Source organism: Carettochelys insculpta, chromosome 4 (assembly GCF_033958435.1).
Source record: "Carettochelys insculpta isolate YL-2023 chromosome 4, ASM3395843v1, whole genome shotgun sequence".
In the NCBI taxonomy this organism is placed as follows: Eukaryota; Metazoa; Chordata; order Testudines; family Carettochelyidae; genus Carettochelys; species Carettochelys insculpta.
In genome coordinates, this window is record NC_134140.1 from 127,411,205 (window position 1) to 127,483,293 (window position 72,089).

The 72,089-nt window shown below is 46.2% G+C and overlaps 1 protein-coding gene across 1 annotated transcript; it reads right to left on the reverse strand.

Annotated features, from left to right (window-relative positions):
* Positions 1 to 43,415: 43,415 nt before the first annotated feature.
* Positions 43,416 to 54,871, reverse strand: CCNG2 (cyclin G2). Its single transcript, XM_074992026.1, has 8 exons — positions 54,585 to 54,871; positions 53,313 to 53,450; positions 51,592 to 51,729; positions 49,416 to 49,666; positions 49,236 to 49,314; positions 49,053 to 49,151; positions 46,598 to 46,803; positions 43,416 to 44,984 (listed from the first exon to the last, which is right to left on the reverse strand). The coding sequence occupies exons 2-8, from the start codon at positions 53,448 to 53,450 to the stop codon at positions 44,855 to 44,857; spliced, it is 1,041 nt and encodes a 346-aa protein (XP_074848127.1). The 5' UTR covers positions 54,585 to 54,871; the 3' UTR covers positions 43,416 to 44,854.
* Positions 54,872 to 72,089: the final 17,218 nt, after the last annotated feature.

Genomic DNA, 72,089 nt, shown 5'->3' on the forward strand with positions numbered 1-72,089 from the left:
ACCTTCATCCCCAAGTGGGAGCTCCCAGTTGGGGACATCACCATGCCTCTGTGCTTGGTGGTGGATGCCACCTACCAACTGCAGCCCTGGCTAATGTGGCCCTACACCAGTTGAGTGTGCATTCGGGAGCCTGAAGGGCTGGTTCGGTTGTCTCCTAATGCACCTGGAGGTTGGGGTGCAAAATGTCCCTCAGGTGGTAGGTGCCTGCTGCACCCTCCACGACATCATGGGTGGCAAGGGCGAGGCATTCATCCAGGAGTGGGCAGCTAAGTCTGTCCCTGACTACGAACAGCCAGAAACTGCCCCAACTTGCCAGGCCCACTGGGATGGGGTCCACATGAGGGAGGCCCTCCATGGCAGATTTGCTCATGGGCCCCAGTGACACCCACCCCCCACAGCCACCCCACACAGGTCCTCCGTGCATGTTCACCCCTCACTGTGCCCCCACCATGAGCACAGGATACAGGGATGGTGTAACAATAAACCTTTTAACACAAAGAAATTCCTTCCTTAAGCGCCATGGCAACTGGTGTAGGTGAGCACGGCCCTCCACCCCGTCTATTCTGAGTGCTTTCTAGCATTTTTACACTGCTTCTGCACCATAACCAGGAAGTAATACTATCCCATAATTTCTCTCCCTAACCACCCCACCTTATTTACCATTTAATTTCCCCATCATTAGTAGGAGTTTAAGTCCTAATTTCTTCATTACATGTCCTATAAATTTTGCTGGTCTTGTCTTTGTCTCACTAGCAACAATCTCCTCCACTGTGCTTCAATCAAAATGGACTCATTCATCCTCTTGGCTGTCCATGGAATATGCAACATCCTCCTTAAAAACCACATTTCTGTGGCTTCAATGGACTTCTCAACTTGCTCAACAAAGAAATAAGTGTGCAAAATACAATACTGTGTAGGCAACTAGTTACAGTGGGGAACAAGGGCAAACTATATATACCAGGGGGTTAGGAAAGGGGTGGGTACCTCAACCCAGGAGGAAGGGGGGTACCTTGAGTTCGGGGGAAGGGGGGCATTAGTCCAGGGCAGGGGTGGAGGGCCGTGAGCCCCATTGGCCCCAGAATCCCCTCCCACCTCAGGTTCAGGTCCCCAGGGGGGCTGAGATGGGGTGGGAAGCCCAGGGAGGTAGGGCTGTGGGAGGACTTTAGCAGAGTCAGGCTTGGCAGTGGAAGGAGCAGCAACAGGGGCATGGTGGGGGGGGCAAGTTCGGCAAGGTGCTCCTGGAGGACGGCTGCTATGTCCCTCAAGTTCCCCATCAGTTCATCTCAGGCCACCAGCCGCCAGGCCACGTCCACCTCCGCAAGCCTGAGGCGCTGCTCAGCACCTCTGTCTGGTGGAGGATGGCATTGTCCACTGTGTGCCGCTGGGCCCTCCCCTCCACCTCCAGTGGGCTATCTGGCACAACTGATGGGACGGGGCTTTCCCAGCCCTCTGACAGTGCAGCTGGATGGATGGAAAGGAGGAGACATATGGCATGTCAGTCCCACGCCACTGCCCCTTGTGGTGCTGTTCACAGTAGCAGGTACCAAGGAGCAGGTGGCCCACTGGCAGCTGTGGTGGGGGCAGGCACCCCTGCCCCGCAACCCCGGGTGTGCTCCCCGCTGAGTGCTCCCCAGCACGTCCCTCACCAAGGCCTGGCTACACCCTGCTGCCTGTTGCTCAGCTGGACAACCCCAATGGAAGATCTGTGATGAAGTCTCCATCCTCGCTGGACCCATCTGAGGGCAGGTCCAGCCGTGAGGTCCTGGCTCTTCCTTCACCTTGGCCTCAGCCTTGGGGTGTGGCTCATCTGCCATGGTGTCCAGGGTGGTGGCGGGTGAGGTGTCTCAGGGCCCCAGGAGGCTCCTGAGCTCCCAATAAAAGGGGCAGGTGGCAGATCCTGCCGCCAACTGGCTGGCTGCATCCTGGACCCAGGCAGAGCCGTGCCAGAGCTCCTTCACCTTGCTCTGGACTTGTTCCTGGTGTGGACACAGTATCCTCAAAGTGGCCGGGCTGGCAGCAATGTGGGCAAATGCAACCATGTTTTGCCATTTCCTCTGTCTCCCACAGGACTGCCTTGTCCCTCTGCAGGCCAGTGAGGTCCTGGAGTTGTGTCTCCACCCAGGAGGGAGCCCATTTTTTGGGAGGCTAGGTAACCTTCTGCGAGCCCTGCAAGGACACGGATGGGGGGTGGTACTAGGGCTTGTAGGGGCTGGCTGGTGGCCATGTCTGGTTTTGGAGGTGCAGGGGGTGGCCATGAGGGCATATGGCTGCTGGCTTGTGCCTTTGTTGCCACCATGCTCTCAGCTTCCTGCCACAGAATTTTTGGTTCCCTGTGGCTTTAAGTGTGGCCAGACATGTGGCATCTCTGCACACCAGCTGGCTGGCTTCATGTAAGACTCCTCTTTTGAAAGATTAGACTGCAGAGTGTCTACACATTTCATTTCAAGAAAAGCTCCATGGGTAATGGTCAGCACTCAGGACTCTGAGTCCAGTGATCTGAGTTCATATCTCAGTGGGAGCTTTGGATTGTGCACTGTAAATTCCTACCTGCCAAACAACAGGCTATCTTTGGTGGGAGGGATAGCTCAGTGGTTTGAGCATTAGCCTGCCCAACGCAGGCTTGTGAGTTCAATCTTTCAGGAGGCCATTTAGAGATTGAGGCAAACAGATGCCAAGAAGGGCCCTTGGTCCTGCCAAGAGGGCAGGGGACTGGACTAGATGACCTCCAGAGGTCCCTTCCAGTTCTAGGAGATGTGTATTTTTTTCAATTTACCTTCAAAAGAGTGCATTGTGTGTAGACACAGTGCAGGATCTTTCAAAAGAGAGCTGGGTTTTCCGAAAGTGCTTGAGAGTTCCTCCACCTTGGTCTTCAATCTATAACAGAGATGCTCCTGAAGTGATGAGCTGAACTGAGCCCAGAAGGATTGCAGACCCACCCTAACAAAGGATGTACTCCAGAGACTTAAGATAGGGGCCTATTCCAGCTGCTGCAAGCCTGCGTCAAGCACTTTGTGATTGGTGTATGTAAATTGATTCCTTTAACAATTTTACTTTCAATTTATTCTCTTTTTATTAACAAACCTTTAGATTTTAGATTCCAGGGGATTGGCACAACATGCTCTTTTGGATAAGATCTGAGATATACATTGACCTGGGAATGTGACTGCTCTGCTGGGACTTGAGGAACCTGGTCAGATTTGGTGAGATTAGTTTTTAATAACTATTTCTAGGACACTGTAAAAGTTGGACACCTCTTCCCCTCCATTTTGTATAATTTGGAAAAGCAGCATCTGAAAATCTTTTTAAACAGAGGCAAGAACAAGCATTATCACAAGAACCTAAAGTCTTTCCTGGGCATTAAATGCTGGCATCAGTCTAGGCTTGGCTTAAACCTGTCATTCTCCAAACAACATTGCTCATTTCCCTAGGTGCCGGGTATTTTTTAAACACTTTCACAGTCTCTTTAGCTGTTCAAAGTACGCCAACATACGCAGGCTACCAGTTTGTGTCAAGACTAGTCTCATTGACTGTGTCTACATGTGCCGCCACTTCCTCAAAATTTTGGGAAAGAAGGGGCTTCCAGAAGGAGGATTTCCCCACGAGCCATGCGTCTGCATGTGCATTTTGGAGTCCGGAAGAGCTTCTTCCAGACTCTGAACCATGTGCCCATATGCTAATGAGGCACAGGAAATTTACATCCATGCCTCATTAGCATCTTCCGGACGGCTCATTACCGTGCTGCATCAGCCACCGTGATTTGTACAAAAAAACAGAGCCGCAGGCATATCTGTGAGTTCAATATACAAGAGCCTCAGTTATTTGACCTGCAGTGGAACAGAGTCCAACCGCAGTAAATGGGTACCAGATGGCAGAGCTAGCCACATCTGGCATTTTCCCAAAGCCTAACGGACTGTTCTGACTGAAGTCACCTCAGCTACAGAAACTGGGAATCATCTCAGCTGCTGCACACAGGTGTTATTTGTACTTGGAAGAAGCAGTGTTTATGCCCAGTCTAAATTAGACTAACTATACTCAAAAGACCAAGTTTCTGTCAAAGCCCCCTTCTAAGTATCTTACTGGGGCTTGGGAGATAGCACTTGTCTGGCTTGTTCTAATATTAGGTGGCTGAAAGTCCTGTTAAACTTTTACCCTCTTAAAAGGTCTTCCTATGGGTTTATCTGGTAGGACACAGCCTGTGCTGGAAGTTTTAAAAAAAAGAAGGTGTTGAAAAAAACACAATGTTTTCTCTAGCTCATAGGTCATCTTGGATAAGGCCGTATAGATGTTGGACCAGCTGCAATAACAGTGCCTGCACCATGACTCTTTGGGTCAGGAAGGAAGGAGGATTGGGTGGGGCCATAGTTACTGGCAGCCTTAAGGAGGAAATTTGAAGTTTTCCTCCTGACATTTCAAGAGGGCAACCACTCCTCTCCCCAAATAAAGGAAAGAGTTTGGGACTGCCTTGATATTCGTAAAGAAATGAAGCTGGATCTGTTTTTGGCCTACTTGCAAAAAAGCAGTGAAGCCAGGAATGCCTGTGAAGTATTTGGGACAAGGAGGATGAGATAATATTTATTGGACCAACTTCTGATGGTGAGAGACGAGCTTCTGAGTTGACACAGAGTTCATCATCTTCAGGTCTGGGAAAATGTGCTCAGTATCACAACTAACCCCTCAGCAGTGGGGATATGCTTTACAATTTACCTCACCCGACTGGTCTCTAATATTCTGGGACCAATGTCCCTACAACACTGCATACAGCAATTTGGGAAGTAGTCATTACATTCTGGCAGGTTTCCACGTGGCTTTGTTTGAACCTGGGGACATAGAAAACAGGCGCTTGCTTGACTGTTGTGGTGAACGTTTTTGTAGGGCACAAGGATTTGGCATGACAAGTCAAAGCGGACTGCAGATCTGAAATCTTATGCAATTGCTGCAACTGCTAATATAAAAAAAAAAAAAAGTGCTACATTTTACGTAGTCTGGTGGTTGTGCTGTGACCAAACTCCCTTGCAAGCGTGTGCTGGAGAGATGTGCCAAATGAGTCACATCTTGCAATGGTTAGGCAGGCAAGACACCCTTTTGGAATTTAATGGCATCACCGTTCCAGATTTGTTAAGACCTGTGTTGAGAAGTTTGCTTGAATGAACATAACTTCATACCACACCTCTCTAAAATAGGTTCTGTCTTCATTAAGCCATTGCTGGAGGAAGGTATAGGCCAGGGTTACAGTTCCAAGTGTGGAGATCCCAAAAATCCACTTAAACTGCTTACTCATGAATTTCAGCCACAAGCCATTCTTCTGAACATGCCAGAAATTCCCACACTTCCATCAGCACTTAACCAGAGTCACCAGTGTACCACTTCTAGGCCATAGGACTCTATGGCTACGTCTACATGTGCACCCAACATCGAAATAGCTTATTTCGATGTTGCGACATCGAAATAGTCTATTTCGATGAATAACGTCTACACGTCCTCCAGGGCCGGCAACGTCAATATTCAACTTCGACGTTGCTCAGCCCAACATCGAAATAGGCGCAGCGAGGGAACGTCTACACGTCAAAGTAGCACACATCGAAATAGGGATGCCAGGCACAGCTGCAGACAGGGTCAACGGGCGGACTAGCGCTTCCAGGGCAACAGCTAGCCGCTCCCTTAAAGGGCCCCTCCCACATACACTCAGCCTGCACAGCACGCGGTCTGAGGAGCCATATAGGCACACAGACCCCGGGCGCCACAGTCATGGACCCCCAGCAGCAGCAGCAGCAGCAGCTAGAGGTCCACCCAGCCCTCCCGGCAGGAGCAGGGCTTGCCCTGGCTCATGCCATGTGGGAGGCAGCTGACTACCTTCTTGCCCCAGGGGAGGAGATGCCCCCAGGGCAGCAGGGCTCAACCCCTACCCCTGCAGCACCCCGCTCCACCCCCCGCCTCACACGCCGGCGGCTGTGGAGCTACCCCACCAGCACCGACTGGTGGGAGCAGCTGGTGCTTGGGGAGTGGGACGACGACCACTGGCTCAGGAACTTCAGGATGACCCGACAGACATTCCTGGAGCTGTGCCAGTGGCTCACCCCCGCACTCAGGCACCGGGACACTGCCATGCGGTGTGCCCTCCCTGTGGAGAAACGGGTCGGGATCGCTGTCTGGAAGCTGGCCACTCCGGACAGCTACCGATCCATGGGCTAGCAGTTTGGTGTCGGAAAGGCCACCGTCGGGGCTGTCTTCATGGAGGTAAGAGAACCCACAGGGGGAGGCCGGGCCAGGGCAGGGCAGGGCCACGCACACCCTGCTCACCCCTCATTGGGGCTGTCCCATGTGCTTTCTCTGCAGGTCGTGCGTGCCATCAACGCCATGCTCCTGCACAGGCTCGTGAGGCTGGGGGACCCACATGCCACTGTCGCTGCCTTTGCCACCCTGGGCTTCCCCAACTGCTTCGGGGCTCTGGATGGGACTCACATCCCCATCCGCGCCCCGCACCACAGTGGAGGACGATACCTCAATCGGAAGGGCTACCATTCAGTCGTCCTGCAGGCCTTGGTGGACAGCCGGGGACGTTTCCAGGACATTTACGTGGGCTGGCCTGGCAGCACCCACGACGCCCGGGTTTTTCGGAACTCGGGCCTGTGCCGCCAGCTGGAGGCGGGGACGTACATCCCCCAGCGGGAGATCCCTCTGGGGGGCACCACCATGCCCTTCTGCGTCATCACAGATGCGGCATACCCCCTCCGGCCGTGGCTCATGCACCCCTACACGGGCCACCTCTCCGCTAGCCAGGAACGCTTCAACGAGCGCCTGAACCGTGCGCGCCAGGTGGTGGAGCGCTCATTTGGCCGCCTCAAGGGACGCTGGCGATGTCTCCTGACCTGCCTGGATGCCAGCCCCAACAACATCCCCCAGATTGTGGGTGCCTGCTGCGCCCTGCACAACCTCGTGGAGAGCAAGGGGGAGACCTTTCTTCAGGGCTGGGCCGCGGAGGCCGGCAGGGCACACATGCAGCCACCTGCTGCCCCCAGTCGGCAGGTGGACCCAGAGGGGACCCGGGTCCGGGAGGCCCTGCGGGCCCACTTTGACCAACAGGCCGCGGGGTGAACTCTGCCCAGGCCCCCTACTGCCCGCCCCTTCCTCCCCCACACTCCTGCCCCACCCCACCGCCCCCCCCCACTTGTCCTGGAGAAATGACAGCACGAACTTGTGGGTGAACGTAAACGTTTCTTTTTGTCTTAACGAAATTTTTTTTTTTTTGTAAATAAATATGTGACACCCAAACCAAAAAGGAGGGACAAACATTCAACCAAATCAAGATGGGCACAAATAAAACAATACAACCACAAAGCAAATAAAAGTGTGCGCCATCAACAAAAAAGAAAAGCAGGGAGGAGAACGGGGAGAACTATTTACAGGGGGGGGACGGGGCAAAACGGGGGCACCAAAATAAAGCAGTCCAAACTATGTACAACAAGGGGGGGGGCCACATCCCGGGCCCCTCGCCCCTACAGCCCAGCACTGGGCGTGCCCGGCCGGGAGCCCCGCCGTGCCTGCAGTCTGGTCCACGGCTGGGTGGGAGCGGGCTGCACCGGAAGGTATCGGCGCCAGCGAGTCTCGGGTGGCTCCAGGGGTCCCTCGGCGCTGTGGCCCTCGCGGGGAGGTGGTGGGGCGACGGCGGACGGCCCGGCGACGGCTGGAGCAGCTGGTGGTGGGGCTGCAGGAGCGGGCATGGCGGGCGGTGGCTCGGCCAACGCCGCATGGGGGGCCAGGTAGTCAACCAGCCGGTTGAATGTCTGCATATAGGCCCCCCATGCCTCCTGGCACCAGGCCAGCGCCCGCTCCTGCAGCTGGAGGTGCTGCTCCAACTCGCCGGAGGGGAGGTGGTGTGCCGGGAGCCCAGGATGTCCCTGAGCTCCCTGTAAAAGGGGCAAGTGACGGGGGTGGCCCCAGATCGGCTGGCCGCATCCCGGGCCCGGGCATAACCCCGCCGCAGCTCCTTCACCTTACTCCGGACATGGTCCGGAGTGCGGGCAGGGTGACCCCGGGCAGCCAGGCCATCGGCCAGCCAAGCGAATGCATCTGCGTTCCGCCTCTTGCTCCCCATTACCTGGAGCACCTCCTCCTCGCTCCAGAGCCCCAGCAGGTCCCGCAGCTCGGCCTCCGTCCAGGAGGGGCCCCGCTGCCGCTTCCCAGACTGGCAGGTCTTCTGGCTGGCCTGGCTGCCCTTGGGGGGGGTCCCCCGGGGGCGCTGGGGGGGCTGCTGGGCAGCCATCGGCGCTGGCAGGGGCTGAGGGCTGTGCAGGCTGCCCGCGTGTGCAGGCTGCAGCCTGCACGTTGCCTCAGCTTCCTGCAGTCAGGGCGGGGGAGGGGACCTTTAAGGGGCCGCTCCACCCGGCCACCAGTGAGCTGAGGGGCTGGAGAGAGCGTCTCTTAACCCCCCAGCTGATGGCCGCCATGGAGGACCCGGCAATTTCGACGTTGCGGGACGCGGATCATCTACACTGTCCCTACTTCGACGTTCAACGTCGAAGTAGGGCGCTATTCCTATCTCCTCATGGGGTTAGCGACTTCGACGTCTCTCCGCCTAACGTCGAAGTTAACTTCGAAATAGCGCCCGACGCGTGTAGCCGCAACGGGCGCTATTTCGAAGTTAGTGCCGCTACTTCGAAGTAGCATGCACGTGTAGATGCAGCTTATGGGATTGGTTGAATTGCTCTCTGCGAGACAACCAAGCATTTAGACTGTTTCCAGCCTAATCATAACAAGTCTGACCTACAGCAAGAGCTGATTTATTTCTAGCAAGCGAAGGAACCGACAAGCCAGGAAGCCTGTAGAGGAAGGTGATAGAGACAGCTTTATAGACTCCAGAAGATAAGCACCTAGACTCCCCAGTACACTGTCGCTCTGCAAGGTTTCAAACCAGCCTAAAGTTGTCCAAGATTTGTGCTCTTTTCTGCAGTCACAGCACCACCACCAAAAGTATCTGCCTCTGCTGTTCTGCAGCTAGTGTCTACTTCAGAAAGCATGTGGACAGTCCCATTTTGTGAGCTGCACCATTTCTAGCAGTGAGGATTAGCTCAATGGTTTGCATATTGGCCTGCTAAACCCAGGGTTGTGAGCTCAGTCATTGAGGCGGGTGGTATTTAGGGATCTGGGGCCAAAACAGAGTCAAAAGAAATCTATCAGGGATGGTTATAAGCCCTGCTGTGAGTGCAGGGGACTGGACTCAATGATCTCTGAAGGTTCCTTCCAGTTCTATGTGATAGGTATATCTCCATATTCTTAGCAGAACTCATCTTTCAGAGCACAGGGCACTGGCGGACAGGGACCCTGCTAAACCGTTCATGCTCTTTAATGCAAAGTCAATGACTAATGCTGTCATGACATTCCAGGGGAGGGCAGATGCAAAGGGTCAGTTTTCCTCTGCAGAGCCTGGGTAGCACGTTCTCTTTATAATTCATGCACCCAGTTTAGAACACCCGGAGCACCCTTGCTGCCTGTTGGTTAACTAGGGAGTAGGTTTCATGCCACCGGACTCTAGATCCCCTATGTATTTTTATATGTATATTTTTTTCCATTTCAGGCACAAGGTGCAGGTTGAACATCCACAGAACACACTGCAAGGTCACCCTTTGGCTCATCTTCATTTCAAAGGCAGGTATATTTAGAATTATGAAATATTAGTTAGGAATAAGAATTCAGGGGAAATGCCATCTGACCACCTGTCACTTCAGACATTTCAAGTACATAGACTGGAGAAAGCAAAGCTAACGTTAATAAGACAACCCTGTATTGGCAGAGAATAGATCACCTTACTGGTCTCTATCTGACATCCATTGTGTCTCAGAGTGCAGCTCGGCACCATGCCTGGCAATCTAGTCCACTAGCATCCAGATTGTTTAGCTGTAGGATGTAGTCAAAGTTTGTTCTGATACTTGCAACTAGCTGGCATGAGCAAGCTTGGTTACCGAATTGTGTGTCACTACCGGGTAAGTCTCAACTGCAGGTAGAAACCCACCACTGCCCTGTACCAGCTGATTCAGGCTGACAAGACTTGGGATGTTTCACTGCAGTGTTGACTTCCAGGTTTGGACTGCAGCACAGGCTCTATGAGCCCCGTTTCAGAGTGCTAAACCCTGTGCTGAGCGTGGAAATCTATGGGGCAATGAATGAGCCCCACAGCCCAGACCCCACCGGCCTGAGTCAGCTGGCCGAGGCCAGCCCCAGGTGTTTAACTGCAGCATAGACATACCCAGTGAGGGCAAGTTTTGTTTAGAAGTTCCCGTGTGTAGTATGAGAACAGCTACTTATTGACAAGCTTCAGAGGAGCAGCTCAGCTCAGCACCAAGGAGGAGTTCTGAACTGGTTCTCTCCAGCTCTATGAGGAATAGACACAAGCTGGTAGAATCCTAAATGCATATAAAAATTGGCATCCACATCTGCAAAAGTGATGCGTGGATATCAGCATCCGCATCCGGGGATTTCTGAGGCTCTACAAGTGGGCAGCCTACACACCAGGCACTGGAAAAAGCACCATAGTCTGACTTTCCCTTTCAGGGGAATAGAGTAAGTTGAAAACTCTTTGATGCTACAAGATACCTGACCCTTCAAGAAGGGCATGCTGAAGCCCCAGCTCTGCCAGGCTGCCTAGTGAAAGCACGCTGTAGAGAAGTTTGCTGTATTTTTAAACAAACAGTTTCCCCTGTACATAATTGACATTTGAATAAAAAATGTTGTTCCTCTACCTCTGAGCTCTCTGTAAGGTCTGCAGGCTGTAAGTGCCTCAGAACAGAGCTCACACTGTGTTTAGTTAATGCCACGCCCTTTGCAACATAAATGGAAGTTACTCAAGCAAGGACTAGATCCACCTCAGTTTAGAAAGGGAGCACTGAATATTTCAGGTACACCTCCACTGCTGGGCAGATTGACCTGGTCTGGGTCGATCTCCCAGAGTTCAATTTCATGCACCTGGCAGAAACGCGCAAAATCCAACCACTTGGGTCAGCAGTTGACCCCTGTGCTCCTCAATATCGCAAAGAGTGAGGGAGGGAGGTGGATGGGAGAGTTTCTCCTGTCGACCTCCCTCTGTTTAGACAGCCAGGTAAGTCGACAGCAGATACGCAATTCTAGCTACGGAAATTGCATAGCTAGAATCGACTTATCTGCAATCAGCCTCCCTCCCTCGTGTGGACCATGCTTAGACATGCTAATTGCAGAGACTCACGCCTCAGGTTTCTAAGCTTTTGTAAGAGTCCAGCAAGTTACAAGGTCTAGTAACAAAGTTCTGACTCTGCTCATACAGCTCAGTTCCTTTCCCCATTTCTTAATTCTCCTTTCCCCAGTGACACAGGGCCAGCTCTGACCTTTGGAGGAGAAGGAATATGCTGAAGTGGTGAGAGTCTGGAAAGCCCTAGAACTCTCAGAAGGAGAATCTTGCCTCTGTACAGCCACCTACATCCGGCTGAACTACAACCTCTGGATCTCTCCCTGGAGAAAATCCCCTGGCGCAGCTCTCAGCAATAAGCATATGCTGTGTTTTTACAACAGCGTATTGCATCCTGTTATGCAGAAGACTTGTTATCCAAGGCAATGCCACCTCAACCTGTTATATAAGGTTATTACAAGTCAGCAGGAACCGGAGAGCCTGGAACAGACTGGAATGTTTCAGTTAAAGGGACTGTGATGAGGGGCCCTCCGGATTCCTTGTGAAGTCATGGGTTGGCATCCCAACATAGGGAGAAAGAATTTTGATGGATTACAACAGGATAGGTTCCCCCCTTCTTTGGCATGGATCCCATCTAAGCAGTGGGAGTGAACGTTACTTCACTGCCAGGGCTGCCACCCCAAGGGTCCACCACCACACTGTGGTGTCAGGACATCTTTCACAAGCAGGACTATGAAGACCAAATAGCCCGAGGTGAAACTGTGGGCCGCTCTTCCACAGGCTTCAGGTAAATCCTGAATATCCCCTGGAAGGGGAGTCTTATGGCTCACCTACTTCTCCCTCCTGAGTTGCTTTTCTCCCACCTAATTCCTCCTATTTCCCGTCTGTTTTTTGCCTCTATGGGGCATCTGGCTTTGTTGCCAAACCACACTTTGTACCACTGCGACAAGTCTGCGGCCAGAGAAACAGCAAAAGCAACACCTCCGACAGCCCAGTGCTAGGACGGTTGCCAGGAACTGGCCTGTGCATCTCCAGCAGACAAGTTGCAAGTGTCAACCCCAAAAGGCAGAAGCTGTTTTCTTTTCTTCACTTGTTTGTGCACCACTGGATTTGTCGTGAAGGGACAACAGAGTGAGCTTGAGCCACTCCAGGCCATCGGAGCGCTCTTCTGTTCCCCTAAAAAAAGACAATAACGCCATCTAAAAACATTTGACAGAGCTCCCCTAAGAGCCCATACAGCTAAAACAAAGGGAATAAGTTAAAATTAAATGCCTTTGTATTTTAAAAATGCTTTGTTTTTCCTTTGTTCGGTTGCATTAGTAAGAGATAATTGCACACACCTCCCTTGCAAGCCAGCTGTAATTTGACCCGAAACACCAAACTACATTTAACTTTTCAACTGTTGTAACAATGAACTAGAGTCTCATTAACATATTCTCTCCTGCTAGGCCTGAGACTTAGTGCTTAAAAACAAGCCCCTTCTAAATTCCTGTATAGTTGCTGATTCTGGACCCCAGCTCTGGAACACCTTCCTTGAAGGTGTATCTAAATTCTTTATACAGATAAGTTAGACTTAATTTTTATGATCATTGGTCATGGGTGACAGTGACCACGACTGATCCAATACAGTACATCCGTATTCTAACACATGGCATTAAACATAGAATCATAGAATACTAGGACTGGAAGGGACCTTGAGAGGTCATAGAGTCCAGCCCCCTGCCCTCATGGCAGGACCAAGTACTGTCTAGACTATCCCCAATAGACATTTATGTAACTTGTTCTTAAACATCTCCAGAGATGGAGATTCCACAACCTCCCTGGGCAATTTATTCCAGTGTTTGACTATGCTGACAGTTAGGAACTTTTTCCTAGTGTGCAACCTAAAACCTCCCTTGTTGCAGTTTAAGCCCATTGCTTCTAATTTTACCCTCAAAGGGCAAAAAGAACACGTTCTCTCCCTCCTCCTTATGACACCCTTTTAGAGACCTGAAAACCACCATCATGTTCCCCCTCAATCTTCTCTTTTCCAGACTAAAGAAGCCCAATTTTTTCAGCCTTTCTTCATAGGGCATGTTCTCTAGACCTTTGGATCATTCTTGTTGCTCTTTTCTGAACCCTCTCCAATTTCTCCACGTCTTTCTATAAATGCAGTGCCCAGAACTGGACACAATACTCCAACTGGGGCCTCACCAGCACAGAGTAGAGTGGAAGAATGACATAAAGCTGAGGATTGCAGGATAGGTAGGAGGAGATTATCACAAACAATCCCAGGTGAAAGCAGACCTATGATGAATAGCTAAGCACCTATTCAGATTAGGCACTGCCCATTGCTGGAAGAGGGTTCATCCGTTCCATTTTTCAGGTCAGCCTAGTCTTTGCCAGCAAGACACACTGGTTTTGTAGCTCTCCCACTTTAGATTCCTCAGAGTTCTAGCTGCTGGTTGTGTGTGATTAACATGGAGTGTCATTGTGAAGAAAGGCCTGCACCTGGTCTCAGGAGTCAGTTAGCTGCAAGAATCAAGAGCCTTAATACAGCTGTGGCAAATAGGATCAATTACTACATGCCTCATTAGCCTGGGGAATAGCAGCAGGTAGAAGAACGCTAAACTTAATTCAGAGGAGAAGTCAATTCGAGATGCAATTTCTATTCCCTCTTTCTGGCAGGGGACTCTATATTAGCTTTGAAATCAGAATTTAACAACCCATGTGAGTGCTGAAGGCAAAGCAGTCTGCACAAGAAACCTGTATTTGCTTGAGAAAGCTTTATACAGATTCATGATTCTGGACTAGGGGGGACACAACTGTTTTCATCTTTTAATACATTTCCCTTAAATTTGAAGGGGATGATGCATCTAATTTGTAGCCCTAATCCCTCTCTCCTGGATGTAGGAGACCCTTCAATGTAGACTAGAAGTTTTTCCTCCAATGCACAATAGATCTGTTTATCTTCTACAAGAGTCAAAACCTGTTCCCACTCATTCTCTGAAGGGGATTTCCATGGGAGTATTTTCCTAATGCGAACATGAAGGCAAAAACAAAAGCAAAAACAAAAATCAATAAAAAAAATTCCTTCACAGAAGTCCCTAGAGCTTTTGCAATAATTTATGTTACTTAGAGTTTCTCCATGTTGTGCTATACCTGTAGTTAGGCTGGCAAGTACAACCATATTACTTTTGTGTAGGAGCTTTTTAAAAAGTTAGGTGTCCTTTCCCCCAGTACATAAAATCATACATTGCCATCTTGTACACCAGGAACCAAAAGTTCCACCTCCTTTACTTTCTTATTGGCTGAAGAATTTAGATGCAAGGCTATTTGTGATCAGTTATTGCTGTATTTCCCCATCTGCCTCTGCATGAGATTTGAAAAGTAAAGGACTGTGTACCAGCCAGAAAATTTCAGTTTTTTTTTTTTTTTTTTTTATATAGCATGGTTAAACTACAGTATCTAAGTTGCTTTCTACTATGCTGCAATAAGACCCTAGGTAGATTTGCTACATGCAGGAGAATTCTACTGCCTCAGCTATTCTTGTGTACTGTAGAACAGAGTAACGAGGAGGAATAAAGCCAAGTTAGCTGATTAACACCAGTCACATTGCAAGATGTCAGTGACTTCAGGATACAACTAATCTAGTATGTTTGTTGGATTTCTCAGGAAACCAATACACTGGAGCTTTCAATTTAAATCATAACTTCAATCAGTGTTTTCCTCTCTAGTCCAGGATCATGATTAGGAAGCTCCAGGGATTATTTTTTTCCCCAACTACCCTCCAAAAAAGTTTAATCCTTGACAAAAATGGTCTCATAAAAAATCTTGGTATCTCTAGGGACTTATCTGTTACATGAAGGCTAAGCAAGGCCTTCTTTCCTGGTATTCATTTGCATATTCCCTACAGCCTAGGACTGTTTGTAGAAGCTCTAGTTCTGATCCTGTCTCCTACTACTGAAGTTCCCCTGTTATTTCCCTACAACCTCTTTTCTGGTAAGTTTTATCACTTTAAAAGATTTCCTCACCATCGCCTATCAACAGCCTAAGCAGCAACAAGAACAGCCTTCTCCCTTCCCTAAAAAGCATCATGTTCCTAGGGGCCCTAATTCCTCCACTTCCCTTTTTGTGCACTAAGACCCTCCTCCTTTGGGCTCTAAACTAATGAGCATGCTTAGGGTCTCATCAGGCTCCCCTATTGGTTTTTGTGATGATTGTCACTCAATATGCCAATACTTCTCCATCTTAAAGGTCTACTGAACCCTTTTTAGTATCCCCTTCCCTGTTGACTGGTGAAGCAACATTCAATACAGTGACCAGCTGTTTGAGACAAACTGTTTTTTAAAGCAAAAAAGCAGTCCAGTAGCACTTTAAGGACTAACAAAATAATTTCTTAGGTGATGAGCTTTCATGGATGTGCTTTGTGTGTAACTTTGGTTCTAGCAGGAGGTGTCGGGTGGAGGGCAGTGGAGACAGCTGTTTATCTCCACAACTCTGTGTGCTTCCCCCATATTGTCCCATTGCGGTGCCACAACCACACCCGCAGGGTAGGCTGGATCACAGGTTAGGATGCAGCGCGACAAGCATGGTAGCAGGCACCCCCACATCAGTCCTTCTTCCCCCATGAGGGGCCGAGGCAAATTCACTCCCTACAGCTAATCCTCTAGCACAGAATGCCTAAGTAACGAGCCAGATTCTGATCTCAGTTACACCCACCTTAATGCAGCCTTTATATCAGTTACTTGGGATTTTACTCAGGGTGACTGAGATCACAATCTGGCTGGATGTCCTGGTGGAAATTTACAGCACAGGGAAGGAGACCTGTAGACTCAAAGCCTGGTATGGGCGTTGGATGGAAACAATTGAAACCCTTGGTGTTGCAAAGGGGCAAGGTGGGGCTAAGCCTTGGGTGGGCAGGAGCTGAAATAGCCCCCAAGTAATACAGAGCAGCCACCGTGACCCATGTTTTTGTCACCGTGAGACTGGGTGGCTGTAGCCCACTCTACACTAAATCCACGTGAAGTAATACTTACAAGCATCTAATATAGTTTCCATTATCACCACTCCCTACCCCCCGCACTGTCAACATTGTCCCAGCACCCCTTGGGATGAGTAGAAGGTGATGCTTTTGCCATATAAAGCCTAGCCAGCTCAGACCCTTGGTACCTGAGAGATGGTCTCTCCCCAGGACATACTGCCATTACCCTGCTCTGCAGAGATGCTCGGGCAAGACCCGCCTCACTGTCAGAGGGGGAGATGGCAAGAGATTCTCTGTGAGGGTCCCACACCTTTGACTTGTGCTCTCCCCAGCCCCCATTTGAAACAGCCCAAGGCTCCACACTGAAAGGTGCATCTTGTTTCCAGGGGGGTGGGTTGGGAGGTGGTGTTTAAAGACAAACGACGGATTTGGCTTATTGTAACGCTGCTGCTTCGTTCAGTGCTAGCATGTGCCATGGGGCTCTCTTGCTTTCTCTGCTTTGCTGTGAGTCTGAGTGTGTCTCAGAGGCAGCTGGAGTGTCCGGACAGGCGCCTCTTGTTAGCGCTCCTTTATACCGCTAAGGAACGAATACATATAAAAACAGGCTTGTGCTCCAGCCCTGCCCTGCCGCGCCATCTCGCTACTGGGGCAGCAAGTTGTATGTGCTACCTGGGCTCCAGGAATATCCTGGGTTCATGGGTCCAACACCACCAATATTTGGGGCTGGGTCTCTCGTCTGACCCCATCTGGCACCCCCTGAGCCTCCCCCAATTCATCCCCCTACCTCCTGTCTTTTCGGCCTGCCAGGGCTTCTTTCTGTCCCGTCCCCACTGGCAGACTCCTCCCCATCCCCGAGGTCTCCCCCCTGCTCCTTTCAGCCAGTGGTCTCCTGAGGCCATCTCTCTGCCCCATCACTGGTAGGCAGTGACCATCTGCTTTGGGCTCCCAGCTTCCCCCCAGCCCACCCACTGCTCCACAGAAGCAGCCGGATGGGGAAGCTGGAGGTTGCCTCCCTGCCACACCGACGCATGAAAACCCCTCCTCCACCACGGGCAGCCCCAGACCAAGGTGGGTAGAGCTGTGTGGGGCCCCTTGGACAGGGCTGTTCTGTGCTCCTGAGCTGCGGCTGTCCTGCCCCTAGCACTGTGCTGGGCGGGGGGATCCCCACTCGGCGCTGGCTCAGCAGGGCCTGAGGGGAGAGGGAGAGGGTTGCAGGGACAGGGTGGATTTGCGGGAGTAAGAGGGGCTGGGCAAGGGGGGGTCTGTGTGAGGCTCTGTGTGGTGAGTCTGTAGGGAAGGGTAGTGGGCCATGGGGGTAGGAGAGATCTGTGCGTGTTGATGTGCTGGGCGGTGGGGGCTCTGTGTGGGGTACAGGGCAGTTGTGGGGGGTGCTGGGCAGGGACGGTGGAATTCAGAGCACTTTGTGCTTGTGGGAGGGGTGCTGGAAATAGCAGGTCCAAAGGGTACAGGGTGTGGGCACTGTGTGGCACGGCCTGGATCCTCCCCCATGGGCTGCCTGCTCGTAATCAGTGCTCTTGCCCTGGGTAAAGCATGGTCACCCCTGCCGAGCCCCATTACCCCTGGCTGGCCCCTCGCTCCAAGGACTGACTTCCCCTAGGGGCCCACAAATACTTACCACAAAGTTAATCCAGCCCACATGGCCACCCCTCCCAGCCAGCTACTCAGAGTGGGATTGAGGCTTATCCTAGATGGACCTCCTGAGCCGCAGCCTGGGTGGGTGGGGAAGAGAGGGGAACCCCCTCCCTCAGAGCTCACTGCTGCCAACAAGGAAAGGGTTGGAGTCCTCTTTGCCTTCCATAACCCAGCCCCTGGGCAGCTTGTCCTCTGCACCCCAAACTCCTTATCCCCAGCCCAACCCCACACGCCATTCTCCCTCCTGAACCCCAACACTTTGCTTCAGCCCTGGGCCTACACCCGGTACGCAAACTCCCTCCCACAGCCTTCACCCCGACTGCACTCAAACTCCCTCCCACAGCCTGCACCCCAACTGCACTCAAACTCCCTCCCACGGCCTGCACCCAGACTGCACTCAAACTCCCTCCCACGGCCTGCACCCAGACTGCACTCAAACTCCCTCTCACAGCCTTAGGCTGTTGGCGGGAGCATCACTTCGACTGATTTGGGGCACACCAAAAATTACACAAATCTGCTGCCCCTACTTCACTACCCAACAGAGAGGGGTGAGGAATGAGGATAGAGCCTGCTATTCCGGCTTTATGCCTTCTGGGAATTCCCCATCCCCAGGCAGCATAGATACACTGGTGGTAAAAGTGGTATAAGAACCAGGGCTGTCAATTAGTCACAGTTAACTCAAGAGATTAATGCAAAACAAATTAACTAGATTTTTAAAACAGTCATGATTAATCTGAGTTTTAATTGCACAGAATTGCAAATTAAATATATTATAAATAATTTTGGATCTTCTACATTTTCAATTGATTTCAATTATAACACAGAATACAAAGTGTACAATGCTCACTTTACATTATTTTTATTACACATATTTGCACTCTAGTAACAGAGAGGGACCCATGCTAGTCTATATACTATCAAAACAAAAAAGCAGTTAAGTAGCACTTTAAAGACTAACAAAATAATTTATTAGGTGAGCTTCCGTGGGACAGAACCACTTCTTCAGACCATCGCCACATTTGCACTTTAAAATGATAAACAAAAGGAATATTATTTTCCAGTTCTCCTCATACAAGTACTATACTGCAATCTCTTTACACTGAAAGTGCAACTTACACATGCAGTTATTTTTTTCAAATAACTGCACTCGTGAACAAAACAATGTAAAACTTTACAGCCTACAAATCTACTCAGTCCTACTTTCTGTTCAGCCAATCACTAAGACAACAAGTTTGTTTACATCTGCAGTAGGTAATGCTACCTGCTTCTTATTTGCAAGGTCACCGAAAAGTGAGAACAAGCACTGTTGTAGCCAGCATTGCAAGGTATTTATGTGTCAAATGTGCTGAACATTTGTATGTGCCTTCATGCTTCAACTTCAATCCTATGTACTGTGCCAGAGCCACTCCAAATGATCTTAACTGGCCTCCTGGGCTACGTCTACACGTGCACGCTACATCGAAGTAGCTTATTTCGATGTAGTGACATCGAAATAGGCTATTTCGAAAAATAACGTCTACACGTCCTCCAGGGCTGGCAACGTCGACGTTCAACTTCGACATTGGGCAGCACCACATCGAAATAGGTGCTGCGAGGGTACGTCTACACGCCAAAGTAGCACACATCGAAATAAGGGTGCCAGGCACAGCTGCAGACAGGGTCACAGGGCGGACTCAACAGCAAGCCACTCCCTTAAAGGGCCCCTCCCGGACACAGTTGCACAAGATCCACAGAGCCGACAACTGGTTGCAGACCCTGTGCATGCAGCATGGATCACCATGGCGGACCCCGCTATTTCGATGTTGCGGGACGCGGATCAGCTACACGTGCCCTACGTTCAACTTCGAAGTAGGGCGCTATTCCCATCCCCTCATGGCGTTAGCGGCTTCGACGTCTCGCCACCTAACGTCGATTTCAACGTGTAGCCGTGACGGGCACTATTTCGAAGTTGGCGCCGCTACTTCGAAGTAGCGTGCACGTGTAGACACGGCCCTGGTTGGCAATAGTGAGGCCAGGTCTACACTAGAAGATAAAATCGATTTTAGATACGCACGATTTTAGATACGCACAATACGATTTTAGATATGCACAATACGATTTTAGATTTTAGATATGAGAATTGCATAGCTGGAGTCGATGTATCTAAAATCAATTTTTGCCCCTGTCCACACAGCAAGAGGTCAAAGGGAGAAACTATCCCATCGACTTGCCTTTCTCCTCATGACTGCGAAGAGTACCAGGGTTGACGGTGGAGCCATGATAGTTTGATTTCGTGCGGACACATTAGAAACGCTAAATCAAATCTTGGAAGATTAACTGCCGGCGCATCAGTCTTCCGGTAAGTGTAGCTGTACCCTGAGTAAACAGCCATAAAGACAGAAACAAACTCTCACTCCTAGAGGTCACTCCGCTCTGGACACAGCATGTTGACGAGGAAGCATGGAGAAGTTGCTGCCAGCAGTATCCATGCTGGATATTTTCTGTGGAGGACTTCATCCTCTGGGAACATCTCTTCACATCTTTCAGTACCACTGCGTCCACTGACACCACATACAACAGATGTCTGCCACGTTGCTAAATAAATTCATGTCTGGAAGGCACTCAGATGCCACAGAAATTAGAGCAATATGAAAGCCTGAAGAGAATAGAAGAGAACGCAGAAACACCCTTATACCCATTAAGTTGTAACTCACTGTATGCCCAATTCCACTGATTTCAGTAGAGATACTCTGGTATTTAAATGCTATTCAATGTACATTAAGCACAACTGGGCCCATAAAAATGGGTTTAGTTATAATTAATTTGCTCTTTTGGTGTATGATAGAAGAAAGACAGAGCACTTCTTTAAAAAACAAAACAAAACAAAACATCTGTTTTACATCTCTGTTTTACACCGGTGTAAGTGTGTGACCCTCAGTGGCTTTCCTCCGGATTCACACTGATTTTAGTGAGACCAGAATCAGGGTCAAGGATAGCAGGTTAACAGTGGCATTATACTGTTAGATGGCCAGTTTAGAATGACTTCCTTATAGGAGTTTAAAAGAAACCCAGGTTAAAAACAGCAGGGTCTCAACACTCGCAAACTTAAGGTTTGCGAATTCAATTATTTGCGAGCAGCCGCTTCTCTAAGGCTCCAGGGCAGGGAGCGCTGGCAGCCGCCACCTCACCGGGGCTTTAGGCTAGGAGCGCCAGCAGCCACTGCCTCTCCAGGGCTCTGAGCAGGAGCCCTGGCAGCTGGGCTCCAGGTGGGGAGTGGCTGCCATATTCACAAAATTCAACATTCGCAAGGGTTCTCAACCCGGAACCCTTTCAAATGTTGAGACCCTACTGTATACATTAGATTTCTTTCAAAAATATATCACACCCTGCATCAGTCTCCTTTGAGGTGGGACAAAGGAGGGGCTCTGACCCATCCAAGCAAACTCATTCACACATGCTTGACTGTAAGTGCGATAAGGAACATATGGAAAATTTTGCTAATGCTGTTGTTCCCCATCCTTTCAAAGGCAAGAGGTTGTCAACTTGCTGGCACTGAAACAAGATGTAATGTGAGTTTGTTTCCATCAAGCTGTATAAAATGACATCAAGCAGTCCAATAATGCCATCAAAACTATGGGAAATCATTTTTTTCCAGATGCTTACAAATTCCAGAGCAGCTCTAATGGTTTCCAACATCATTAAGTTGGAGGGGACACTGATAAAAGAAAACATATGAACACACTGATGGCATTTTACAACCAAGCTTTTCAAGTATCTTGCCTTTCAGCTCATCATATATGGCTCAGTACACTAAGCATTGTAGTAAATCCATATTGGAAGGCTGCTGATAAATAAGAACTTAAATGTTGAGGACCCAATGAAAACAATAGAGGTTACGACAGATTTGAATTGGGACAGGGAAAAATATTGATATCCTTTATCGTAAAACCATGTTGACTTGTACATGGGACTTGCTGGACTGTGGCTTTGAAAACATGATTGTAACATGAATTAATACACACAAACTGAGCATGCAGCCACAGCACAGCTGACATCTAAGACCAGGTAGTCAGAAGGTGTGGTGGGCCCGTGGGCCAAATGCAGTCCACCAGGCTTCTCTGTGTGGTCTGCAAGACGTTGGGTTTACCGTTGCTCGTGTGCTGGGTTTCCATCCGCACAGGTTTTTTTTCTACCAGTATTACCAAAATGCCACACACATAATAAGGGCACGTGAAGGGAGGTGTGTGCAGACTGCACACAACATTGACTGTGAGAGCTGTGTGCTCCCTCTGCATCCAATCACAGCACTGCTGTGGTTCAGTCGGACACGGCCCCTACTCTAGGTATGCCAGCGCAATTAGCAAAACTCCCCTATCATGAGAGACCATCTTGGTTGCAAGGATCAGAGGGGTAGCTGAGCTTGTCGGTATCTTCAAAAACAAGAAGTCCTGTGGTGCCTTATAGACTAAAAGGTATTTTGGAGCATAAGCTGTCATGGGCAAAGACCCGCTTCGTCAGATGGGTGAGTGGGGGGGTTTCAGAGGATGATTTAAAGAGGGGATCTCAGTAAAGGTCATGCTTCAACATAGCTGTTAGTCTATAAGGTGCCGCAGGACTCCTTGTTGTTTTTGAAGATACAGACTAACTTGGCTAACCCTCCGATACTTGTCACCAGGCAAGTCACTGCAGTTAGCTGTATTGAGTGGAAATCCATCAACCTCATGAAAGAACTGGCACAGGTACAGACTGATAACCTCTTCCTCTCCAAATGGCATCCTGACTGAATAGATCTTGTCCGCTCTGGCCCTCCCCTGTACTGAGACTCCCTCTTTAACTCTTCCGCTGAAACCCACCCCCACTCATGCATCTGATGAAGCACATCTTGATTACCACAGTCCTGCGGCGCACTGAGAAGAAGGAGGGCTGCTCCTGTGGCCACTCACTAGACCTGGCAGCCCATCGTGGGCCTAGAAATTATGACTCATGCTGCTACTAACAGTGGGAGGAATGTCAGAGCATCTGGAAAGTCTGTGGCTTCAGAAATCAACCTGCAGTCAAACGGCTCCAGTCTCTTTTAACAACAAGAATGAGTCTCAGACAGGGGTGGGCAAGATGCATCCAACAGGTCAAATCCAGCCCGCCAAGCCCTTTAATCTGGCCTGCATCTGGCTCCTATGCTGGGAAGGGGAAGAGCTTCTGGAGACCCTCCCAGCAAAATCTTTTAGCTCCTATCAGCTGGCCAATAGGAGCGAAGAGAATTTGCTGAGGGTGGGAGGGGAGGAGGCACAAAACTGGCCAATAGGCGCTAAGAGAATTTGCTGAGGGTGGGAGGGGAAGAGGCACAAAACTGGCCAATAGGCGCGAAGAGAATTTGCTGAGGGCGGGAGGGGAGGAGGCACAAAACTGGCCAATAGGCGCGAAGAGAATTTGCTGAGGGTGGGAGGGGAGGAGGCACAAAACTGGCCAATAGGCGCTAAGAGAATTTGCTGAGGGTGGGAGGGGAGGAGGCACAAAACCGGCCAATGAGAGCTGAGAGACTAGGCTAGGAGGAGGGCAGTTCAGCACAATTTCTCAGCTTCATTTGGCAGATGTCTGAGTCTCACAGACAGATCAAGGCCGATCCCAGGCCCCACGCCCCCTCTATAGAAAAATGCGGCCCTGGACCACTTACCAAAATCTTGGAGTGACCCCCCCGCCACCAAAAAGTATTGCCCTCCGCTATCTAAAGTGACAGTTGGATTGAATCCAGAGATGATGTGGATTGGTAACCACCTGGAAGCAATCAGAATGGTACTTGTACACGAAACACAACAATCTGTGGGACTCTTAGGCTACGTCTACACGTGCACCCAACTTCGAAATAGCTTATTTCGATGTTGCGACATCGAAATAGGCTATTTCGATGAATAACGTCTACACTTCCTCCAGGGCCAGCAACGTCGATGTTCAACTTCGACGTTGCTCAGCCCAACATCGAAATAGGCACAGCGAGGGAACGTCTACACGGCAAAGTAGCACACATCGAAATAAGGGAGCCAGGCACAGCTGCAGACAGGGTCACGGGGCGGACTCAACAGCAAGTCGCTCCCTTAAAGGGCCCCTCCCAGACACACTTTCATTAAACAGTGCAAGATACACAGAGCCAACAACTAGTTGCAGACCCTGTATATGCAGCACGGACCCCCAGCTGCAGCAGCAGCAGCCAGAAGCCCTGGGCTAAGGGCTGCTGCCCACGGTGACCACAGAGCCCCGCAAGGGCTGGAGAGAGAGTATCTCTCAACCCCCCAGCTGATGGCCGCCATGGAGGACCCCGCTATTTCGATGTTGCGGGACGCGGATCGTCTACACGTCCCTACTTCGATGTTGAACGTCGAAGTAGGGCGCTATTCCCATCCGCTCATGGGGTTAGCGACTTCGACGTCTCGCCGCCTAACGTCGATTTCAACTTCGAAATAGCGCCCAACACGTGTAGACGTGACGGGCGCTATTTCGAAGTTACTGCCGCTACTTCGAAGTAGCGTGCACGTGTAGACGCAGCCTTAGAAGCAATGTGCCTGTTATGGTTAAAAGTAAAGGCTTATGCCCCAAAATACTTTATTATGGCTGGAGGATAGGGGAGTCCTACAGTGTTAACTAACCAAGCCTCCTGTTTACCAAAGTATTACCCGCAAGCAATATTGCTGAGAGCAAAAACCTCTCCTGATCCACAGCAGTAATGGGGAAATATCTATCACTAACTGCTAGGTCACCATTTTGGGCCCAGCTCGTGTTAGTGGGAGGGAAAGCTATTCCCATGTGTCATCCTAAGTGGCTTCTCTGACCAGGACGCTGAGCTAGCTGGAGTGGTGTAGTGCCGTCACACAATCACGATGAAATATCTCCAGGAGCCCTGCAGCATGGTAGTGAGGCCTTGTAATCTGGCTATACTAGTACTGTTCTAAACCATTTCAATTGCCAGCCCCTCTGGCCAACGTTCTCTCTAATTATGTCAAGCCATGTGTGGAATAAATTTTATTATATGCACTGAGGGAGGCAGAGATGTGCACCACCAACAGAAATACATGCTGCCCGCTGTGGGCGTCTGGGGGCATTCTGCTAATCAACTGGGCAGTGGCTGACTCTCTTCTGCATGCCCCCTCCCCCAAGCACACACTTTACAGGGAACACAGCTCTGGTCACCCGTTGCTCGGCTCCTAAAAGCAGCACGCTCTGGGATACTTCGAAAGGCCACTGGTAAAACGTAGGACCATTAGTTGAACTGTTTCAGCAAGTCTGCACTCTGTACTTAAGTTCTCATTGAGTGATGCTGAAACAACGTCCACATGGTATTTAGCCCTTCCGAAGCACCAGCTACTTCCCATGCCACTGTTCCCTCTGCAAACTGCTTGAAGCACTTCTCTGTGCAGATGGGAGGTGCTTTACAATTAACTGTTTGAGGGGAAACCAACTTGGCTTGGTGCCGTGCGCTTCCATAACGTAGACAAGCCCCTAGAAGTGCCGGCTCACCAGGGCTGGGGCACGCTACAGAGGAAAGGCAGAGAAACACACCATCATTGTTTTGTGACTTATATGAAGAGGCTTTGATTCCCTAGGGCTGACACTCAAACAACTTTGACATGCGCTAAATTTCACAGAGCTTTTTATTGGCCTTTAGCATTATGTCAGACACCTGGGGCATTAGCTGATGGCGAGATGCCAGATACACATAATTATCATAATTACTATTTACTCAAAAAGGAATTTATTTTCTTGTGGAGAGCTGAAGAAACATTACCCGGGGCATGGACAGGTCACAGGACAGCCCCAACACAAAGCCCCTGGTCATCAGGGATAATAATTCCACACAATCTGCAGGTCCATGGTTCACAAGAACCCAACACAGTCAACGCTAAATCGTAGCTGACTTTGGACTCCAACAATGCGGAGTGAGAGCTGTGCATAGGACTCACCACCAGATACACTCAGCTGGTCTTGGAGTGGACGGATTTCACGGGGTGCTGAGAAAACAAATAAAATTCCATAGAAATTATTGCAAAAATAAATAAATAAATAAATCTGGTGAAGAATGGAGGGCTAGAGGGCATTTCATCTAAGGCTTCTGCGCAGCAAACTGGCTGTTCAAAGGGTCCTTGAACTAGCTTAAGCATCGCTTTACATTACCAATACAGTGCAAACAGAACTGAGATTCAGGCCCCTGAGCCTTTACTTATCGATAGACTTCTTTAAAGCCCCTAATGGAATACAGAATATTGTTTGGGGACTGCGACGAATGGGGGCTGAATCTGTACCACTCATTAATTCTGGTTAATATTGGGAAGTTTTATGAAAAATCTGATGTCTCATGTAGGGTTGTTACCATATCCAAACTTTCAAAAAACAGGACACCCTCTGAGGGAGTGTATCTGTGTCAGTATCTACCAACTCACATTGTATTAATATGTATTAATAGGGTTCATATGTCGATTCCAGCTAGGCAAATGCCATAGCAAGAAATGTGTATCTGAAATTGACTTATTTGCCTAGTATAGACTTACCCTGTGATTCCGCACACAACAGGCCTAGTAGATGGTTGTCAGCAGTGGGTGCTTGCTAGAATCGATAAAACTTTCTATACAGACCGATTAAAAATAACATAGAACAATTCTTGTGCTCTCAAAAAGCTTGGGAATTTAAAAGAGTTAAAAAAAATTTAATGTTTATTATTTTGATGCATAATGGGTTGGGTTTTTTTTTTCTAGTTAAGAAGGGGGCGTCAGACAATAGTTAAATGACGTTGAGATTCAAAAAGTTAAACTTTTTACAAGGATTTAAAGAAAATTGGCAACATCAAGTGTGAAAATACACCAAGTAAATGTCTTTAAAACAAATGAAGTTCTCAAACTGGCAGATTCAGAAATATTTCTTGTTGGTTTATGTGAAAGGTGAAAATGGATTTTTACCAAAGCCTTGCAGGGGCTAGATTTCTATTGTATTTTTAAGGCTGGTCTGCCTCTTTATGCCAAAAGTTTATCTGCAATGATATCATTTAGGAGTTACATTGTGGTATTTAGGCAGTCCAGTAATTAAAGGTGGGGTTTTCAAAAGAGCTCAACGTTGGCCTGAAGGCTCCCCATGACTTCAGTGGCAGAGTTTGCTCAACACTTCAGTTCTTCTGAAAATCATCTCTAGGTGTCTAATTGCATCAGCCAGTGCCCATAAATATATGCAGTCACAACCATGGGGTGTTGTGAATCAGCTGGGATGCAGGGCAGTAATTGCTCAAGACTGATAAGAGAGCACCAAGGCACCTGATCTTCTGCTTGGCCCCGTCTCAGGCATTATGGAAGCCACTAACTCCCATTCTCATCTCAGCCCTCCCCCAGTCCTGTGAGCCCCCCCAAATATTTCTGTTAGAGGGGTTCTAGCACACCCTGCCACCTGGGTCTTCTGTCCTGGGCCACAACTGCAAGTAGCTGCAAAACTTTGGGCACTAGAAGGAAGAGATTGGGTTGAAGCTGTGAACACAGTAAGAAAAGGAATCCTGGGAAAGGTGACGCATTCCAAGTCCAGACTTGGAAAAGAGAAATGCAAGAGAATAAAAGGGTCAATATTGGAATTCGACATAAAAAGCCAGAGTAATTGAGAGAGGGAAAGTCAGCCACAATCGATTACCTGCAACTCCGTAAGTGAAGGACAGCAGGAGCTCAAAGGAACAGCTGTTGTGCGAAGATCGGTACTAATTTTCTGTAGGAAATAAATTGAGTGGGAAAAAATGAGTCTAGGCAAACCCTGTGAGATGTGTGGGGCCGGGACGCAAGTTGTGTGTGAAATGCAGTCGTTGAACACACAAATGACTAGCTGATGTCTAAGAGGCCCTTTGGTTGCAAACGCTGTTAATTGTGCAAGCAAACCTTTGTGCATCATTGAGTTCTCAAGCGCACATGGGCATGACTGACAACTGACTGGGGCATAAAGCAGTGACTGCTTTCACTATCTACTATCTTAACTACCTGCTCGTTGGGCAGGTCACTAGTAAAGCTGACCTGTCCTCCCAGGGTACGTAAGATGTAATTATTTCTCTTCAGGACCTTTTCACCGGGAAAAGCTCTCAAAGCACAGCACAATACACAGAGCCCCATTCATTAGCCCGCTGAGGCTACTGAATGCCACTGCAATGATGCAATGCTGCCTCAAAGTTAGCTGAACCGGTCGGTGGAGGATTCTGCATGGGCTTGGCAATCAGCTCTTACAACACCCCTCCCCTGGGGCTCCTGAGCCCTGGGGGTATGGACAGTGGCCCATTGGGCACAAAAGAAACTCGGCAGAAAATAGGGCAGCCCTACTCTGTGCTTAGTGCATCTGGGCCAGTAATCAGCGTAATCGATCAATAGATGCAGACACGTCCTCCATTGAAACACAGCTGCTGTATTTTAGGAAGTGAATGGGCTGTGATCTGTTAAAATAAGAGAACCAGTAGGTAGGTAGATGTGTGCTAAGCACCTTGACATTTTAGCAGGGCTCCACAGTGCATTTTTTGAAAAAAAAAAAAAAAATGCTGGTACTCAGCCGACTCCCTGCCACAGAACCGTTGGGGTCTCCCTACTCCCCATCTGGGGTTCCCATGGCTGGGGCTGCCGGCAGGGCTCTGCACCCCAGGACAGCTCCCAGCCATGAGGCTGGTGGGGTCCCCTGCCCTCCAGCCAGGGATCCATGTGTAGTACCCAGAGGCACTGAAACCTCATCTGGGGCAAGTGAAGTCTCGCTCTACAGCCTTGGCTGAGTGCCTCCTGGCCTTTAGCTCATGTGGTAGAGTGCAGGGCTTTAGACCCTATGCTTACAGGTTCTATTCCTAGGGCCAGCAACCCAGGTCTGTCAGTGTTACACATGGTTGTGGCTATTGAGAGGCTGGTGCTCTAAACTGTCACATACTAGCACAAAAAAAACACTGGGGCCACAAGACTGTGTGGCAGAGTGAGCCTAAGGCTTGGCCTCTGTTAGGCAGGTAAGTGGGTTGTAGATATGTGCTTCTAGCTATGGTGATTGCAGAGCTGAAATTGACTGACCTGGCTGCCCTCACTAAGGGAGGTCAACTACCAACCTCAGATACTTCAATGTTGCAGGTCTCTAACCAGGCATGTGAAATCAACCCTGAGCAGGTTGATCTCGTGGTAAGTGTAAACAAACCCTAAGTCATTTCTTTGCATCCGGCTCTCCCTCTGAGGATGGTGAGCAAACACTGGCTGCCAGGGTAGAGGCAGAACAGGTGAGTCACCTATAGGAGGCATAGAAACCCAAGGAGGCAATGGAATAGCTTTAGAAATGAAACGGTTATGTTCCTCAAAGAGGAGCTCTGTGTAGCTAGCCCAGGGGTGTCCAACCTCTTTTACTGGGGGCCACAGAGCAATTTTTGCATGTTTTGGGGGCTGAACACAAAATAGACTTAAACCACCACCCCGCCAACCCCAGGCTCAAACCCCTCACAGCCACAAACTGCCTACCATCCTCAGGCTTAACACTCTCGGGCCGTGTCTACACGTGCACACTACTTCGAAGTAGCGGCGCCAACTTCGAAATAGCGCCTGTCACGGCTACACATGTTGGGCGCTATTTCAAAGTTGAAATCAACATTAGGTGGCGAGATGTCGAAGTCGCTAACCCCATGAGGGGATGGGAATAGCGCCCTACTTCGAAGTTGAACGTCGAAGTAGGGACCGTGTAGCTGATCCGCGTCCCGCACCATCGAAATAGCAGGGTCCGCCATGGCGGCCATCAGCTGAGGGGTTGAGAGACGCTCTCTCTCCAGCCCCTGCGGGGCTCTATGGTCATCGTGGGCAGCAGCCCTTAGCCCAGGGCTTCTGGCTGCTGCTGCCGCAGCTGGGGATCCATGCTGCGTGCACAGGGTCTGCAACCAGTTGTCGGTTCTGTGGATTTTGTGTTGTTTAGTGCAACTGTGTCTGGGAGGGGCCCTTTAAGGGAGCGGCTTGCTGTTGAGTCCGCCCTGTGACCCTGTCTGCAGCTGTTCCTGGCACCCTTATTTCGATGTGTGCTACTTTGGCGTGTAGACGTTCCCTCGCTGCGCCTATTTCGATGTGGTGCTGCCCAACGTCGAAGTTGAACGTCGACATTGCCAGCCCTGGAGGACGTGTAGACGTTATTCATCGAAATAGCCTATTTCAATGTCGCTACATCGAAATAAGCTATTTCCATGTAGCATGCATGTGTAGACGTAGCCTCGGAGCCCCAAACTGCTCCCCAACTGCCCTCAGCCTTAACCCCCCCCACAGCCCCAAACTGCCCCCTGAAACCCAGGATTAACTTACCCAGGAGCTCCATGTGCTGCCACACCCCACTGCTCTTTTGCTGGGCTGTCTCGGTTTCACCGCAGCTGTGCCGCTCCCCTCAGCCCTCCTCCTCCTGTCCCCGGACATTGCAGCAGGGGCAGTTCCCAGCGTCCTGCCCCGTTGAAAGAATAGGGCTCAATTTAATGGGTTTAACAGCCGGATCCCTCCTGCTGGCCGTCAAACCGATTACATTGCGTTCTGCTTCAGTGTTTCTCAACCTTTTTAATAATGTACACGTCTTTCAGAAAAATGTAAATACCCCCAGTACCCACAATTTTCAGACATGCAAAATCCCCCAAACCCCCACTCATCTCCAGAGCCAGGCAGTCCCAGCTCCCCACTTTAACCCAATTCTGCCTCCCCCACAGCCAGGCACCCCCAGTGCCCCTGCTTTAACCCAATCTCCCTCTCCCCTTCTCCAGAGCCAGCCCTTCCACTATAATGCAATGCTGGTGACCTACCAAAGCTGCCACTGCCACCACCACCACCATCACCACTGCCACACGCTTCTCCCTCCAAGCGCTGTGGAGGGACGCGTGAGCAGACCAGTGCAAAGTGCTCTTGCGGCTCTGAGCATTTTATTGCTCGAAGAGCTGCAAGCAGCTCCTGTGCTCGTACCCCCTGCCTCCCAGGCTGTAAGGGAGCTGGAAGAGGAGTCAGGCAGCAGAGGCAGGAGCCACAAATGGCTCCTGAAAAAGCCACATGTGGCTCAGAGCCATCTTTTAAAAATGACGCCGCTGCCAGCTCTGTGGGCTGGATATAAAGGCTCTGCAGGCTGGATTCTGGTCCATGGGCCTTGTGTTGGACACCTCAAGCTAGAACATTGGTCTCTCTTACCAAGAGAAGATGGGATATTGCCCCATCCTCCTTGTCCCTTTATCTATCACAGGGACAGTCGGGTGTTCAGGCCAGACTTCTAATGCACAGACAGGGAGGGGTGAGGTAGCTGAGCTCCTGGCGAAAAAGGGGATCAGTTCAAAACAGCTGCTCCATTACAGCAGTAGCTAAAGCTGCAAGCTGAAATTAGAGAGTATCCTAAGTGCCAGCTGCTATTCACAGCTGTGTAAGACAGTCCTTTCCCTTAAAGCACAGCCTAAAGACAGAAAACTCCTTCCTATCCAGCATGCTATCATCCAGAACTCTCAAATAACCGGCATTTTAACCATCAGTAAATTTTAGTTACGTTTTCCATAAATACCGTACTATGAAAGTAAATACAAATAACTACAGCAAGTACGGCATAAGTTTACAGTGTACAATACTGCTGTTGTTGATAAATAAAGTACTCTGCATATATGTTTGTTTGTTTCTTAATATTTAATTTTGTGTTTCTTTAGTGTAATGGGTTGCTAGGTATTCCTCTCTATTATCCAGAATATTTGACTATCCAGCAACCTCCTGGTCCCGGGACTGCCAGCTATGAAAGGGTTTACCATAGACAAGACAAAAGGAGAGAATTATTTTTCTTATGTGGACCCTCCTGTTAACCAGCCCAGTAGAGGGTTATTCAACACAGGGGAAGATTTGTGACTTTTTTACACAACTTGGGGAGACTGGGCCTGAGGCTCCTTTGTGTACTGTGCATTGTGTGTCGGTGTGTCTGCACCCCAGACCAGACTCATTCAGACAAACTCTTGGGAACAGGCTTTATTCTGTGAAGAATGTCAGATGACAGCTCCGCAGCCCCCTGTCTGCTTGCAGCCTATGGGGTCACGGCTGAGTCCCCTTCTGAGGGAGCCGAGGTTACACTGTACTGTAAAACACAGCCTCCCCTTACAAACACGCTCTGACTCCCGCTGTAATTAAACCCCAATACAAACAAGCCCACGTTCTCCCTTGTGTCACTGACGCTCCTCTCAGGGCTCTATAAGCCCTTTCTTGGTCCTACTTCCAAAGAACGTAGGCCAGGAGTCCATTTCTGCTTGCAGCCCACCTGTTCCCAGCTCAGTCAGAGCTGAGACCCTGCTGGGGTAGAGGGCACCTCCTGGCAGGAACCAGGAAGTTCTCCCCATATGCCACAGGTTGTCATTCCCCAGGCTGCTCCTGAAGTACGCTGGACCTTGGACTTCACTTATTGTTCAGATTACTTGGGGACAGTGGTTGGGTCACCCCCTAGAATCCCAGGCAGCTACTTGTGGAAGTGGCATGTTGGCATTGATGACCCTAAACATGCCACTTCCACAAGTAGCTGCCTGGGATTCTAGGGGGTGACCCAACCACTGTCCCCAAAGTGTCTGTGGATACCTCAGGTAGAGAAGAGATTTCTCAGGAATGTTCTGGGAACAGCAAGGAGAACATGGTGGAGGAACAGGACAACAATGGTCAGCAGGTGAATAGAGCAGCCAATCTTGCTGACAACCAGGAACTATTTGTAACCGTGGATCCCATCCTTTCTTCCTGAGATGTTTTGCAGTCTAACCCTGATGGCGGGGGTGGCACCTCTAGTGACTTTTCTTTTTTAAATCATTCCACAAGGCAACGGGGTGTGATCTGTGAAGGCCGCTGTACCCACGCATCCCGGGTCCCTGGAACAATTTGGTAATACACTGGGGACAGGCACCCACCCTCCTGGCACATCTCCATAAAGCTCTCAGACAGGTAGTCTTTGATTCTTCTCACAAGGGTTTTGGGGAGCCCTGCCTTATTCTGACCTCCTTCTTGGAACACCTTTCCAGGCCAAGGCACCAGTAAGTAATCTGGCATCATGGCACCACAGAGCACTGCAGCATAACAACTGGCCTTGTGCCTGCTTTCAGTCAGCATCCATTCCTTATTAGTGTTGGGTAGTCTAAGGAGATTAATATATCTTTTTATAACCTAGAGGAAGCAGGGGAAGGAATATTCAACTACTTTATGACAGCACAAGCTGCTCTACCATGCCTAGACCACCCTGTTCCCTTCCCCAGGCTGCTGGGGGAAGGGAAATTTTCTCTGTCAAGGGACGGGAGAAGAGGAGGCCACGAGGTGACCAAGCGAGCACCAGGCACACACGGTGACTGCCACAGCCCATCGCCTCCTCCCATCCACCTGCAGCATGCACAGCTGCAGAAACTGCTTTTGCAATCACAGGCTTGAAAGCATACCCCCGATCTGTGCCTTACCATGGTTGGAAGCGAACTGTGTCAAGCAGGTCCCTTAAGCTCTCTGTGTGCTGCACAGAGGATGCTTGAAGGCAAAAATTTGCTGGAGTCTTCATCAGTCTCCTGGCTGCTTAGGCTCTGCATATAGTGCAGCACAATGTGGGAGGAGCTCACGATACTTGCCACAGCGGTTTAAGCTGTACGGGTCCTTTGCTAGCCTTGCAACGGCGTCTGCAAAGAGATGAAAAAAAGGTGCAAAAACACTTTTGCTGTTGCTTTTCAAAGGGAGGGGGAGGAGAGAAGTGCACTATGGGATGCTGATGACACACACCTTTGGCACATTTTTGTCCCATCTCACACTGGAACAGAAACCCACACTGCAAAGGAGGAATAGGGATGGGGAATAGGTACCCACAGTGCGTCGCTGACAAAGTCAAACCTGGCAACACCAATGGAGACACACTCCATCGACTTCGTGTGCCAGTGTGGATGTGCACCTTCGACTTTACAAGATCGGGTGTTAGAAAATCGACTTTAACAAATTCGACGTAATTTCTCAGTGTGGACATACCTCTAATCACAGAGCCACCCTTCTCTCCTGTGCTTGGAGCCGCTGAACACTCTGAACACCCATTCACTTCAAGGCACAGCTGGTCAGTACCCTTTCAAGAGGCAGAAATCACCTTGCAGAATCACACTCTTAAAATGTAAGGCCACAGCCTCAGAAGACACGGCTGGAGGAAGTTCACATGGGTCACTGGGGTCTGGTGCGTAAACCTAGCTGTCTGATAATGATCTGTCTCTAATACTTTGCATCATGGAATATTCTAATTGTAACGGTTAGGAGCTACAGGCCAGGGTAAAACATGGTTTTCTACATCAGTAGTTTTCATGCGGTGATATGTGTACCCATGGGGGGTAAGCAGAGGTCTTCCAGAGGGTACATCAGCTTCTCTAGCTACTTGCCTGGTTTTTACGACAGACTACATAAAAAACACTAATGAAGTCAATGGAAACTGAAATCTTATACAGACCATGGCTTGTTTATACTGCTCCATATACTATACGCTGGAATGGAAGTACAATCTTTATGTTCTGTGGTAAAAAGGAGAAAATAAGCAATTTTTCAGTAATAGTGTGGCTGTGACTTGTTTGCGTCCGATTTTGTAAGCAAATACTTTCCAAGTCAGCTAAAGCGTGGAGGTCCGCAAGCCAAATCAGAGTCCTGAAAGGGCTCCAGTCAGCGAGAAAGGCTGAGGGGCTCTGTTCTGTAGCTTCAGTATCAAAGTAATTTTTTGGCTAATGCGAATGATGATCTTACAAGGAGAGATGTAGCAGTCATGTAGTCTTTAAATCACAACAGCAGGGTGCAGATGTGCATGGGAGGGTAATGGTGGTTACAAGCCGCCATCTAACAGTGTAATGAATAGAACAAATAGCAACTCACCCTAAAATAGGCATGTTTGGTTTCCTGAACCCTGTTAATAGCTGCCTCAGGCCGTAATTCAGGGCTTGAGAGGATGCAGGACACACGCAGCAGGATTGCATTTCATGGTGTAATCAAAGCATAAGGGAAACTAAAACTGTGGATTTTAAGTGTACTGTCAGCAGAACATGTTGTCCTCGGTGGGGAAAAAATGTGCTTGAGCTACAGAGCTTAGTCTTCATTAGACTAAACCAGCCTACCACACATTATTTGGAGCTGCTGCAAACCAACAGTGTGTTCCACTTTCCCAGGCCTTACTTCTTAACGGGGGGTGGACTTCAGCCAGTGAAGATGAATGGTGTTTTCTTACGGCAGCGTATCCATCTCCACCTCTCCAAGCCCCGCCTTTGGAAAACAAACCCTCTCTCCAGTTGTTTTCATGTTTTCTTCCTTTTGTTATCTTGGACCAGCTTACAAAGTGCATCCCACAGGAGCAGAAGGGCTGCTGGGAGGAAAGTAGACCATTGCAGCGCATTGGCGTGAGGAACAGCATGAAGCTGTGCCATTGAAATCAGTAATCTGCCGTCCGTTCTGGCCACACATTGCTCTCTTGCTGTGAACGGCTGCGCACTTTCAGAACTCAGTACAATCACTGGGACTTGTGGAAAAGCACCAGGGAAACCTCCTTACAGGGTGGAGTGTAGGAAGCAGAGACAAAGGGGCAGCATTTCAGTTCCACCCGCTTTGCCGGGGAGCTATTCCTGACATCTGAGCGCTTAACTGCAATACCGACGTGCCTAATCACTCGGCGTTGCTCTGACTTTGCTCCTTCTGAATTTGGTGGTAAAACTACCTGTGAGGCAGATAGTTGGGGACCTAGAGGGGCTTTAACTGGCACTGAGAGGCGCTGAGCCCCACTTTTACGTTACCGCAGCAATGGCAATGAAAAGGTGCCAAGGCAGTTGGGCGTGCCAGCTCCCAGCATGGGGAGGCAGGCGCCTTGGAGCGTGGTCAAGGCAGCTTGCTGTGAGGGGAGTTGCCTAAATTAGCCAATGGGAGATGCTGACACAAAGAGTCGTGTCACAGGCATAGCTGTCCTCTCCATGGGGCAACTGCCTTGGGCCCTGCACGTTAGGGGAGCACTGAAGTGTGGGGCCAAAGGCAGCTCTGGGGATTAGCAGGGTGCCTGGCACAGGATAGAGGGCTCAGGCCTGACCTTGCCCTCATTGGCAGCTTCAGGAAGCAGAGCAGCCAGACCCCAGCTGGCTCCGCTCTGCCAGAGCCCCATGTTGCTTGGAGGGAGGAGGTTGGGGGAAGTAGTGGAGATGGGGCAGGGAGGGGCAGAGCATGGGGTTGAGGAGAGGGGTTTCCCCAGGCCTCTCACTTCCCTAGTGACGGCTCTGCCTGGTCCTAGATGTCCCTTTCACAAAGGGGTTCAAGTCCTAGCTCTGCTAAGCGATCCACAAGCCTGAACCCACAGCATGGATGGAGTGAGGCAGCTGAGGCACCTCTGGGAGTGAGTTAGGTGCCTGCCCTGCTCTACAGAAAACAGTTGGAGGCATTGATGCTGCCACACTCACAACCTTTTGCCTAGTTCAAACACTTGCCTGGACTGGGGGAGGGATGTAGGTTCAGTTCTCCTTCCCAGGTAGGGGATGAGGAAGGCTTTGCAGAGGCATCTCCTTCACCCAGCCAGCCCTATCCACTGAGCTGGGGCGCTTCATCCATCCCTCCTGAGGAAGCTGTTCCATTGTGCATAATAAGGGAGATTGACAGGGGCTGGCCCTGGGTCTCTCACCCCACTTAATCACTGGGCTGTGGCCCTCAGCCCAATGACTAGATAAGCATTTATCCCCAGGAAACGGATTCAGTACGGTGGATGGCCTGTGGATCAGGCCTCAAAAGTTACTTAGATGGCTGAATACCTGTCCTCCCTCAGTTTAGACTTGCATGGAGGCTCATGCAGGAGAGAGGCATCTGTATCCCAGAGGTGCCTGTATACTCAGTGCCAATTAAAGCCCCTTCATGCATGCCCAGAGGCAGAAACATGGGCACAAAGGGAATTTTGCCCTGAAAACGTAGGTACCAGTTGAGTTTAGGCCCCTAACGGACTTGGTGGGAGTCTTGTAGAACACAGTGGAGCCCCACATGGGTGTTAAGCACTTTGAGTACATACATCCTCTGTTTCCATAGGAACGGGCACCTCACCTTTTCCAATTTCTTTATCTTTGACAGCCCTACAAGACACAACAAGGTATTGCTGTGATCCTCCTTATGCCGAGGTGGAACTGAGGCAGCGTGAGGCTATATGATACACCAAACATAACTCAAGAAGCACATGACAGCATGTAAATGGACCCGTTCACCAGGCTGGGTCCTCCAAGTCACTGCACAGTGTGGACAATGCTGGGTGTGCTTGAAAATCCCATGTCATATTTTTTCTGTGTAGCCTCTTTCATCATGCCTTTACTGTGGCTCCCTGACAAAGGCATGCAAATAGCAGCAAAATAAAACAACGCCTCTCTTCAACAGAGAATTGACATGCTCTTTAAGCTGTAATTAGTTTTAAAAACTGTTACGAGATCCCAGCTCATGAACTGAACATACATGTCTAGGGCAAAATTACAAATAAAATGCTGTGTTTATGTAACATTAAGGGATGAGATTTTAATTGCTTAACTGTAATTGATTTAATTCAGTTGCTATGGAATGAAAATTTTAATTACTTGCGTTAATTGATTTCATTCAGTTACTATGGTAACTCGCTCCTTTCAGTATATGCATTGTAACAGGATTTTATAGGCTCACAAAATGAAGCAATGTGACACAGCAGGCTTACACTCTGTAACACAATGTATGCTACAGTGTCTCTGTGCGCGTAATAGGTGAAGTAATAGTTCACGCATTAAACACAAACATGTGGGTTACATCTTCCTAATATTTTTCATTGTGTAGCCCACAGAGATGATGCTTGCTTACTTTAAAAAGAAATATGCTAATTTCAGATTAGCGCACTCATCCACATCCAACATACTGTTAAGAGAAAGGATTATATACCCATTCTTCTCACCGGGAACAGAACATCCCTGAATGCACCATTTCATTTTAGGATGTGACTGTTAATTCAGTGGATGGTTATATTGTAATGTGTTTGTTTTAACTTATTAATTTATTTAAAATAAAGTATTTAATTATTTCCCTTGTATCATTCACAGGCCTCCTCTAAATTAAATTGTCTCTAACTCCTCTGGAAGTTTCAACCTTAAAAAGTTCAGTTAGGATTTGTTCCTTATCTTTAAACTATTTATTGGGAATATGCAAATTAAGGTTAGAATCACAGTGCTCTGTTTTCACTGGCTGACAAAACTTTAACTGATTAGACTCAGGATTTCTATGTTTTGCCTCTGGGTTAGATCAGGCCATGGATCTTTCATTACTTTCTTTTAAAGTTTTTTTGGACAATCCTGTTTGAGAATGAAGTTAGTTCTGATAATCTTACAAGTGTGTTTTAAATAAATAAATAAAACCATAAGTGCCGAACATTTTCTTGAATGGCCTTTTTCTCACCAGAGGCTTGGAGTTCTCATCTGAAATTCAGTAGGGGACAGCCTGGGGCAAGAGAGATGCTCTTTACAATTTCTGAAAACTCATTCAGATTTGGCTAAATATAAGGCACTGGAAATGCCACTTGCATATGCTCAGGAGGGTTTGCTTTTAATTTTCTAAAGGTTCCACCTACAGTACCCACTCTCTGAGGCAGGAGAGACAGCTGAGTAGTTTGAGCATTGGCCCTTATAAACCCAGGATTGTAAGCTCAATCCTTGAGGAGGCCATTTAGAATCTAGGACAAACAGATTTGAGAAAAGAAAAAAAAAAAAACTTGTCAGGGATGGTGCTTGGTTCTGCCAAGAGGGCAAAGGGACTGGACTTGATGACCTCTTGAGGTCCCTTCCAGCTCTATGAGATATGTATATCTTCATATGCATATAAAACGCACAAAGCGTTAACTCAAGAGGTCATGAGCAAACCCAATCCTTCCCTTATTTCACATAAATGTCACCTATTCGAGGCAGCTACATTTTCCCGGCTCCTTGAGTGGTTGCTTAAAATCTGTTACAGTCAATTCTCGAGTGCACTGAATTTTATGGACTGTTAAATATCTGTGGTGAAGCTGGAACCGCTCAAGACTGGGAAGGAAGAGAGCATCTCCTGCCAAACGTTTCAGTGAATGTCCACGAAACTGGGAACCAGGGACTTTGAATTTGGGTCTCACTTCTAATGATAGCTGTTCATATTTCGCTGCACTTCACAGCCTGATAATTAACTAAGATTATATATGTCTGCCTCAGAAAGTAATCAAGTATTAATCCTCCACTTTTGCAAATAACTCCACAGAGATTAAAAACAACAAGCACTCCTATGGCACCTTAGAGACTAGCAAATTAATTAGTTCATGAAAATTTTCAGGACGAAGGGGCCTCCGGAAGGAGGATTTCCTTCTGGAAGACTCCCCCAGGGGCCATACTTCTACACGCCGTTTTGGAGCCTGGAAGAGCGCCTTCCAGACTTGAAATCATGCTAATGAGGCACCAGGAATTTACATATGTGCCTCATTAGCATATTTCAGGCCTCTTATTAGCATGCCACTTTCGGAGAAAGTGGCACATGTAGAAACAGCCTATGTGGTTAGTCTACACGTTTCGAAATAGGTGAGTGCAATTTCGAAATGCATTTTTTGTGTGGAGCTGTGTTACTTCAAAATAAGCTATTTTGGAAGAGCTTATTTCAGAATAAGGCCACTGTGTAGACATACCCTCTCAGAACAGCTCTGGTTGTCACCACTGTTGCTGCAGTGGCCATGAGGCACAGTAACGTTCCTAAGGAGCTATTGTTCTTTCAGAGGTGTTACGACTGGTTAAAGGTTGAACAATTAAGAGTATGAAGTGTTAATTTGGATAGCCTGTGGGCTTATGTAATTTTTACTGGTGTATAATAGTTATGGCAGAGACCAGCTTTTGAATTTCTTTCACAAGACATTTCCTCCTCTAACTAGGCCTCTGCTTTAACGTCTCCAAACACTTGGCACAGAGGAAGAACCACAAGGGAAGCTTGAAAATATTTTCATCTTCACTGTTAAGCTGGATGCTTGGAGTGACAGCAACAGACCAAGTCCAGAACAAATGAATTAGGGGAAGTGTGAAGGTGAGTACCAATTATAAACCAGCTGAAGGACTCCAGTGTTGGTTTGGGCACATGAAAAATTGGAAGAATAAACAGGCAATAGGGTGTTAAACTTAGAAGGGGAGGATAAGAGAAAGGTTGGAAAACCCCACACTAGATGGCTGTCATACAAAAGGATTCCTTTAGCTCTGGTTTTCCAGGACAGACTGGAACAGAAGGATGCAAACAGCTGGCCCCACATAGACCTGCCATTAGAAGAGAAAAAGTGCTGATCTTTGTTAAGCTAACAGTTACCCATCAGTTATGTTCCATGCTTATAATGAACAGCTGTGAGGCCTTGACAGGGAAAACGTTAGGAAACTAAGTTGCTATCTTGGGCTCCTACTTTGTGCCCAGACTCCGCATATCAAAAAGGCATGCGTAGGGGACAAGATATCTATTTGTTACTGTGGGGCCAATGTTTTTGGGTACAGCTAGTGTGGCAAAGGAAATGCCTTTGTGCTTTCTCCTATACCTCCCATTTTATTCCCAGAGCGGGGGTTGTTGCCTGTAAACTTCTGTATAACCATCATTCTTTGTCAAATGCTCCCTCACCCCTCTTCTGCTGCAGTGCCTTTACAAAAATAAATGCTAGATAAGTGAAGTGCTACAATTGCTACTAAGCACACTGTTCAGCGTAGTCACCTTGTGAGCCTTGGCCTTTTTTGCTATACCCTGGCTTGTAATTAGACTGTAGGATCTTTGGGGCGGGCTGGTAGTTTGTGCTCACCCAGTGCCTAGCACAGTGCTGATGCCTGGGTGGGGTTGCTAGCTATTTCCAAAGTACAAGTAAATTTCTAGCATTATTTGTATAATAGCAGAAACAAGGAGGCCTAGCTGAGATCAGGACTTCATTGTGCTAGGCACTGTATATACATGAAAATGATGGTCTTAGCCAGCATTGCCTCTAATTATTTCCATCCAGGGCAGATTAAGTTTTGTTTTGTGCACCACCCAGAGAAACGCAGGCTACACCCTGGTGGGCACTGTGACCATCCTGCTAATTGGCTGTGTGGTATTTGAATCTTTCCTGGGTGTCCACCAAAGCACTCTGCTTAGACAGAGCACTGGGTTTTAGCCCAAAACAGCTTTTCATCTGTACTGATAGGTGAGAGCAGGGCTTGGAGAAAGAAGGAATCTGTATGCTGAATTCTACCCAGGGCTGAGAAAATAGGTTTGATATTATTAGGAACACATGGAACTGGTTCTGGTTATTCCAGACAGTCCTGACTTCTAAGGTGGGTGGATTGACTTACGATCATTTGAAGTTTTTGCTCTTGTGAATTTAGAATAAGTTCTACTGCAAAGATTTGTAAGATCTATCCACGATAGCTCTTGCCTGTTTACATCCCCCTTAAGCAGCTACCTGTAGCTCACCATCAGTGGGACAAAGGGTCTTTGTGAAAAGTAGTCTGGCTGTTTGTCAAATTCATCATTAGACAAACAACTCTGACATCCAACCTGTGGCTTCAAAGCTAAACAAGCTTGAGCAACATACCATATGTTTGAGCCTCCCAGGGCGGGGCAAACAGCAAAGAGATGCTTACAAACTCCATGATGCATTTACAGATAAAGTCTGAAAGTGGGACAGTTACAAAGCATCTTAAGTCACAACCTCAAATGTGCTTCAGGTGATTCATTCACACGCAAATAGATGTTCTGTTCCTATTACAATCACAGTACAGAGTCTCTGCCCAGAGACGGGCTGAATGAGCACCGGGATTGTACTGCCTTCTGTTGATCTTTGGATATGTTTAAAGGAATTAAAAACAGATTGTTTGGAGTGGCACCTGCATACATTTGACAAACGGGATGGGACTTTCCAGCATTACCACACTGTGTTTAAGAAAAGAGCTTTCACTTTCTACAAGCTTTTTAGTAAAGCAAAGCTACAATAAAGCCAACATACATCACATATTTAGAATTAGTTTAAAATTAAATTAAAGCATCTGGCTGACAGGCTCAGAAGGCTGCCTTGCCTGAATACACTAAAAAAAGTAAGTTTCTGAATACTTTTTGGCACTTCTGTGTCTGTACACCTGTAAGAGCATGGTGGAATGGTGTTATCAGTCTTACAATAGTAAATGCCCACTTCCCCATGAGCTGAAAAAGTTTTCATGTTAATGAGGCCCACCTGAGTCCGATTAACAGCTGTCTGACATTCACAAACCCCTCTTCTGGTGTGGATGAGGAAGGAGAAATGAGAAAGAAGCTGCACCAAGGAGAAAATGCTGCTCTTATTTCCATAGGGCAGTGGTTTCCAACCTTTGAGACGGCGACCCATTTTGACAATTCAGTAAGACTTTGTGGCCCAAGCCAATTCAAAACTGGGGGTGTGGTGGAGATCTTCCCCTGGAAATTTTTTTTTTTTAAATAAACCTTGACTTGTGCCCCCTAACCCCCAGGCTTAAATTCCCTGCAGCTCCAAACTGCCCCCCCACCCCAGGCTCAAACCCTTTGCAGCCCCAAATCAGCCCAAGCCTCTGGTTGAAGGCTAGGGGCCTACCTGTCATCAATGCCAAGGCCTTGGATTTGAGCTAAACTTATAATTTAAAATTTAAAAAGAAATTGAACTTTAGGACATATGTTTAAGAGATGAAGGCTACTGAAAACCGAGTTCTTAAATTTTGTAACTGTTCCCATGCAATTCATGCTAGAGCCAGCCGAAAACACTGTTCAGAAGACAGGCTACGTGACAGATGGTCTGAATATACAACGCACTGATATAGAAGGGGACTTATTGTAGATGTCAGATCCCCCAGTAACATAGCACAGAGCAGTCATCTCAACCTAACACTTACCTGGTACTAACTAGAGTAGAACTGATATTGTTACAGTGCTAGGAAAGACTGCCAAACTCCTTCCAGAACATGTAGTATTGCAAATTCGAGCACTTTGAGATGCAGTGGTGTTAGTGGTAGGCTGAGGGCAACCAGGATTGGATAAAGGCAGGGAGGATAGGTCAGTCATTGGCTATTAACCAAGATGGCTGAGGATACAATACCATGCTTGGGCCCCTCTGAGCCTTTGACTGCCAAAAGCTGGGACTGGACAAGAGAGAAGATGGATCACCCTGTTCTGTTCAGTCCACCTGAACTATGTGGTCCTGGCCACTGTCAGAAGACAGGCTACTGGGCTAAACAGATTGCTGGTCTAATACCATATGGCTGTTCTTGTGTAATATTTTTAGACTTTGTACACCATTAAGACAAGACAGTGAGACTTTTTCATTGGCAAAGGAGAAGCCAATCTATGATAGGAATTTTCTAAACGGGGGCAGGGGGGGTCAACAGAAAAGTTAGCCTAAGTACATAGCATTTTCTCTGGTGATTAAAGCAGAACTTAGTTAAGGAAGGTCATCGTAAAGTTTTAGAAACCTTGTAAACATTTCTGTAGTGTATTACAATTCATGAATTAAAACAGGTATCAAAGTCCCATTAGCTAGGCTCTTACTGGACACCCTTTCTTAAAACACCAAACAAACATATAAAGGACACGATTTTCCTTTAAATTTTTTCAAAAAAGCCTTAAGCAGTCCACCTAGAAAAGTTTCAGACCAAGTCAATGTTTCAGTGTACAGAGCAGCTAGTTTAGTTTTACTGAGAAGACCGACTGCAGTAGATTTACACAAAGTTAAAACTGCTTTATTTTTATGCTGAATTGAAGCAAAACAGTAGGTTTAAGAACCTTTAGCAGAGACTGGGTTCAGAAAATATCTCATCAGATGTTGTAGAAAAAAGCAAGTCTCCAGACAGTACTTGTATCATACAGAAAACACAATAAATTAATATCCACATGCAAGCTACCTACAGAAAGTTACATACACAAGGTAAAAAAATACAGTACTTTTTGCTCATTTAAAGTTAAGATTTTTCTGTACATTTTTAAAATTTACATTTTTTTATACATTTTGTAAACTTTTGTATAAGTTGATAAAACTGAAAGCATATAACATGTAGGAACTTACATCACCATTCACATCATCCTAAAAAGATGTTTACTTCTACAAATGTCAAACTCCAGCTTATTTTTTTGCCCCCTTCATTTTTACACTAGCGCTACCACACAAATACCGAGTGAATTTCCTCATTTGGTACCGGTCTACACTCTCCAGTTAAATGCATTCATACTAATTTGTGTGTTTTAACAAAAATGCAAAAAATTACCAAGTTTCTGCCATTATCTCAACCACTTTATCAACTTCACATTTACCTGACATTTCTGCATAACATCAACTCTTCTTGCACTAACAGCTTTCACATAAACATGCAATCCAGTCTGATTATGGATTTAATCATTTAACAGTAAAAGAATACTGAAATCAACTACAAGGGTTAAATATTTAAAGGGATGTAGACTTATAAAATTTAACATGTTAATACTTCTAGTCTCATAGTATGAATGGAGATGTTCACACTAAAACTTTACACGTTGAAGTTCACATTATGAACTTCAGCATAATCTTATCTGTATTAGAGTAAAATGAAAATGCTAAAATTAACCCTGGCACATGCATACTAGACTATCATTCCTATGAATAGGTTTAAAAGGTTTTTAAAAGTTTATATTCCTCCCAAAATAGATCATGCATACTCCTGATTAAACAAGGATTCCTGAAGTTTAAAAAGCAAAGCTTTTAAAATCCTTAGGGTATACCATTAAAATATATAATTTTGGTTAAAATACTTCCTGCCCCAAAAGAAATGAGTATAACAGAGCACATACAACCTCTTCTTGGAAGATTGTGTACCCGTGCTCTGAAGCAGTTTTACCATTTAAAAAACTAGCCCATTATGCTTTTAGACTGGGTTCAGCAAGGTACTTGTCCACATGCATCATTTTACTCATAAGTGTAGTCCACTTCAAGTGGACTATGGCTGTGTATAAGTACGTTGCTGAATGGGCACCTAAATGGTTTAAATCAGAATTCTAAAAAAAGGCAGGCATTATAAGCACTTAGGTATTCCATTGTAACTCTTGTGTGGATATTACCTGCTCATTTATTATTGCCAAGAAAGCATGTATAGTACATTTAAAATCTATTCTAGTGCAATCAAATTGCTAAGATTGACAGTTGAGTGCTTGCCACTTAGATTTAGGTTTAAGGTCAAAGAAGAAGTTGCCTTTTACATCATAAGGAGAACTGCTAAGACTTTCTTCTCCACAGCTCATGTCTTCACAGGAGTCTTCACTGAAAGAGAAGGGAGAATTATTTCCAATTTGCTCAAGTCATGACAACTTCAAAAGACCCTAAAGATAGCCAATGGAATTTTATTCATGGCTGGATCTAGTTTTCAATCCACTAACATGATTATGCTACCACTTAATACAAACGAGCACCATATGTCATATCACTACATGTATACTCTAGCGTGAAAGCAGTTACCAGTTTCTTTAAAATGTTTAGTACAGACAGTTATACAGGTGTAGGATCAGAGAACGACACAAAGAACACCTAGTTAGGAACTACTTGACTGGAGAAGTAAAATAGTTGCTTGTGAAGTGATGGCCGCAGCTGGTCCTATCAATTCACAAGCAACTACGTGGACCCAAAACTGCAGGGAAGTCCCCACCCAATTCTAGGGGTACTAGGACACAGGTAGTGCTCCCCCCCACCCCACAACGTGTGGCCTTGGAGAAAAACTACTGCAGAGACTCCAGCCAGTATGAGCAGGTGCAGAAGCAGCCAGACAAAGGACCGGCATACAGACAGGCTTTCTACAGTGCCCTGCACCGACTGGCTGCTTGCTCCGATCTCGTGCCTTCCTTTCCCTCAGTTTCACTCTACATCTGCCCCTCTTATCTCCTACTCTGCTCCCCTCAATGTCTCTCCCTCTTTGCTTTCCATTTTGCCCATCCCTTTTAAGAAGGCACCCCACTCCCCTCCAACATCTGTGAAATAAACAATGCTTGTATTTCAGTTGCCATATAATAGCTCAACATTATTGGTCTCCTCTGTTATGTCTTTCCCACCATGCTCTAGCTGTCTGGTCAGTTTGGACTGGAATATCTTTAAAGAAGGGACCGTGCGCTACTGTGTTCGACTACTGCAGACATGCTTAAAATGAACCAAAAGTTGTCTTCTCACAAAGGAAAGTTACGCATTGTTTGTAAATATGCACTAGGAAAATTGTTTTGATAATTTTTATACAAGTCCTATCAAAAGGTACTTTTAATAGATGGACTACTTGCAAAGATGGTTAAATTTCGAGATAATCAACCTCTCCTCACCTCAGGTATTTTCTTGCTTTTATTTGTGAGTTGACACCCTGCAATTTTCAAATCTGTTTTCCCTCATTTAATTAAATTTGAAATTTGTTTCCCAAACATAACTCTTTAGTAGAATTCCGTAAGCAACTGTTGAAATGAAAACTAAAATGATTCAAGTCACCAAAAAAAGTCAACAAAAAACTGTTGAAATGTTTGACTTGCAGTCCTTAACTGAAACTTCCGCGAGCTACTAGATAAGATCATGCCATGTGCACGTCAACTGCCTGGAAAAACGGAATATTTTCTGTTGCATCTGACAAGCAGACTCCAGAGCACACAAACTTATGTCCAAATAAATTTATTAGGATTTCAGGACTCCTCATTTTAGAAGACAATTGTCTTGTTACCCAAGCAATCCATAGCTTTGGAGATTTACATCAGTTTGGACTGCAATGAGAAACACTACTTTCCCTAAACGCCTCTTGCAAATAACAGCCACTGAGTCAAGTTTATTTTTATGACTAAGTGCCACTAAAAAGCTTCCATAAACTTTCAAATCAGCGAAAAACCAACCACCCCAGGAATGTTATTTACCTCTCACTTTCATCGAAACATCCAACCTCTGGTATAGTTGGCAACTCAGGAACACTGTAGTAACTATTTTGCAGATTCTGTGCTGTACGTCTGGAAACAATCCAAACTAGCTTCTTATGATCTGGTTTGCAACATTCAGGAGAAGAATAGTCTGCTAGGCATTTTGAAACCAACTCTCTCCAGTAGAGTAAGTCATTATCGCTTATCTTTAAAAGAGAGTGAGAAATACTGATTTAGTTTTACTGTAGATGTTTTAGATGAGATCTCCTCACCTTCACAAACACAGTGGCATGAAACTCTACTATGTCAGTAAAGTAATAGACCAAAAAGTCACTATTTTTCACTTGTGAAGGACTGGTACAGTGCTAAACATTTTCTAAATACAACTTTAAAAAAAAAAAAAGAGATTCATGTACAGATGTGTGAGATTAATTTTACCATTAGGGTGTGAGTGTAAACTGTCAAGCTGACACAAGTGTAGAGCTTTTCAAGTAGACAGTGTAGTTTATGCTATAAAAGACTATGCCAGTGTCAGTGGTCATAATTAGAAAATTCTCCTTTAAATAAAGGGGAGGTAGCTATTGTGGGTCCCCTAAAGCTACACTTTTCTTTGGGATATGACAATTTCTAAAATTTCTGCTGTGATTCCCCCCATTTTAAAGCAAGGGGATTGCTGAGAACCCAACGGAACTTGCTGAAAAAATTGTTTATATTCTACAGACACCTAATTAACATGACTGCAACAGTGTTAGTGTGGCATTTTCACAGCACTAATTGGTAGCATATAGAATATATGTCCCTAGGGACTATGTTAAAGTGTAATATTGGATAGGTAACAGACAACTGATCAGTAATATCCACACTATTATGGAAGTAACTGAACTGTGAAGGTAACTGTGCAGCTGATTTGTTCAAACATATACAATGCCAAAAAAAGAACAAAAAATCCTCTCTTTAGCTGTAATGTCTTTAGAGACAAAAAAACTGATCACTGTGTTCCCCTGCAGGCAGATCGCAGCTGCAGTTTGCAAGAACCGATTCATAGCTGCTGCCAGTTCAAATTTTCTGAACCCATTTCTGTAGAAACAAGGGGGCTATAAGGTAAACAAAGGTAATTAATATTTACATCTCTGAAATGCTCTTGCTGATCAGTGTTGAACAGTTTCTGCTAGATAGATAGTGAAAATCTAGCCTCCCATTTGCACATTGAGCCGATGCCTGCTGGGTTACACAAAGGCCAATTTCAGAACCCGTCGTGTTCCAAACTGAACACAAAATATCAATCTCCTACATTTTTGGATGAATCATGATTTCAGGAGGGCAAACTGGCAATTCCAAGTCTCTTTACTCCAAATACAGTCTGAATCTTAACTAGCACAATTGCATTTGCCCTTCATGAAAACAGTCTGACTGTTACATAAATGGGAAGTGCTATGATTGGGTAAGAGATACTAAAATGGACAACTTTAAAATTTTCAAGTTCAGTTTCCTTAGCACGGCCAAAGACAATCTTGTGCAATATAGTGTGAAGCAGACAATTAAAATAAACTTCATGTTGCCTTTAGGTTAAAGACAGGTTTAAGCAAATAAGCCAGTTAATCCTTGTCTCATAGGATATGGTGCCTGCCAGCATAACTCAGGACCCTGAATCATAAAATTTTTACAAAGCAGAATTCTTATACTATTTGTTGAGTATTAAAAATTAAAATTGTACAGCATCAATGATTAAGGATGTCTGACAATACTATTTAGAGCTAAAAAACATGAAATAATTCCTTCAAAGCTAGGAACACATCATTTGAGGTTAAATAAACCTGGGTAAATTTGCTTGTTGTAAAGTCTTGGTTTTACTTAAAGATAAAACAGAAGCATTCAGCTATACTGGTTTCATTAATCAGACTAAGACACTGACTTTCACTTTCTCTATATTAAACATACGTAATAGAATAAAAAACAGGTATGTTTACACAGACCATATTTTAAAAATCACTTTTAAGCACCTTCCCATATAAGAAGCAGGACAACTAAGATTCACATATTGAAATGGACTGGATAACATGGAAAACCTAACCGTTTCTTAATCATATAAGCACCCTGCTTGTTAAAAAAAGAGAGCAAAAGCATACTTGCTTAAATTTCTCTTAGTGGTGTGACGTTTTGTGCATGAAAGCTTCCTTGAAATACAGTACTGGGATTTTCTCATGTATGAGATTTTCTGGGAGTCAGTGTTACATAGCAACCATCCACACTATTTAAGTTGTGATGGCACCTGACCTTCAACCAGTTGCGCCAGTACCTCAAGATAACAAGGGGAGGGGTGCTGATAACACCAAACATCTTAAGAGTGTCTCACTACATATCTTAGGCTGCATTCAGGATGCCCATGGCTGGGTAAGTGATTCTTAATTACTTAGTGCAAAAGCAGATGTTAAACAAGCAATTTAAAATAGGTTACCTTCGAATGCTTTTGAACACGCAAAACGATTTCAAACAGCTCAATAGATTTCAAAGTCTGAACTTCCAAAGTGAGAAGACACAAGGCCAATATGGATGGCTAAAAGTACAAAACCAAAACTTAGCATACAGAATTCAAAATCCCGTAATGAATTCCAAAAGCAAAAAATTGTAATGTACATACTTTTGCTTTAGAAAAGACTAATCGGCAATTGCAAGCTTTGAGCTGTGCTTCCAATTTGTCAAGGTTCAGTACTTCTTTCCTACAAAAAATTAAAAAAAAATTTGTACACAGGTAAAAAACTAAGGTGAAAGATTACAACAATGGGAGAGCATTGGCAATATGGTACATAGGTACACTCACCTTTGTGAGGTATGACAGCGTACAATAGTATGATACAAGTGCAAAAAGGTTAAGGCAGTAGTAGCTTTAAATTCAAAGTGCAGTTTTTCTGAAATTATTTTTTCCATCCGTTTTAAGTCAGAAACGGTGCATTTACATTGGCTAATCCGGATGACATCGTGAATGGATGGAATATTGCACTCCTCTTCAACCACTTGGGCAGCCAAAAGAAAACAACAGACTCCAATGCAAGATAAATGCTTAGGTTTCACCTGTAAAATCAAAAAACCCTAAGAGTTATTACACTAGTGACCCCATAAAATGTTACCATGGAAGTACCATGTTTTAAAGCCACACAATCTTTGCAGTTAAATGTGTAGTATTTCACGTTTGAGGCCACATGTTTTTTTCAGGCAGGACCATGACATATGTTTGTACAACACTTAACCAGACTAAATCCCTGTTAGGCTGAGACCTCTAGGTACTACTACAATCTACTACATATTTAAGTGAGTGTTTGTTTTCAAGAAGTCCTCCTAGAACATTAAGAGCTAGGACCAACCAAGTTCAGGATATAGCTTCTTCTTATCATAGCTTAAAACAAGGGTTGGGTTGGACCAGGAAAAACAGGATGTGCCTCGAATGGGAGTGCTTCTCATTAAGCCTAAAGAAAAGGTAATCACCAGGCAGGTGGAAGGGGTTGGGTAGGGTTGCATTACCCTCCCGCCTCACTCCTCCCTGTCTGGGACTGCCGCAGCCGTGAGCCTCCTCATCCCCACCTGACACCCATCAGGGAAGGTGGAAGGGAAAAGGGGGACTGAAGCTTCCCTCTCCCCACAACGTACACTCCAGCCCTGATTCCTACAGGAACATTGCCAACTGTTTGCCTTTGTCACAGAGCAAAGGGGAAGTGCACAGCTTGCTGCACTCTTCACTCTCGCCGGTGAGCGCAAGGGCAGACAAAGCTGGACCTGCACCTGCCATGGGAAGTTGCCTCTCCATGGCTGCTACAGCTATAGTGGGCACAGAGAGGGGAGTGGAGGTTTCTCACCAGGCCCCATGCTACTGCAGTGAGAGGGTGCATGGGTAGTCCTCTCCCCTGGCTCAGCCTGCATGCTGAACCCCTCCTTCCCACCTGCTCTCCACAGCAATGATTTAAATGAAGCATATGCATTTCCATCTTATATTCCAAAGAACACAAATTAATCAAATTAAGGACTAGAAAGATACCAGCAAAGTGCTGTCAGTATGGAAGTGCTAGGAGGGGAAAAATGCAAATTCTGAAATACATAAGCTTCCAGAAGCCATAGGACAGTGGTGGACAACCTGTGGTCCACTGGGGCTCCACTCTTGGACTGTGGACACTCTGGGTATTCCCCTCCCCCATGCACCTCTCACGGACTGGGGCATTGGAGCAAGCACCCCTCCTCACGTTTCCTACGCCTCCTGCTCCCTCCCAGCACTTTTGGGGGAGCTGTAAATCACTTGTTTGCGTGCTCTGAAAGTGCTAGGAGGCAAGCGCAGGAACAGGTGAGTGCAGGGCTCCAGTGCACAAGAGGGAGCAGGAGCAGAGGCAGGAAGCGGGGATGCAAATGAAATCCCAGTGGACTGCAGGCTGCTGCAGCCCTCTTAGGTGAAAGAAGGCCACCCACACAGCCTGTCCACTACTCGTGATTGTCTTTTGCTGTCCTGGGGGAAATCAGCTCCATAGCTGAGCACTTTCTATTGCAAATAGTCTTGACAATGTACTCTTGAAGCAGTTACACTGAACTATATGTTAGCAATAGGCTGGCCCGAGTCATACACAGTTCTCAATATTCTAAGATTAGCTTGCAAAACACAGATTCATCTTTGTCATTGTCTCATTTTTCATATTTGATGACCTATGTAAGCTGTTAAGGGCAAGAACCTGAACTGTATTTTTGTTTACCTACATAAAGTTATGATACTATATAAATATTTGACAGTCACACTGAGAATTGTATCTGTTGTGAAGTGACCTACCCAGTTCTGAATTAGGAAGTAGGAGCTATGAAAGGATGCTGTTCATCAGGAGACAGGTGCTACAGTTATTCACTACTGTATTCTTTTAACCTTAGATCAAAGCAAATCTCATGAATGAAAAAGCTGAGCAGGAAGCATGCAAATTCTACACAAAGATCTTTGTCATAATAGAATTTCTTCTAATTCAAGGTACCTTCATAAGAGCCAAGAACCTGTCCAGAATGTTGACAGCCAGGACAAATGTTTCAGTTGCTAATCCAAAAAAACTGGTCAGACTCCAGAGATCTTCAACCTTGGCATTTCTTAGTCTTGGACATAAAGAGTTTTCATTCTGCAATGGAATGAATGAAATCAACATTTACCAACACTATATCATGCAAGGTCATCGGTCTTAGAAGTAGGAAAGCTGATGGCAAAGTCTCTTAAAATAAGTATGTTCTAAAAACAATAGATTTAATTTACCAAACCAAGAGTGAGGCATGTAGAGAGGAGTGCCTCTGAATTTACCTGGGTAATTATACAGATTACTCCTCAAAATTCCTCTTTATAGTGGTTAAAATATTCCATATTCAGTTGAAACTCACAAAAGCTAGTTTTGTCAGTTCTACAGAGATCATTATAATATTAAACTATGAATTGGCACATCACGTCTTTGGTTCAATGAACAGAAGCCCATTTCTGTTCATTATCAATCTCTACTGCCTAGTTTGTCAAGGCACCCCAACTAGTTTACAACACCAAGAAACCTCTCAGCTGTATGTACAGTGTTTTGAAGACAAAGCACTATGACTTAAGCATCTTATTAAAATCTATAAGAATCCAATAACATTTTCTATACTCAAAGGCACACAGCAATGACAGAAACCTTAATACATTAAAATAAGTCTTTTTTTTTTTTTAAACCAAAGGTATTATATTCATGTAGAAATAAGTGGGCCTTTGTAACTGCTAAGATGTGCAGACTGCCTTGAGTGACTTTGGTAGTACCAGTAGTCTGCCCAGGTGGAGTTGTCTGATTACAGCATTAGACTCCAACTCAGAAAAGTATCCCTGCGAATCTGTGGGTACTCCTGAACCATTTTTGCAGATTCAAGTACTAGAGCCCTGCTAATCTACGGATAGCTGCTTTACATCTGCAAGCGCAGATATCCACAGATCATTTTTGCAGACAACAGTTCATATGTGGATATAGATTTTGTATGCAAGCAGGGTTCTAAGTATCCCCACTCAACGCTACATAAGCATGTGTTAAGTTTTTGGAGCTTCCCAAAACTGAAGCTGAAAATTTGTCTTTTGTTTTTCCCACTATATTGACTTTGCTTTCTATATTGACTTTGCTTTGCCAAAGAAAACAAGCTACCCTGTTTCACTTTCATTTGTAGTCAGTTTTACAGTCTGTTTTTTATGCATTAGTTCAGTGAGGGAACTAAATACTGCAGGGATACCATAAAAAAGAAGCCAATAGCGACTATTTCAGAGTGAAGCAAGAATGCGATATTTAAAGTACAATTAATGGTTCAAATGGACAACTAATACCTTATTTTAAACCAGTTTCTCTATTAATGAAAATATCTAGTGGATTTAAGTGTTGGAATTTAAAGACAGTCATGACATGTAATATGTATTATTTTAACAAAAATATACCTAAAAACACACAACAGGATGTTTATATTGAAAAAAAAAAAATCACTGCATTGTTAAGTGTTTCTACTAGTATTTCACTTCCTGTAAATTAGTTACTATAAAACAATGTGTATGAAATTTTAACTAACAGCATTCCTTTCCAATTTAGCTTTATGTACTGCAAATTCCCTAGCATAAAGCCACAGGACAGCATTTGATTCTTCCCCCCCCCCCCCCCCATAGTTCTCATTTCCATGGACCCCCTTCATGAATAACTAAGGCTCTTCTCACCTCAGTGGTGCGCTCAATCAGGCTCAGCCCCTTTTCTCGAGGTTGAAACTTCCATTCTTGTTCCAAATGTAGATTTAACTGCTTGAAGAGCCAGAAAACTTCATTGTTCATTTGTTCTTCAGCCCGCAAATCCTTCATCTTAACAGAAATAACAAGTCTCAGTAGTTGGTAGCTTGTCATTAAATGAAAAGACAATGGAGACACACGGGATCTATAGACTCAAACATCTATCTCCAGACCTGAAGAAGTGGGTCTGCCCCATGAAAGCTCATCACCTAATAAGTTATTTTGTTAGCCTTTAAAGTGCTATGCGACTGCTGGTTTGTTTTGTGACAATGCAGACTATCAAGCATCGGTGTGACGCATTCCTAATTCAACTGCAACCATTCGTATTACCTTTGTCTTAACAATGAAACCTTCTGTCTTTACTGGAGAAAACGCTTAGGTCCATGTACTTAGCCCTGCCCTTCGATGGGAAAGGAGACCGATAATTGGGAGAGGATGATACTCTACGCCTCCCAACCTGACGAGGAATGGGAGAGGACTCCTCTCCCAAGACAGTGTGGGCAGGCTGATGATTGCTGGAAGGGTGCTGCCTCCTACACGGACCAAAAATAGCTCTGGCCCAATTGTTAAAGAAAACAATAATACTGTACAGCACTAGCAATGCAATGCATCACTGGGGGCTTTGGTTATATGGCTGAAGATCTGTATTGACTTCTGACCACTCTCTAGCCAAAGCACCATAAGGGTTATTTTTTGCCAGACTTCCCCCAGCTAATCTCTGTATTTAGAAGCCATCGAATCAGTGCCTGGAAGCAATCAGGTCCCTGCACATTTCCAGCACCCGCCATCACCCCCGGGGCACAGCGAGCGGTGAGCCATAACAGAAACTTAGGGCGCAGAGAGCCGGGGAGGGACAGAGACACAAAACAAAGGACCCAGCTGTGGAGCAGGCGGTGCAGGGACAGACTCTGCGCTCGCACAAAGGCGGCCTGGCAACTCCCCCGCCGCGCTCAGACCCACAGTGTAAGCGGGGTCACAACACAGAGCGCCGGGGACCAGCAGCGGCAGGGACCGACACCCCTCAAATGCTGTCTCTTCCTTCCTCCCCCGCGGGGCGCAATGGCTCCCCCACCCCCCGCCCGGGGACAACAGCCCCCTCCCCCGGGGGAGGACAACAGCTCCCCCTCTTCTCGACCGTTCCCCGCCAGGGGCCGCGCAGCTCCCTCTCCCCCCCGCCGGGCCGAGGCCCCGCGGCGCGCTCCCTACCGCTGAGCAGCGCAGCCCCCTCCTGCCGGAGAAGCGGGTCGGGGGGCGCCGCGGAGACGGGCCGGGGGCGAGTCCAGCCTCCTGTCACCGCGGAGTCGCGCGCCGGCCGCGATCCCAGCCCCGCATCCAGGCGAGCGGCCCCCCCGCCCTGCCCTCACTGCAAGGGCAGCAGCAGTAGCACCATCGCCGCTGCCTTCCCCGCGGGAGCCGAGCGACGGGCTGAAGCCGCCGCCGCCGCCGCCGGAGCAAAATGGAGACGGCTGGGCGGCAGCTCGCTCCTTCCCCCAGCTCGGGTCCGCCACGTGACCCGCGGCGGCCACGCCCCTTTGTTTTTGTTTCTCCGGAGCCGCTGCTGTTCCCCGGCGGAATGATCTCAGCCAGAGCCTCTCGGTGAGACGCCGGGAAGGGGAGGGAGCAATTAAAGAGTCCCCCCCACCGCATAGTACGAGACAAAGATCCAGAGCGGCCAGCCACCGTGCTCATTGGGCTCTGGGCACTCCCTTGGCTGGGTCCGGGTACGCCGCATCTCCTTCCTGGCCGGGAACTTTCTCTGGGTACTTACAAAGGCGGTGAGGGGCGGAAGGAGACGGAAGCCCGTCGCATCACACCTTTAAAGGGACCCGAGATTTTCTGTACTTTGAAAAGTCCGCCCAAACCACCTTGCGCGCTCATTGGTCCGCGCGCCCTGATCGCTGATTGGACAGAGCCGCCCCCCTCTCCTTCTCGATGTTGTTGTGGTTGGTCGGCGGTGACGATAGTGGTCTGTGATTGGCCAGCCGCGGACACACGCGGACACACCTCCGGCTCAAACCCGTAGCAACCGCTGCGCGCGGGCGCGTGGAATGACGTAAGCTGGTGTCGCTCCTTTGTTACTGCAGGGCCCGATCTACTTGCCTGCAAGGGCAATGGTTGATGGTCCCGATCCTGTGCGGGGCCTGGGAATGCCAGGGCCATTGGGAGCCCAGCTCCCCTCTTTGCAGGATCGGCCCAGCCATGAGCCAGCCGCTGTGACCAGACTACGCTACACAACAAAGCCCTGCCAGGGTCACACGCGCATGCCCCAGTACAGCCCTGGCACTGCCCTCTCCTGTCCCCCTAGTACAGCCCTGGCTCCATCACCTCTGCATCCCTAGCATTACCATGTTTGAACTTTCAAGAAAGAGGACACGCCTGAGAAGGGAGCGTATCTGTATCTGTATCTGCCAACTCGTGTTGTATGCATCCCGGTACTACAGCACTTTTAATCTGAATCACTTATTTTGAATTAAAGGATGCAACTAAAAAAGGACTCTAACATATGACAGTTCCCGTGGGAAACCTATCAGACATATACCGTGACTTACAGAATAGCAACTGCTCTTGAAGATGGATGGTCCTTGGAAATTTAAAGGTACAGTGAAAACAAACTTGTAACAGTTTTTGAGCAACATACACCACACACTGGCCGCATCTACTCTATCAAGTCCTCTTGGAAAATCAGGCCCTTTCCCGAAAGAACAAGGGAAGTGTCCACACACAAAATGTGTTCTTTTGAATTCCTTTTGAAAGAATGTGGCGCTTCTTCTGGACGCCCTCTTCCTCTCCCAAATGAGGAAGAGTGCCTTTTTCTGAATGATTCTGTCAGAAAAAAGCATGCATGGATGCTCTGGGGGCCCTTTGTTCAAAGGAGGGGTTCTCATGATGCTGGATTTTTCGACCCCTGGTCTGTTCTTTTGAAGGAGTGGGGACTGTGGATGCTCCCTTTCCAAAGAGCGGATTGCTCTTTTGATCCACTTTTTTCTGTGTGGATGTGCCCTTTCGAAAGAAGATCTTCTGGAAGAGATCATCTCATCTTTCGAAAGATCACTCTCATGTAGATGTGGCATGTGGGATAAACAGGCATGTGAGCTGTCAAAGATCGCTTGCACTACGTGGGGTAACAAACCAACTCTAGGCAGAGGTAGTTTTGGATGGAACAGAACTTGTGGAGTCTTTGAGGAGAAACAGAGAGTATAAACCTACCATCTGCAAAAGCATACTTAGGCTGTGTCTACACTAGCTCCCTACTTCGAAGGGAGCATGGTAAGTAGGGTGTCAGGAGATTATTAATGAAGTGCTGCGGTGCATATCCAGCACTTCATTAAGCTAATTCTCCCCCGCGGCAACTTCAAAGTGTTAAACTTCAAAGTGCCAGCTCGTGTGTAAGCTGCGGCTCACCTGCCGGTACTTCGATGTGCCCGGGCAACTTGGAAGTCCCTTTACTCCTCAAAATTTTAACACTGCAAAATTACTGCGGGGGAGAATTAGCTTAATGAAGTGCTGCATATGCACCGCAGCACTTCATTAATAATCTCCTGACACCCTACTTACCATGCTCCCTTCGAAGTAGGGAGCTAGTGTAAACACATCCTTAGAGGAGTCATGACATGCATCAGCCTGCCAGGGAGGTCCAGTCTGAGGAAGTGCTCTGGTGTGTGCTTATCTTTAAGCCTGTGAATAGAATCGTCCCACTGAAGTTGATATGCTTAGCTTGCAAAACTTTAAATGCTTGTTATCATTGCTTAAAAGGACCAGAAATGCAGTAGACTTCACTGAGTACTATGTTGTTGCTAAGTTTCAAACTTCAATGGGTTTTATTACTATAGCCACTTTTGAAGTATGGACATATTTTACCATTGACTTGAACAAAATGGTAAATGTGGAAACTTACATGGAACAGAACTGCTTATGAACATTAACTGTGACAGGTACTAGCAGGATCCCTCAGAGTTTTGGTGTAAACAAACTTTGTTTTTACAAAGCAGTACTGTATTTATTTGGCATTGATTGTGACTATAAATTATTCTCAGACTTGTCCTGTTACAGCAGTCAGGAAGCATAGCTATGGGGGGAGAGATTTCTCAGTGGTTAGTGCATTGCCCTGCTAAACCCAGTGTTGTGAATTCAATCTCTGAAGGGGCCATTTAGGGATCTGGGGTAAATAGGCTTATTTTGTTTTTTAAAAAAGCGGGGGGGGAGGGTGCTTGGTCCTGCCAAGAGGACTCAATGACTTCCCAAGGTCCCTTCCAGCTCTATGAGACGTCTCCGTACATTCCATAATTCTATGCTGTTGCTCTGTGTTGTGTACTTTGAAAGGTGTTGGCTGCCTGCTGCATTGTCGGTTACCAATTTAACTGCATCAGCATTGCACTTTGATCACCAAACAGGTTTCTTGCATAAGAACAGAAGTTGACTGGTATGAAATCGTTACACACATGTATCTCTTATCCAAGGATCTCTAGACACTTTTTTAAACATTCATTAACTCTTTACAAAGATAGTAGGAGGCTTAATTATTTTAGCAGCACAGTGACTTTCAGAAGTGGGACTAAAACTCACAAATTGGTACCTGCGCTTTGTCTATGATGCAATGTCACCGCCCTTTGATATTTAGGAAGTCAATGCTTGGCTTTGGAAAACCTCTGCAAAAGTTTGATAACTTTTATTTCTGAGCTGATTCATTTGCTAATCAGCATTGTTTCCAAATGTAATTCAAGTTGATCTGAAAAATGTGGGTAAAGTAGCCAATACAAAGAAAGTCTGTCTCTCGTATGATAAGCGCCCCGAATGCATTTCCATTTCCTGTGTTTGTGTAATTTGCAGAGAACCTCTTCATCCTCTTTTTATAATCAGTAAACAGGCCTCATATAAGAAGTGCATCTTGCAAGTACCATTTATAGAGAGGCTTATGTAGGTTAGACTCCACATTTCAACTTGTTAAAAATAAGATTTGGTGATGTGAATTAAAAAAATTATATATAAAATATGGTGTGGTTTTATTGGAGAACTTTACTGCAGTATTTGCAACTTGTAAAAGGAGAGAGCAGGACCAGGTATTACTGCCAGCAAAAAACATGATCTAAATCCACTGAAGACAAGGAGAATCTATGCATAACTTCAGTGGGCTTTAGGCTTTTTGTGGGGGAAGGGGTGTTGTGGCCAGAGCACCCAGACGATGCACTGTCTCAGGTCCTTGCTGACATATAAACCTCCTTTCCTTGGCAGAACTTGCAGATTTGAGCTGTGCACCCAATATCCTCTCAAGTTAATTTTCCTGGGGGGTGCAGCTATCCAATATATCACAGAGATCAGTAATGTAAACTCCCTTGTACTAGTGGAGAAGAATCAAGCTCAGACATAACAACTAAATTGGATTATTCATGTTTATGACATTCTTCTCACATAATTAAATCAGAAGAAGGTTGGTCTGTCAAGAATTCAATAAAACAGAGAGTGGAAATGTTTGGAAGACAAGGTATTAGTGAAAGGTATGCGCCCTGTCTCTGTACATTCAAGGTCAACAGATGGTGTCTGATAAATTGCTTCAAGTAATGGAGACAAGTCCATGAAAGCCTAACCAGCATTCTAAAGACAGGTATATCTGGGGCAGTAGTGGAAAGGTCTTGGCTGAACAAGATTAGATTTAGAGGTGGCCTTTCTTCTAAGCCAGATATGAGTAGTGGCCAAGTATGTGTGGCTCAGTGTCTGCAGTCTGAGTTCAAAGTAACTTCTGAAATTAATGTGAGAAGGTTCAGGAGAATTAAACCAAAATATACTTATCTTGGGGAAGTAAACTGTGTTCAGACCATATACGCACAACTTAATAATGATAAATCGGAATGAAAAGGCAAGCTAGTACAGATAGTAAGATCTTTAGGGCAGAGATTGCCCTTTTCTTATGTTTGCACAGTGCCCAGCACATGGGTCTCTAAGTGCTACTATAATAAAGCTTACATTTTAAAGTACTCATTGATATATCTAGGAAGTCTCTGGCTCTAGTAAGCTATTGGTACTTCCTACAATAGGGGGTTGCACGCCTGGCTGACAGTAGGAAAGTGATACTGTGTAGCTATGTCAGTAAGGAATGTGTGGTCTCTTTTAAACTGTAATAGTAAGGCCTGACAGGGTCGATGGCTCTGATGGGGTCAGAGGGCCTAGCCTACATCTGTCTACTCTTAGGTATTGAAAGCTGTTATCATGCAATGCTTTTGAGGCCCCAACAAGGATCAAACACACACTCACTGGTTTACAATGTCAGCATTCTAACCACCAAGTTATTCCACCTCAGCTGTAATTGCAGCTACATTAGAAGAGGGGGATTTGCCATTGGAACTACACCAGCATAGTTAAAGCAGCAAAGCTTTTTGGTATAAAGAAGCTGTGGGACTGGTAAGCTGCATTTCAGCATATCAGCCAGGAAGCAGTGGCCAAACTTGGTAGATCATGAAATACAGATGCCTCACACTGTTTCTAACTTCTGTTTTTCACACCAGTAAGTCTGTAGCTGTCTAGATTAATATTTGAATATTAGGTTGTTTTAATGCAATTATCACTTTTCTTAATCAAACTGCCTTTAACAGAGATCCTTATTTTGCAGCACTGTTTTTTGTGAAACACACAGTCTGTTCCAGGATGGGTAAATGAATCTTTGTCCTCTAAGAAGAGGTATCCCAAAGACAAGAACTCTTTATGCCTTCACCTGCTTGGGATTCTCTGTTCAAGGCAAGAACATGGGAAGCCAGTGGAGACCATAACTAAGAGCTGGGTTGCCTGGGCTAAGGACCTAGTCCCAAAGTCCATCTCATTGCCTTTAATGGGAGATTCTATTGATACAATGGGATTTGGTCTGAGTAAAGGCTTCAGGATTAGACCCCTAGTTATTATTTTGTGACTCAAAAAGGATCTAGACAACATGCTGGAAAAAACACCGTCTTTCAAAGATCATTGATGTCACTCCTATCAGTGGGAAATATCATGGAAAGTGCTAGTGTAAACTGTCACAGCTCAGGGCAAATGTACCTCTGTTTCCCTCTTCTGGTCCAGCAAGGCTGCCCACCGTAGGTTAAGGCTCCTCAGCTATCACCTCTCGTGGGTGGAGATCTGTGTCTCTTTTCCTGTTGAACAAGGTCTTTCCAGGCTACGTGGTTCTCTGCCTGCACAGTGAATTCCCCAGCAAATCAGACTGCCTAAACACCATAATTGCTCACACTTACTCTTAAGGGGACTGTGTTACAGAGAAAACAATAACAGAACCTCCATGCAGACTAATGAGCTTGTGAGTGATTGCACCATCTCCAACAAGGACTTGATGCAGAGTCAGTCCTTCGAACCTCACCAAGGATTTTCTGTCGGATTACAAAATTCATGACTACCTTGGCTCAGACCCAGCAGGCCCTGGATTGTTTGTTGGACATCTAATCTTGTCTTCATGTGCCAAGCAATTAGCAGAGAAAAGTCCCCACCGCTGGGTGAAGCTTCGGAGACTGAATTGTTTTATAAGTAGTGGGGGGGACATTTGCAGAAAGATTTCCTAAGAAATCCATTCAATTTTAAAGTGCATTTTTGTCCAGCATGTTGTGTCCAAGAGTCCTTTGAAGCTTCTAGCACTTTCCAGGATCTACATTTGTCATGTGTTCCCCTTCACTTCAGGCTCGGGTGCCTTTTCCACTGCTTTTCTCTGAGACCAACCACTCCTAGTTCGCTCACACACACACAACCCTGCCCCTGGGAGTATGTAAATGACTCCCTGCTGAGTTATACTAGTATGCTAGATCATAGAATCATAGAAAATGAACTGGAAAGCACCTTGAGAAGCCATCAAGTCCAGTATCCTGTCCGCACAACAGGACCAAGCAAGGTCAGTGACTCCTGAATTACACTGTGAAGTGATACCAGCGAATTGTCAGTTCAAAACTCATCCCCAGAAATATAAGACATAAGAATGGTGATACTCGTCCATCTAGCTTAGTATCCTGTCTTCCAACAGTGGCTAACGCCAGATGCCCCAGAGGGCGTGAACGGAACAGGTAATCATCAAGTGATCCCTCTCCTGTCATCCGTTTCCAGTCCCTGGTAAATAGAGGCTAGGGACACCCTTCCTACCCATCCTGGCTAATAGGCACTGATGGACCTAACTTCCATGAATTTATCTAATTCTTATTTGAACCCTGTTAAAGTCCTGGTCTTCACAACATCCTCTGGCAAGGAGTTCCACAGGCCTACTGCGGGCTGCATGAAGAAAAACTTCCTCTTGTTTGTTTTAAAACTGCTACCCTTTAATTCATTTGGTGTCCCCTAGTTCTTATATTTTGAGCCTAGTAAATAACTTTTTCGTATTCACTTTTTCTACATCAGTCATGATTTTATAGACCTTTATCATATCCCCCCTTTGTCTTCTCTTTTCTAAAAGGAAAAGTCCCGGTCTTTTCAATCTCTCTTCATATGACACCCGTTCCAATCCCCTAATCATTTTTGTTGCCCTTTTTTGAACCTTTTCCAATGTCAGTATAGCTATTTTGAGATGAGGTGACCACATCTGTACACAGAAGCCTGTGGGAGGGCACTTCAATCTCCCTGGACACTCAGTAGCAGATTTAAGGGTAGCAGTCCTGAAACAAAGTAATTTCAAAAATCAAATGGAGAGAGAAATCTCTGAGTTGCAATTTATTTGCAAATTTGACTCCATTAACCAAGGATTAAACAGAGACTGGGAGTGGCTTACACCTTACAAAAGGAGCTTCTCTGCCCTCGGTGTTAACATCTCCACATTAGACTGACAATAGGCCATATCCCCCCTGTCTTATCTGACCCATGTTTTCCTCTCTTCATACATACTACTGGTAGTGGGCTTTTTCCACCCTGACTGAATAGACCTTATCAGCTCTGGCCCTCCCTTTTACTGAGACCCCACTCTTTAAATACCCCTCTGAAACCACTCCCCCACTCATGTGTATGATGAAGTGGGTCTTTGCCCATGAAAGCTTCTACTCCAAAATATCTGTTAGTCTATAAGGTGCCACAGGACTTCTTGTTGTTCTCGCACATATGTACACAGTATTTCAAGATTGGGGCACACCATGGATTTATAGAGAGGCAATCAGATATTCTCTGTTTTATTCTCTAACCCTTTTTTTAACGATTCCTAACATTCTGTTTGCATTTTCAACTGCTGCTGCACATTGAGTGCATGTTTTCAGGGAACTATCCACAGTGACTCCGAGATCCCTCTCTTGATTACTTAAAGATAAATTAGTCCTCATAATTTTTTTACATAAAGTTGGGATTATTTTTTCCAATGTGCATTACTTTCCGTGTATCAACATTAAATTTCATTAGCCATTTTGTTCCCCAATCACTTAGTTTTGTGAGATATTTTTGAAGCTATTCACAGTCTCCTTTGGTCTTTATCTTGAGCAGTTTAGTATCATCTGCAATTTTGCCACATCACTATTTACCCCTTTCTCGACATCATTTATAAATAGGTTGGATAGGACTGGTCCCAGGACGGACTGTGGTGGACACCACTAGTTACCACTTTCTATTATGAAAACATACCATTTATTCCTACCCTCTGTTTGCTGTCTTTTAACCAGTTACTCAATCATGAGAGGACGTTTCCTCATCTACAGACTTTCTGAAAATATTGCTTCTTCTCCTTCTTTAAAATGACTATGTAAACACCTCTTGACCCAAGTTCTACATATCATTTGAAAATCCCTTGGGCTGTGTTGCAGTAAATAGTGCTGAGTTGATCATACTCTTTTTTCCCATTTATAATACAGTACTAGAGACTAAAGATCACAACATTTGATTCTGTTCTTAATCACACTGGTGTACAGGAGTAACCCTATAAAATGAATGGAATTATACTACTGTAAAAGGCAGCACGATCAAGCTCAGTGCTTTTCTGGCAATGATTTGCCTTCCGGGCAAGTTAACTAGTCTAAGAGCGAGCTGTATGTTTCAGTGGTCGTATGCTTGTCTAAGCATGACCGTTAAGTAGCAGTTTACATAAAGTTCTCAGTTTCTCTTTTAATGTTTCAATGTGTCTCTTTTGATGGTTGGTGGTGTCTTTCATGCATTACACATTTTTTATACTTATTTCAAACTTATTAGCTCATCTAATTGACAAGATAATTCTCAGCAGTGGTATACTTGTGGTTTTTAAGTATTTTTTAAAAAAGCTCTGTGCATATGTTCAAAGCCACTTTCAAAGTCATAGAGAATCTGCATAAAATGGAATTTAAATTATAGTCATTAAGCAGTTAAATAAGTATGAAGACAAAAGAGTAACCAGTCACCTTTCTGACTGTACAACCCAGCAGCTGCTGAGCAAATGATGGTGTGGAAGACATTCAACTGCGGAGAATATAAATTACAAAATGTTTGTTTGTGTAGATTTAACAACTCATCTGCAATTTCAGTCCATTACATATAACTCTCATGTCAAAAATTAAAAGCCGTAAGTGCCTAATGCAAAATGCACTGAAGTCAATGGAAAGACACCTCCACTTTTTGTCCCTCATTGACTTCAATAGCCTTTGGATCCAGCTGTAAGATAGTCACCAGAAAACATGTTGATTAAACTTACACAGTAGGAGAATACAGGCATTTGTACAGTTAAACTGTATAGCACAAAAGTATTGCAGGGAGATTACATGTGTTGAGTCGTATATACTGTCCTATAGTACATCACATACCTCAGCACATTCAGCTTTGCAGAATTTAATTTTTGCATTTTTATAATTTTGACTATTTATAGACTAATATAGACTATTTATTAAGCATTTTTCTCAATTTTTATCTGTTTAGATTTTCACTGCTGTGGGAAATTGAGGCGGGGGATGAAACAATAACTATGTAATGACAATAGATTGTGAGCATCAAAAAGTTAAAGCCATATAACAATTAAGGCTATGTCTACACTAGCCAAAAACTTCGAAATGGCCGTGCAAATGGCCATTTCGAAGTTTACTAATGAAGTGCTGAAATACATATTCAGCACCTCATTAGCATGCGAGTGGCCGCAGCACTTCGAAATTGACATGGCTTGCTGCCGCGTGGCTCGTCCAGATAGGGCTCCTTTTCGAAAGGACCCCACCTACTTTGAAGACTCCTTATTCCTACGAGCAGATGGGAATAAGGGGACTTCGAAGTAGGTGGGGTCCTTTCGAAAAGAAGCCCCATCTGGATGAGCCGCGTGGCGGTGAGCCACGTCAATTTCGAAGTGCTATGGCTGGCCGCATGCTAATGAGGCACTGAATATGTATTTCAGTGCTTCATTAGTAAACTTCGATATGGCCATTTGCATGGCAATTTCAAAGTTTTGGGCTAGTGTAGACACGGCCTTTTAAAACACATAGGCTGTGTCTACACTTGCATTCTTCTTACGGAAGAGGCATGCAAATGAGGGAAATTGAAAATGCAAATGAGGTGTAGATTTGCATACCACTGTAGACACTGCTCTTTCAAAAGTAAACCCCATCGTCTAAAGAATCCTTCTTCCCATAAAAAAAAGGGAAGGATTCTTTCAAAGATGGGGTTTACTTTCAAAAGAGCAGCGTCTACACTGGTTTTCTTCTTTTGAAAGAAGCTATTTTGAAATAAGAATATGCAAATGAGGTGCCAGGTATGCACAGCTGCACCTCAATTGCATTTTCAATTTTCCTCATTGCATGCCTCTTTCGAAAGAGGAATGCAAGTGTAGACACAGCCTATGTGTTTTAGGCCGTGTCTACACTAGCCCAAAACTTTGAAATTGCCATGCAAATGGCCATATCGAAGTTTACTAATGAAGCACTGAAATACATATTCGGTGCCTCATTAGCATGCGGCCGGCCATGGCACTTCGAAATTGACGCGGCTCTGTGCTGTTGTTTAGCAGTAATTTACCCTGAAATGTCTTCTAAGAGCCCAGTAAGTAGTGGAAGTGTTGGTAACACTGCTAGACAATCTGGACCTCCTGTCATTAGGCAAATTCTCTTCTCTGGACCCGGTGAGGTCACGAGGGTGCCGGAGAAGAGATGTTCAACCTGTAGTAATGTTTAGGCTTTGAGCTGATTTCTTGGCAAGGAAATGGAAAAGGTCTTGGAGAAAAAAAGTCCTAATATCCAGTGAAATTGGCACTGATAAAAATATAGGCCATCCAAACCCACAAATATTGCATGAAATCTTGGCCCAATAGCGGTCAACAGCACAATTGTCATTGTGTCGTGGAACTGTGATTTCTTCCCTTATCTCTTATCTTGCCACTGTCCATTCTGCTAAAGACGCCACCCTCTATTCCTCATTCATCTTGTTTTCATAGCTGCAAAGATCATTTAGTTCAATCATCTCTAAATCACAGGTCACTACATTTCACCTAGTTATCCCTGTAATGAGCTCAATAACTTGTGTTCTAATTAAACCATACTTCAAGAAAGGCATCCAGACTTGATTTGAAGGCAGCAGAATCTGAAGAATTCCACATCCATCTCTGTATTTTCAAAGCATTCCCTCTGCATGTACAGCCATGCCTGAGCTGCTCTGCAAAGCCTCCAATGAGGATCTGAAAGGAGAAAGCTTAAAACTTAAGAAAAGTGAGACGACATATTTTGCAAACAAAACCTATAGTGTTGTACTGCCACCTGGATTTCTCCACCTCACCTATCTATATTCATCTTGCTTGAATTAAATTCTTTGGGACAGGGACATTCTGCTTTGTACTGGGGCAAACACTTTCTTGACATTTAATAATAAATAACATATTTATATTCCCTGCATTCCTGTCTTTATCAGGATATGCAAACATAAATGTTACCAAATGATCTGTAATTCCAAAGGGAGAAAGAAAGTGATTGAAAGAGCAATTCTCCAATATTGACTGACAAACAGTTAAGTGCTTACAGGAGTCACTTCATTCAACCCTGAAACATAGCTGTTTAACTCTTTTGCTCCCATTGATTTCAATGGGAGCATGATCAGGAGTGAAGAATACCTTATCCAATTCAAACTTCAGTGGGAATTTCGGAAAGTGAAACGTAATGTCCTAAACTAAAATTTGGAACCCTCAATCTGTATAAGTGCCATGGGAACGTCAATTAAAGTGATCAATATATCTATTTGACATTTTTGTCTGAAAGACTTGGGTCTTGATCCTTCAGAGACTGACCAGTGGATCTATGCTGATTGCACAGTTAAGCATATGGGGAAGTCTTTGCAAGACCAGGGCCTTATGCTGCATGTGTTGTATGAACTCAAGAGATATTATTATACATGTGCTTCTCCATCTCATTGATTCCTATAGTTTTTACATCCATTCACACTAGCTCAGGATTCACTGATTTTGTTTTATTTTGTTTGTAGATACTGCAAGTCATACACAAGTGTCACAATTAGCAATTTAAACTTTGCTGTAAAACATTCCCACAGCATTTGGTATAAAATGAACAATAAGGTTCTGACTTCCATAACTAGGCCTAATTCAAACCATTTGCTTTGGGGATAGCGCCATCCTTATGACTTTGGGTGCCTTATGAAGCTCAAGCACCTGCACCCTCCCTCCCTGCTGGGGAGCTCCGCAGCAACTTTGTGGAAGTTAGGAGGCTGTGCTCAGGCCTGTGGGGGCAGGACCAGGACAGGGAGGCTGGTGGGGAAACACGTGGAAGGGGGAATGGTGCAGCCCACCAGAGTTGGGGGTCGGGAGGCGGAGCAGTGGGCAGGGGATTGAGGCAACTGGAGATGGGGGACCATGACATCAGGGTGTGGGGGCTTAGGGTTCAGCCACTGTGGCTGGGAAACAGAGTTGGGGGGAGGGCGAGCAGCCAGCTGATTGGGCCATGGGGGCCAGGAGGCAGAGCAAGGGGGCTGAGGGGCCGGGGGATTGGGTGGCTGCCTCCAGGAGGTGGAGGCCAAGGGATTGGTGCTGCTCAAGGCAGTACTGACCATCAGCTGCACTGGGCATAAACATCGTAGGACACAACAGTAAACCCTCCAGATACGTACAATCAAGTTGCGTGTGTCTTGGGTTTACGTGATTGCTGCCACTGACAGGAGCAGTTTCCCGGTCCCCAGAGTGGTGGAGAACTGGGAACCAGATGGCAGGCTGCTGCCCTGGTCAGTTTCCCCTCTCTGCAAGCAGAAGGGAGCTGAGAGCCAGCTGGTCAGTTTCTCAGGTCCTGCAAGTCCCGTGTAACTCGAGGGGTTACTGTATTTTTGGATGCTGATCATTAAACTAAAAATGTTGAAGTCTTCCAAAATGATTTAGACCTAAGTGCAGGGGCTCTCAACCTTTCCAGACTATTGTACCCCCTTCAGGAGTCTGATTTGTCTTGTGTACCCCAAGTTTCACCTCATTTATAACTACTTGCTTTAAACATACAGAAGTATCACAGCACACTGATACTGAAACATTTCTTACTTTCTCATTTTTACTACATAATTATAAAGAATACATCAACTGGAATAGAAATATTGGACTTCTATTTCATTGTATGGTGTATATATATAACAAGTTATGTCTGTATAAAAGTTTAGTTGTACTGGCTTCACAAGCTGCTTTTTATGCAGCCTGTTGGTAAAACAAGGGAAATACCTAGATGAGTTGATGTCTCCCCTGGAAGACATCTGTGCATCCCCAGGGGTATATGTACCCCTGGTTGAGAACCACTGATCTCTGGGATGTGCATGAGAACTAATTAGTTAGAAATGTCTATAAAATATTAACATCAGCTAACAGTCCCAATATATAATTCATTGTAAATGCACTACGAAGACTATCAAATGAAAATGAAAAAATATTATGGAGAAGAAGACGTGTTCTCATGTGCTATTTGCCTTCCTCATGTGTTACAATGTGCATTTCTGACTCTCAGTCTCTTTTCTATAGACAATCAATGATTTATGGGTGAAATTCCTAGGGTAAGGGCAGCCATTTAAAACATCAGTGCTTATGGACAAAATTAAAAAAGAGATTGTAATACACTTTGGTAAAAATAATGCAAGCCATAGGGAATTGCTTTGGAGGGGAAAATTACATTCTTTAGGACTGGCAATTTAGTGAATAAATGAAATTAGATTATCCTACCCTCTGGATACTGGTGGAAGGTCAGATATTTCATGAGCAAGAAGGCAAGCACTGCAGAGGCTTCAGATGCTTCATTTTGTAGGCTCAGCTACCGACATTGGCACTCTGGGCATTATCTTCAATGTGCCTACATCAACATGGTTACGCTCACCCAAACTCAGAAAATATGCTGCACTGGGATAATGATGGGGCAGTTTACGTTGGGATGTGACCAGATTAATCTGCAACAGTGTAAGAGTGTCTAGAGGGTAGGACCAACAAGAAGTCCTGTGGCACCTTATAGACTAGCAGATATTTTGGAGCATAAGCTTTCGTGGGCAAAGATGCAACATCTGATGAAGCAGGTCTTTGCCCACGAAAGCTTATACTCCAAAACATCTGTTAGTCTATAAGGTGCAACAGGACTTCTTGTTGTTTTTGAAGATAAAGACTAACTTGGCTACCTCTCTGCTAGAGGATAGAAAGGTGCCCTGCTTTCTGTCCGTCTGTATTACGTGGTAGCTAAACTGATGTGGTTAGGTCACCGTTGATGTCTTCAGAATAGACAGGGCCTCAGTCAGGCTAAACATTTCAAGTCTAGGTCCTCAACCCAATGATTCAACCCACCCCTCTGGATAGGTGAGGTTTCATGTTATTGCCCAATAGCACTTAGATAGGACTACACTGAAAGCACTGCCGTGACACAACTGCACCAGTGTAGCTGCGCTGCTGTAATGCCTCAGTGAAGACACTAATAGGAGCTTCTCTCATCGGCATAGTTAATCCACCTCCAAAAGAGACCATTGTTAAGTCACTGGGAGTCGTACTCCTGTCTATATAGTGCTGTCTACACGGGAGGTGGGGTTGGTAGAACTGTATCACCGAGGAGTGTGGGTTTTTCACAATCTGAAGTAATATGGTTGTAGCAATGTCACTTTATAGTGTAGACCTGGCCTTAGTATCTTGTTGCTGTGGGTGACAGACTACAACCTCTCTCCAGTTCTGCTAGCAATACTTCTGTGTGCATATTCTTCTGCCACCTGGTTCTCCACAGCTATTGCCCTTGGTTTGAGTCTAGCTCTACCATTCCTCAGCTGACAGGGTCCTGAAAACCCTTTATCCTCTTTCAGGATAACCAGCCTTCCTTGGTTCCTACCCTTTGGGAATGGAGCCCCTTTTTCCTACAGAGCAAACTAGTTCCCTGTGTGCTGAAGGCCTGGGCTGGAAGGAGGCCACTAAAGCACTCTTCTCTGCAATTGCTGGGCATCTCATCTCCATGCCTCTGGTGGCTCCATGTTGCCTGTTGGGCTTTTTCTTTGAGCTGCAAGCTTCTCCTGCCTAGTTCGCTGTCCCTTTCTCAGTGATCTCTTCATTCCCTGCTCTCTGGTAGTCTCTTGTATATGGGAGTCTGCCAGCCATAATTTTGAGTTGCTCTAGGCACACTGCATCTGTCTCTCCCTATCCTCCAGGCTTTCACATTGCTAGCCATCCTTGCTGCAGCCTTATCTTCTTCCCATGGTATCTTCATAACTTTCAATTCCGCATTTCCATGTTTTTGTCCCATTAAATGTATGTGTGTGTATATATATAGAGAGAGAAAGATGCACCTCTCATAGAGCTGGAAGGAACCTCTGGAGGTCATTGAGTCAAGTCCCCTGCCCTCTCAGCAGGGCCAAACACCACCCCTTGTTCTTTTAAACCTATTTGCCCCAGGTTGCTAAGTAAGCCCCTGGAGGACTGAACTTCTAACCCTAGGTTTACCAGGCTATTCCTCCACCACTGTTAGTCTAGGCAAGGGGGCAGTTCCAATCCATCCCCGATCTTAAGTTGTTCAGCTCTTTCCTCCATGTATAGCCTAGTCTGCTCCATTTTCATTCTGCAATTTCCTGTCCTTTCACTTTCTGTTTTTTGTGCATTACCACAATCCAGAGTTTTTTGTGCATTACCACAATCCCCACCCCTGGCCAGCTGATGTTGAGCATTTGCTGAAGGTGGCTCTTCATGACAATTTGGAGCTTAGCTAGTAAAGTCTGATGAAGTCTGCAAGTTCCAGCACCATGTAAGATGATCACCTTGACAATGGTGTTAAATATTCATGTTTAATTTGAAGGGTAAGATTTCTATTTCTTCAAATTGGCTTTTGAGTAGAAAGACACATCTGGCTTCCGCTATTCTGGTTTTCATGTCTTCATTTGTTCTACCTGTTGTACTTACAATACATGTGAAATATTGGCCCTCTTCTATGTTACTGGCGCTTTTTGTTTCGGGTTGATTTTCCTGATTTTCATTTTCTTGGGTGTTTTGATGTCTTCATTGTTGAGCCTCCCTTAGTATCTTGAACAAGTTGGCTGGTATTTGCATTTGTTTTTCATAAACAATAGGTCCATCTGTGGCTATTAGCCAAGATGGTCAGTGATGTAACCCCATGCTCTGGGCGTACCGTAGCCTCTGACTGCCAGGAGTTGGGCGTGCATGACCAGGGATGGATCACTTGATGATTGCCTCTTCCATTCACTTTCTCTGAAGCACCTGGCATTTGCAACTGTCAGAAGACAGGATAGATGGACCATCTTCTGACTTAATATGGTCATTCTTATGTCTTGTCAGATCATCTAAAAGGAGGAGTATCCATAAACTAGGTGACACTATTCTCCATTTATTTCACACGCTCCTTCTGCTGTCACTTTTTAATATGGCAGGGATTTGGTGGCTATCGTCACATGCATCCAGTTGGGAACGTGGCCCCTGGCATGTACTCCTCTAGAGCAAGAACAAAAGAACTCAAACCCAGTATAAAATCGGTAGGAGACAGTGTCATGTTGCCTCAGGCTTGTGGCACTTTGATACTCAATGGCTACGTCTACACGTGAAGACAACATCGAAATAGCTTATTTCGATGTAGCAACATCGAAATAGGCTATTTCGATGAATAACGTCTACACGTCCTCCAGGGCTGGCAACGTCGATGTTCAACTTCGACGTTGCACAGCACCACATCGAAATAGGCGCTGCGAGGGAACGTCTACACGCCAAAGTAGCACACATCGAAATAAGGGTGCCAGGCACAGCTGCAGACAGGGTCACAGGGCGGACTCAACAGCAAGCCGCTCCCTTAAAGGGCCCCTCCCAGACACAGTTGCACTAAACAACACAAGATACACAGAGCCTACAACTGGTTGCAGACCCTGTGCCTGCAGCATGGATCCCCAGCTGCCGCAGCAGCAGCCAGAAGCCCTGGGCTAAGGGCTGCTGCCCACGGTGACCATAGAGCCCCGCAGGGGCTGGAGAGAGAGCATCTCTCAACCCCTCAGCTGATGGCCGCCATGGCGGACCCCGCTATTTCGAAGTTGCGGGACGCGCAACGACTACACGGTCCCTACTTCGACGTTGAACGTCGAAGTAGGGCGCTATTCCTACCCCCTCATGGGATTAGCAACTTCGACGTCTCGCCGCCTAATGTCGAAGTTAGTGCCGCTACTTCGAAGTAGTGTGCACGTGTAGACACGGCTTATAGCTCCCAGCAAGGGCTGTATAAGTTCCACCTCCCTTGACCAGCACTCTCGGGACATGACTGGTCCTGGATGAGGGAATTTGCTGGCCAAAGGGAGGTTCCCTTTTCTGGCCACCTGGTCTGCTGCCGGCTCCTCCTTTGCCCTTTCCCCAGC

Bases quoted from the DNA above. Each gene is read 5' to 3' on its own strand.
- CCNG2 (XM_074992026.1), bottom strand. From the start codon at position 53,450: ATGAAGGATTTGCGGGCTGAAGAACAAATGAACAATGAAGTTTTCTGG. The intron at 49,667-51,591 runs GTACCTTGAATT...TTGATTTTACAG, and splicing joins GGTTCTTGGCTCTTATGAAG to GTGAAACCTAAGCATTTATC. The intron at 49,152-49,235 runs GTATGTACATTA...TTGTACTTTTAG, and splicing joins TAGTCTTTTCTAAAGCAAAA to CCATCCATATTGGCCTTGTG.